This window comes from Grus americana, chromosome 5 (assembly GCF_028858705.1).
Source record: "Grus americana isolate bGruAme1 chromosome 5, bGruAme1.mat, whole genome shotgun sequence".
NCBI lineage: Eukaryota > Metazoa > Chordata > Aves > Gruiformes > Gruidae > Grus > Grus americana.
The window spans coordinates 26,150,265-26,221,566 of record NC_072856.1 but is presented as its reverse complement, the minus strand read 5'-3'; the positions used below and the strand labels follow the sequence as shown (position 1 = coordinate 26,221,566).

Here is a 71,302-nt window from a genome sequence, read left to right as displayed (position 1 = left end):
CTTGCAGCAAAGAAGGCCAACGGTGTCTTGGGTCACATTAGGAAGACCACTTCCAGCAGGTCAAGGGAGGTGATCCTTCCTCTGTACTCAACACTGGTGAGGACACATCTGGAATGCTGTGTCTAGTTCTGGGCTCCCCAGTGCACGAAAGGTATGGACTTACTGGAGAGAGTGCAGAAAGTGGCCACAGGGGTGATTAAGGGACTGGAGCATCTTCTGTAGGAGGAGAGGCTGAGAGAGCTGGACTGTTCAGCCTGGTCAAGAGAAGGGTCAGGTGGGGAACTTACCAATATATATAAACACCTGATCTGGGAGAGGAGAAAAGATGATGGAGCCAGACTCTTCTCAGTGGTGTCCAGTGACAGGACAAGAGGCAAGGGCACAAATTGCAATACAAGAAATTCCATTTGAACACATGAAAAAACAAAGAATTTTTTTTTTTTTTTTTACTGTGAGGATGGTCAAACACTGGAACAAGTTGCCAAGAGATGTTGAGAGTCTCCATCCTTGGAGCCACTCATATCTGATGGGATACAGCACTGAACAACCTGCTCTAGTTTACCCTGCTTTGAGCAGGGGTGGTTTTGGACAAGATGATCTGCAGAGGTCCTTTCTGTCCTCAGCGATGCTGTGATTCTGTGAAGAGACCGACAAGGTTGATGCACACTGAAAACTCTGTTATCTTTACACTGCTATTTCCTTTATAGGTGGTGTGGCCAGGAGTTACAGGATCATTTTGAAGACAGTGATAAAAACAGCTTTGGCCAAATAAACAAACAAGCTAAGTACATCAATGAATCTTATACCCAATGTTTTAATCTCTGATATTGCTCCACTGGCTAGAGGGGAGAAATTTTCAAAAGAAATTTGACTTCTTGTTTTGCTCTATGGGTTTTTGTTTATTAACAAAAAGCTGTAGGATACTGTGAATAAAGTAGACACGAGGTTTTAGTTGATAGTGATTTCTTAATAGTAGTTGTGTTCATGATTTGCCTGTAGATATTCCTATAGCTTTGGAATCATTATTTCCATTTAAGTGCAAAATTCATTGTGATGTTGGCCTACCCTACGTATAGGTTCCTGGCAGCGCTGTGATTCTTATTTCTTTTTAGGATAATGATAAGGAGGTAACTTCATGGTATGATGCTATTTGGCTGGCACCGGAAAGCCTGAAGGGCCAAATATTTGCCTTGCTGCCAAGAGATTTCTCTAGTTCTGCCTCCTGCTTATTTTAATGAGCTTTTTGTAACATCTTGGTGACTGACTGTAAACAGCATTATCTGCCTCTGCCCCTGGTGATTTTGGCACACCCTGTAATTAGATAGCAATCCTATAGCATCGAAAAGAATAGCCCCTCACAATCTGATTTTGCTGTGATAAAAAACATCCTCTTTTACAGCAGAAAAATACGTGTGTACACACTACTTAACCACAAATCTGTCTGAGGAGCAAAGTGGTTAAGTAATGTAAAGCAGGGTGTTGTTCCCTCCTTTGCTGCAATGGGATTTAAATGGGGAAGAGATGAAGAGTGAAAATGCACGCATCTTTCCCGGCCGGATCACTTTGGTAGCCTGGAAAGAATGTCTCTCGCATTCAGCGCAGCCTGAACAAAGACTGCCAGGTGCTTGTTTAACGAGGCAGCCATTCGCTGTGCCGGGGCTGAAAGCAAACGCAGTTAAGGGTGCTGGCTGTGGGGAAGAGGAGGAATGCTGCGTACGTGTGGTACCGGAGGGGCAGGGAGGCTCAGCCCGGGCCCTTTTGAACTCTGTTAATTATTGGAGCTGTTTGTCATCGCATTCCAGCGCCTGCCCAGGCCCTTATCCCTCCGAACCTCCTGTATCGCCTGTTTAGCAATGCTTGTATGCCCCTGAGCCCCAGCACCCCAAGGGCCGGAGGTGCAGGCAAACTGCGGGGAGTCGTTGTGGTGATGACAACGTCGTGAATATAAACGCGAAGTATTTGGAAATGCTCAGTGCCATCATAACAAGCGGCTTCAGCAACGTGAGCTGTGGAAGTATCCCTTCAGCGCAACGTGGCCAGAGAACAAAGTCAGCCAGACCCGTGGTTTTCAGCTCCTGAAGCTGTAAATACAGGAGCATCAGCAAGCACAACAAACATGTCTTAAATTAAAGGGTGCTGCTTACAAATTGCATCATAAGAGAAGAAGCAAAAAACCATTTACAGCAATTTATGTTCTTAAGCTACACGTGTGATTAAAAATAGCTATTAGGTTCCCCAATGGCTATTATTGATTGCACTGATTATTTTTCCTACTATAACCTATTAACCTATGAAGAAGCTGGAAGCAAAGAGACTGTAGGGAAGAAGGAAAAAAAAGCGTGTGTGAGGAGCAGTCTACCTGGTCAGAATGCACAATCCTTTTCACAAAGGGCCAGAGAGCTGCGGGTTTAAGGATAAGATTCAGTCCCTCGTCCAGCGACAGAAACAAAACAACATGAACTACTGTAAAACAGAATGAGAAATGCAGCCCCATACTGCATCCAGCATCACCTGGGAGAGGCGTTCTCCTGCTGTGGCCTCTGTTTAAAGGAGGGGACTGAGAGGCCAGAGGAAATAACTTGTGATACATTAAGGAGTTACTTGGTTAAAATATAGACTGTAGCCATACGTTGTTTTGCCTCGACCTGCCCTCAGAGCTAGATCTACACAGAGAAATGAACTAGTTTGATTTTAGGCAATTTACGCTACAGTAGAAGAGATTAAAAAGCACAGATCATCGATAGTCACTAAAACATCTCCGGGATGTTTTAGATTCATTTCTACCCTCAGCCCCCTTCCCCACTTGTAAGGGGGAGTGTTTGCAGCTGCTCTCCTGCAAGGGCAACGCTTTCTCAGCACACAGTTTTCCCCTCACTTCTTGTCCCAAGTATCCTTGCATGGTGATAGGAACCATGTTTGCTTTGCAAAGAGGTAATACATTAGAAATTAATGGAAAATTCCCTTCAACAGGGCTGGGAAAAATTTCAGACTCAACTATTCTCCCAGGCATTGCTGTGCTTTCGACACCTTGAACAAAAGTACTCTGCATTTTGCTAGCGCCTGTCATCAGTATTATCTGGCAGTAGTGTCCAAAGACACCCAATTTTTCATTCCAGAATGGAGGAGGTTGTAATTTGAACTCTATAAATACAGACCAAGGTTCGCCCAAATTTTCATGATATCTAAGATGAGTTGAGCATGGTGATGTCTAGAAAGAGCTGGGAGCTAAGGTGGCTTGGACCACGCTTCTTGCACTCTTTTGAAGGTCAGTTTGAAGTTTGATTGAATTGAAGGGCAGAGCTTTGGCAGCATTTTTTATGTGTTTCAGAATTTAACTAAGTCTCAAAATGTATTTGGTTCATTTGATGAAAGATAAGCATGATGAGTAAATACTAATACTTGACACTTTATATTGTATCTTCTGTTGTTGATAATCAAATTGCACAAGAATAGTAGCAAAGTGAAATAGTGCTCCGTGGCCTTCCAGCATGAGAAGGCTTTTCTGCTTACTCAGTCGTTAGTGTCCCAGTGTGTTTATTGTACAGAGCCAGATATTGTTTTTCAAGTCTCTGTATTGTTCGCACAGCCCAAAGCACAAAAACAGAGCATGACGCTCGGCCATTGTGTCTAATGTTACAGCACAACATGTAAATCACCACAAGTAAATAATTCCAAATTGTATCAACAGTGTGTCTGCGTTGTTTACTCTAGGGTAAATCCCCTCTGCTTGCAGCTCATGTCAGGGGTACAAAGTACTGGGGTGAGTCAACAGAAGGTCCTCTGAAGGGTGTCATCAAAGGGTGGGTGTCCCATGAGAAGGGGAGCAGTCAGCCATGGAGTGCTATCCTGGCCAAGCATAGGAAATCTATTGGCTTTTTCAGCAAGGTGGCAACTAAACTAATTCCTGCAGCTGCTAGGATGTTAGGGAATAGGATCTGGTAAACAGCTTCCTCTCAGATACTGGCTCCATCTCCGAAACAAAGCTAAGAAGTGACTTTGGATTCAGTCTTTTTGCCGATCTCAGTACTTTCAAGGTGGTGCTGATACTCTGTAAATCACGCATCTGTAAGGAGAAATACCTACTTAGCTGACCTAATACCATCACTAGAATTAGCTGGTTCCTAACAAGACATAGAGATCAAAAACTGCACATAAAAGTAAGAGAAAACAGATTTTTGGGGCGGGAGTGGGAAGTATTTACTTCATTGACAGTTTGGGGGCACTCCCTCACCCATCACAGTCAGTGCTAAAGCACAAGGAGAAACAACAAAGTGAATCTGCCGGAGCCCCAGGCTGCTGCTGCCTTAGCAAAGAGGGTTGCCACCAGCCTGTCAGCCGCACAGCGAGGCTGATGCTACTGAAGCATTTGCCATAGAGGTGGAGGGAAAGGAGCTGTATTTTTGCCACACAGGGAGTTGAACATGGGTGGTGCATTTGCCAGGGACAATCTTGCCTAGGGGATTAGCACGGGGTTACTCAGTAATTCCCAGCCCAGCATATTGAAAAGCAGCAATAGCCACCACAGAACCATTCTTCTCTTAACCCTGCTGTTCATTGTCACTTTGGATTTATTAGAAGCTTTTTTCCCCCCACGGTATTTAAAAATTAAAATGGGACTGGCCCATCATCCTCTGTCTGCCCGGAGAGAGTGGCACCTAATCCAGCGGCTGTGTCGCAGCCATTACCAGCGCTAGCCCTGGAGGTTTGCAGCCGGTTGCTCCGCTTCCCTGAACTCTTAGTGACCGCTGAACGTGGAATAAACCCAGCGAGAAAGGGGCTCCAAGATGCCCCTGAGAAGACAGCTCAGACCTGAAACCTACCCGCTACCCAGTTTTCCAGGACAGCTCTCCCGAGCGTCACGAGGTGCGGCAGCAGCCCGGAGCGAGGGTCTGCAAACCCCGTCCCTGTGCCGCACACAGCTCCCTGTCCCGGCCCCAGCACCTCCACATTGCTCTCCCACTCCTGCGTGCCTCTGGAGGGACCACCAGTCGCCCCAGAAATGGGGAGACTGACAGCAGCATGGACAGCACACTTATTTTTCCCCTCAGATCAAAACAACTTCAAATGGGGGACTTCAGAGAGCTGAAAAGTCTTGTTAGCACACATGCTGTTCTGCGGGAGCCTTTGATTATCCTTCAGATATTTTTAGAGCCCCTTGCAAATGAGCTGTGGCTCTGTTCATCTGGCAACAGCTCTGTGACAAGCAGCCCCTGGTCCCCTGTGCCCACTGCTCCGTGCCACCGCGGAGCTGGACCCGGCACAACCCCGATGCCTGCCCCGGCCCTCCGATTTAAACACCTCGGGGGGGCACCCACTTAAACCCACTGATGTGCTTGGCTGCCCACGTTTTCCCTCCTGCCTCAGGAGAGGCAGATAGGGAAGACAGCCCTCAGGAAGCACTGCAAATCCCCTCTGGTTATGCCTGCGAGCCCTCAGCATTGCAGGCACCATAGTCCTCCTGTTTCCAGGAAGAAAAAACACATTGGGTTTTTTTCGCTAAATCAAGTTTTAAGTGCCAGCTGCTAACAACAGCCATCTCCGTGGAGCATGTCCAGGACACCAGCAGAGCTGGGGAAGAGCGCGCCGGGCTTTAATGCTATGACAACCATCACGGAGGAATTTTTCAATTTCCTTTTCACTCATATTGACATGAGAATAACTGGTCCTAAAAATGAAGGGCAGCTTTAGCCCTAGATCAGATAAATTTGCGCAAGCTTTCCTTCCTGACACTGGTTCTGATCGTGTATTTTGCTTTAAGGGATCTTGCTTTTAAGTCCTCGGTTTGAAGTTATCAGCAAGGAGGCTGATCACTGCCAACGGCGGTGACCGGTGACGGTCAAGTGTCCACAGCACAAAACCACTTATAGGAAATTAATTACAAATCACCAATGCATTTCACACGCTGAAGGCGAAGCATTGTCGTGCTTTGTGTGCTGCTAATTGACTAGCAAAGGCAAAACTCTGGAGATGAGGTTTCCACCACTGGCTGTCGCGTGCCCAGCAAACCCGGAGCCCATTAAGTTGGAGCTAAGCTCTGACAACTGCCAGGATTTTGCTAGGCTTGCTTACTGCTCAAAAACCAAGCAATTTTAAATCACTACAGTGAAAGCTGCCAGAAAATGGCAAATTGTTTGTAATACTTGGACTGCTTGATGACTTCTAAGAAGTCACTAAAAGCAACCTTTTCTATCGGATCACTAATTTTGGACTATTTTCACTTCTGAGTCTGGAAATTGCCTCAGTCCTTGGTTAAAATTGTGGGGCATTCACTCTGAAAGCAAAGCTTCTGCACAGCCCATCACCCTCAGGGACTGACTCATCCATCCGTATGCACGCTTTCCCCGGGGCCTGGAGACCTCTAAGGCCAAACTGCCCTCCAGGCCAGAATTTCCACCCAAATTTCCTTTCCTTCGGGAGGGCCAGCAAGCTGCATAGCACTGGCACCTTGCAATCAGAACAGTCACCAGTGGGACACTGCTGGGCATCAAGCTGAAGTCCAAGACCATGAGCATCCGTATAACAGTGGAGCCTCAAAGGGGGAACATATGGATGCATATTTTATACAATATGCATCCATTGGATTAAACGTTTGGTAGAGGGCTAAACTGCTTGCCCACTTCATTTAACACCAGCTCATCCGCTGGTAACCATTCCCATGTATCCATACCCAGGATCAATTGGAAAACTGAGACCCCTCCAGACCCAGTTAAATTGAAGAGCCAGTCCTGCTTACGAGAGCTTTCACCTCTGCACACTGAAGCTCAGCAATACTATCAGTATCAACACTCGCAGTACGCAGTGCCACATACAGGATCCATACAGGCTGTACAGCTACAGCTTCCTCCTGTGTTTTCTGGTTCCCCCCACTGACACACAGACTTGCAGCGAGCAACTGTTCGAGATAGAAGGGTTTTTTTCCTGCCTGTTTCTCTCTAGCTGTGGTTGGCACCCAGTAGCAGGGTTGGCCCAATCCTTTGCAATGTCCTCCCTGGTCGCACTGCCGTGCAAACCCGAAGTGCAGGGAAGGAAGGACGGCCCATAGTCCCTGCTGCGCCTTGGCCGTGGGGTGTATCTCCAGCAGCAGCCAGGCTGAGCCCAAGGACACAACGTTTTCAGCTTTGACAGCTGTTTGGTCAGAAAACACAACTCACAGCCCAGTGCTAATCCATGGACACTCGTACTTGTTTCAGAGGTTGGCTTTCTTGCCCATGCTGATTTAGCGGATGTAAGAACCTCCACGTAGAAAATTACTCTTATTTCATTGAACTGTTTTAAAAGTCACAACTGTAGTTAATCCACTGTGGACCCAGCCTCAACCGAAACTTTCATGTCAAAGAAGACAACTCCAAAGTTAAACCAACCCTTTCTTTTAAGGGTAGAAAAAGTCCAGCCTCCCCCAGCTGTGGAGCACATATTGCTCAGGAAAAGACCCTCCATCCTTCAAACCAAACCAGGCACACACGCAATGTTTTGTCAATGTGCATTACAAGCACAGCCCACAGCACCAAAGCCAACGATATCGCCACTGTACCCAAGTAGAAAGGGAGTGCAGAGGCTGCAAGGGCACCCACTCCGCATCCCTACCCGACCGCAGCACATGCCGACATACCGGTGCTGACCCAGGGAGCTCCTGCTCTGCACTGCTGCAGCCTCGGCACAGTACCGGTACAATCCAGCCTGTGGTGCAATGATGCAGCTCCGTCACAGGACACGCTGGACCTGCTCACTGAGGTGAGGAGGTTGGAAGGGCTGCAGATACACCCAGCACGTGAGGGAGCAAGTCACCCAGGAGGGAAAGCTACCAGCACCTCAGGGGGCTGCAAGGGACCCTTCCGGATAAATCAGCACTGGGCCCACTCCTTACAGTCACTGGCTGGGGAAGAGGGAGCACACCAGCTTAATGTCCTTGCTCTGGGAAAATGACATTAACCTCCAAGAACAGCGTAAATAATTAGCAACTCAACTTGATAAATTTATTTTTTTTTTTATTAACAATCATTTTACATTACAAGGATAATATGACAAAAGGAAGGTTCTTGTGTACATACTATGATATATCAACATAGCTCTATTCGTATCCAGTGTCCTAGGTCCTTTCACACAGGTACTATAAAGCATAGTCTGTAAAGTAATAACATTTTAATGTTCTCCAAAAAGAGTGATATTAACATATTAATACATATGTAGTAATAGACGTCTAGATATTTTTCTCTCATTTCATGTGTGTGTGTGTGTGTGGTGGGTGCGTGGGTGGGTGGGTGAGAGATCGCTTGAAACAGTTCAGCAGGGCTGTGTTTGGATGTGGATATGGAGAGGTCTGAGACAAAACCTCCTGTTTTCTGGAAGTAGAAATGCATTTTTGCCAACAGTCGGGTGAGTCTATGAGGATGCCGTGACTGGCAGAAAACTCCGTAGCCCTCCTATAGCATTCGGGACATTACAGCATATGAGACATGGTTTCCCCACGTAGCCCAGCGAGCTTATTCGACATGAGGTGCAGTGCATGGGAGCCCCTCGCCGGGCGGCAGCACCGCCGGCACGGGCAGGCGGGCGGTGAGGCCGCGGGCTGAGCCTACACAAGTGTCAGTGGCATCTGAAGGAGGGGGCTGGGAGCGAGGAAACCGTCTCTGAGGTTTGTGAGGAACATGTGCCGGGGAGCTCCCCGCCGGTGCTGCACGGCCAGGGGGCTGCGGCGGAGCGGGGAGCCGCCTGCAGGCGGGTTGCGGCTGAGGTGGATTACCAGTTGTGTGGAGGAGAGAGGCCTGGAAGAGGGTGCTGAGGTGTGTGACAGGGCTTGGGGGGAGCTTGCACAGCATCTGCTCATGCAATACCAGTGTAACGAGTCATTTGGCTGTCGGAATTACAACTCACCCTCCTCCCAACCGAAGCCAACAATTAAAACAAACGGTGAGGAGTGCAGTGGTTGCCAGGTCTGGTGCGGAGCTGCAGATCCAAACCTCCATGCCTCCCCTTCGACTCTTGTGGGGAAGCAGCATGGTGACCCACCACCCGCTGCGAGCCCAGCCAGAGGCACCTCTCATGCCCCCCCCGGTGCCAGCCAAGGGCTTCACCCTGCAGCGGGGTCAGTGTCCTACAAGCGGCTGTGTGAAGGGAGGGATGGAGGGGTGACGCGGCTGTCCAACCTGCAGGCATCGGCAGACACTCAGGGAAGGCTGATCCATTGCACAGAAGTGCCTGTCATGCAAAACCAGGTGTCTCTCTGCACGGGCGGGGCAAGAGGGTTGCACCCTTCGGTGCTTCAGTCTGGCAAGGTCAGCACGCCATGTGTTGGGGCCCAAAGGCACGCGTGTGCCACTGACTATGTCTTCCACGCAATCATGTCATTCCCTTTCCTCCAGAAAAACCACCTGGGCCCCCGGCCAGACAGGCTGCTCACTGGCCGAGGAGCGGCTGCGAGACCTGAGGGAGCGGAGCGGAGCAGCTGCTGCAGCAGAACAGCGGCCAGCCTGACCCAACAGAGCTGCACCTGCCTTCCCAGTGGGGCTTGCACGCTCCCGTCCTTCTTGCTCAGAACTCTCAGTCCCTCCTCATTCATGCTGCTCCAGCTCCGTACGCCATCCCTGCCATATCCAACTGCGTGGCAGCGACCCTCCCTCTACTCAGTAACGCCTTTGCTCTCCTGCTGCCGTTACCCGGCCCACAGCTGTGCCGCTGACCGATGCCCGCGAGCGAAGCCACGCTCTCGCTGGGTCCTGCGCGAGCTCCCCAGCAGCATGCTGGCGATTGCAGAGGAAGGCCGGGCGGAACAGGAGAAAGCCACGTTTTCATGGCACCGATACCCGCAGTTGCCAACCGCATCCGTGCAGAGAGAGAAAAGTGCATATGACGGTGGGATATGTATCTGTCCAAGTGTGAACACACAGGACCTCAGCCAGAGGCTTACTCGGGAGAAGACAAGGACACTCGAGCGTTTTCCCCCAAGACATTCCCCTATTACACAAACCTTATTTAGCACTTGGTTAACATGCCAGCAAGGAAACCCCTTGCCCTAACCACAGCAAAGCCCCTCTCCATAGAGTGCTATACACGTAAATGTAGGCCTCAGTGTATGGCTAAAACTATCCCAAAGTCCAAAGTCTTCAGTGTTACATGCCTTGTGCCAGAACACAGGGCCAGCCTTACACAAGGGTGGTTGAGTCTATCTCTATATTATATCTTTATATCTATCGAAAACATAGAAATATATAAATATATAGGATTTTATTTATAGATATATAAGCATGTGATTTTAATCTTTTGTACTGTGTGTATATGTACTGGGATGTGCGTATATACAATATATAGACCATATGCATATGTACTGTATACATACACTAGCTTACATGCACACACATCATACGTGTCTCCAAGGGAGACAGGAATTGCATAGGCATTACTGCATTGAATACAATGGCTGGGGGAGCAACGTACCATTTCTCTGCTTTTGAGACCTCTTTCAACAGAGCTGAGAGGGGAATCTGCAAAAGCAGAGGCTGTTGCTGCTTATTTGCAAGCCGGCTGTCTAGGTTGTCTTACCCACTGGTCAAACAAACAGCAATCCTCATGAGATAAGAAAGAAAGGGGTCCCCAAAGACCCCGTGGGCCACCTGGTTGAGTTTGTGCTGTGAGAAAGAGATGGACCGAGCCTGAATCATGTCTGAGGAGTCGTATCAGCAAAAGCACAACCAGCACGGGGGACATCGCCGCGGTCAGCCCCAGACCCAAGGCAGACCACACACCGGGACCCTGCCCACCGCATCCCCTCGCAACCCCCTGTGGCTCCCGTGTGCTTTTGCTGGTATGGGAAGAGCTTTGGTCTCTTGTGAGGATTATCCCTGCTGAGTTCGGTCTTGTGGCCAGAGGGCCCAGACCCCTGCGGCCACTGGCAAGCCTTGCAGAAGGACATGTCTGCATGTGCTTCATGGATTTCTGCTTCACAGCAGGGTAAAAGAGGCAAGGAGCCTGAGCAAAAAGTGAGGAGGGGAAACTGGCAACCAAAAAGCCCACGGGCTAGAAATACAAACCCGAGGGCCTGGAGAAGTGTGCATTATTCACAGTCAGATGCCATAGCTAAGACGCGAGGGGAAGGAGAGAATAAAGAGCTCATTTGAGAAGAACTAAACCCTTCTCTCTTTGCAGCCAAAGCTGTTCAAGATGCTGTGAGCAACACGTTCAAAACCACCTCCTTTCACTCGCTCAGCGCAGCAGGAAACGATTAAACCCCACGCATGGCAACCTCCAAGCCAAGGAAGCCTCCCTCTGCACCACGCGGAGCCCTCCCCATGCCTGCCGCTGCCCCCCGGCCCTGCTGCCAGCCGGCCGGGCCCGGGGGTTTGCAAACAGGGCACAGAAATGCATCCGCTCCCGGGAAAGGCCGGGCAGGCGGGGCACTGGGGAGCCAGGGGCACTTTGCATTGGTATTCCCCCCTCCTCCCTATCTTGCTCATGCCGGCAGTCACGTTTCCATCCACAGACTATCCATGGGAGTAAGGGCTACAGATCTGAGATAGGCAGGTAAACCTAGAGGGAAAGCTTGCAAAGCACCTGCATTTGTCTAGGACAAAGGCCGGGTTTATTTTCTGATGTGAGGGTGATGGGGAATTGTTTGTGTTGGGAGAGCTGGGCTGGGCCAGGCCGGCTGCTCCGCCAAGTGCTCGTCTCCCCCCATCACCAATGCAAAGGGTGTCTGACCTTTCCCATCACCGGTATCCGCAGCATCCCGCGGCAGGGAATCACGCTTCCTACCGACACCGCTCACAGGTGCACGCAAAGTTATTTTGCAAAAGAAACAAGAGCTTTCCCTTTGCCAGCTGACAGCCCGGACAAAAAACCGCCGCTCGCTGCACGTTTCGCTCTGCCATTAGGAATAAAGGCAGCCGGTGAAAGACGTCACTGATGAGAGCAGTTTTGCAAACAAACCAAAGGAGTGACAAATTAGAGGAATCATTTCTGAACATGCCTCTGGCAGCTCTTACCTCACCAACAAGGCAAGGCACCATTTTCTCCCCAGTGGCAAAAGTAAAGAGGGTCAGAGCAGGAGCTGTAAACAGGCCTCTGAGGCGGCTCAGCACACGCCCTGGGGGAGCACTCCCGTCCGCAAAGGTGTCTGGAGACTGTCCCAAGTGTCCCTTCCCTCCACGCAGGCCAGGCACTTGGACGGGCCTCTGTGACACAGCCACGTGCTGAGGAGCTTTCGCTGCTGCAAACAGAAAGGCGGGTGATTTTTTTCCTCCCCCTACGAAGAGCTACGAAGTTGAGCAAAGGAAAGAGGAAATTTAAAAAAAAGGGGAGGAGGGAAACTGTCTTTACAGCCTCTCTGACAGCCACAGCAGCTTGCATCAAACATCTTTGTTACTTTTACTCCTGCTGCCACGTGCATGCTTGACATGAAAGCCTCTCCCCGACCTGCCCATTCCCCTCCGGTGTGTTCATTCACTTCTTGTCTCCAACATCTACGTTCACCTTGCCCATCTCCAGATCAGAGACTAAGAGAGCAGCAATTCTTCTATCTTTTTTTTTTTCCTCCCTTTTACATCTCCTCAAATTTTAACTAAGAGGGGGGCCTGCCATCTGCCCGGCAGGGAGCAGCTCTGCGAGCCCTGTGGCAGCACACCGAGCGGAGCCGACTCACCCGGCCGAGAGGGCTACAAGCACCTCGTGTGGACAGATCCCTATTTTACGGTCAGGCAAACAACCGCCCAAGTCTGCACAGCTGGTGGAGGGCTTCCAGTTTAATTTTTACTCCTCTAGATGAATGGGTCAATTTGATCACATCATTTATTGGGAAAGACAGGAAAAAATGCAAACAAAGCCATTTTTTTGCTTGCTAGGTGTCGCATACAGATGCCCCTGCGCTACGACGGCGTGATGCCCCGACCTAGCTCATGACGTTTCCTCGAGGACCACAGGGAGAAGCGCCCAGTGCCTGCACCCCCACCGGCGGTTCGGCGGCGGTTAGGTGGTCCCGGTGCAGGTGCCCCCTCCTGCCCGAGCCAGCCTGCAGGCTGCAGACACCATCTGAGGTAAGGCAGAGGGGACAGGGAGTAAGTGCTACGGAGGGTACACTGCCTGCCCAGCCCTCGCCGCGACATTCGCGGGGTCCGCTCTACTCCCCTCGGACCTTTTGGCCAAGGAGCCCCATTTTACAGCAAAGTGGGCAGAGTCAGGACACAAGGATTGGACACCGCTAGTGCTTCGGGCAGGCTCAGTCCCTCCTCAGTCCCATAGGGACAGAGGGGAAACACTTCTAAAACTCCGACCAGCACCGGTCTAGCTATTCCCGTGGGGTCTGAAAGCCGAGGCAGTACACAGCGGCTTAGCTGCACGCCTCTGCCCGGCGCTGGCTGCGCAGCTCAGCTGTGGGCAAAGAGGTTAGTGGGAGGTGAGCGAGACCTAGGTAGAAGTACGTGTTTTCCCGGGGAAGACAGTGCGTGAACCCTGGCAGTGAAAGTGACTCCGAGAGAGATCGGTTCCAAACATGCTACATCTCCATTGAAAACAAACAAAAAAGTTTAAAAAATAAAATAATATTTTATATATATATATATATTTATATAAATGAAAAGCTATCAACTAGCAGCAACGGTTCTAGAGATATCTTAGCACCAAGACCAAGGGCAGGGGTATAACAGGAGAAAGGAAAGGTTCAGTGTTGCTGATACCACCATCATGTTTCCAAACAACACAGCTTGGCACAAAGCTCGTCCCTCTGGGAAGTGAGAACATGTCGGCTCGGACACCTTCTGGACAACAGGTTCTCACTCCCACGATGGTCTGGTCAGGTTGGTGCTGTCCATGCCACATCAGCGGGACAAGGCACTAGCATCTCTGGAGTTTTTGCACCTTTTTTCTTTGTAGTTTTTTTTGTTTGGGTTTTTTTTTGTGGTTTTTTTTTTTTTGGTTTTTTTTGCTTTTCTAACCTGAAGTGATATTGTGTGAATGCCTGGAGCTCATTTACTTTAAAGAATAAAACAAAGAAGAACCCCAAACCCACAGAACAATCTCTTTGTGATGGAAGGTGCAAGTCCCCCATTCACATTTCAGGTGGACTCCGCATCCCTTCAAAAAAGGAAGAAATGTTTCGCAGGAAGAAGCAGAGCATCCCTTCTTCCTGCTGTCATCAGTCTGCTGTGCTGTGGAACACGTTACCTTGGTCACAAGAGAATACATGAACCTTTGTAGGACATCATCACATGAATATAATCCAAGATAATCTTGCATTGATAGCTCCTGCCACCAAACCGCAGCAGGTTTTTCTTTCAGTCATTCCAAACAAAACAAAACAAAACAAAACAAAAAACCCACAACAATCTAGGATTATAAAGACATAGTATAAATAATGTAAATTAGAATATAATTTTTTAAGCCTTTGAATCTCCACCCAGAGATGGCTCTTGACTCATTGGCTGTCTAGCTTCCACAGCAGCCCTGGTTTTGAATGAATAGTTGTATATATATATATTTTTATCTCCTACAATATAAAAATATAAATGCAAAAATTTCCCCCTGCCTTCTCTATTTTGCTATTTAATAGTCTGCACATGAAATCATGTTATAATATATGCATGATAGACTGGTACTACGGTTATCATAAAAGGAACTGAAAGCCAAGTATTACTCTACAGCCCAAAAGCAGAGAGAGCTGAGAAAGGGGCATCACAGTTTAGTGGAGGCATTTGTTTCTAAATCAGAAGAAAACCCCAAAATCACGCCCCCAGCCTTTCCCTCCTGCCAGTAATCTCTGTGAGTGAAGAAAGGTCCCACTTGAGTGGAGAGAACTGGGTGGAGCTGGAGAGACGGGGGGGGCAACAGAAACGCACGGGATGCTCTGTCGGAAATCAGAAATCTGACGGTCGTCAACAAAAGGCTCAAATGGCTCAATAACTGGACTGAACAACGGAAAGAGAGGCAGAGATTAAAACTGAGGGGAAAAAACCCAAACAACCAACCCCAAAACAAAACAACACAAAAAAAAACCCCAACCCAACAAACCAACAACACACATACAAAGGAAACCGCCGGGAGGATGAGGCTGACAAAGACCCGTTGTCTAGCTTATAGATCATTAGGTTTGAACATGTAGAGTATGGCCCCAGCACATGCTTCTAAAGAATGAAATGTTGCCACCTACACTGCAGCTGCCATGGTTGGAGACACCAGTAAATGTCTAAACATTGTCTCAATCTTTAAAATTCTGCTTAGCTTCTATCAGACGCACATCGTCTTAACTTTTAAATTTTCAGTGTGGGTTTTTCCTTAATATATATAATATATATATTTTATATAATATATCAAAGTTTAGAGTATAGATTAAAAAAATTATTCAACAGCTTTCTGATCTGAGGCATTCCTTCCTAAATATCGGGGTAAAACTCAGAGCCATGGTCCATGCTCTGCAACATCGGCTTCTGATCAAGAGACGACATCCTGCTCAGCATTTCGGCTGACAGCGCGTAACTATTGCCCGACTTCTCCTCGAACCAACTATCTAGCGCCCTTTTGCAATCGAAGTTGGCAATGGGCGGCCCATTAACAGCAATCGTCAAAAGATCACTGAGCTGCTCCAGCGTGAGCCGAGAGCGGTTGTTTTTGCGCACTCTCTGCAGGGCAGTGCGCCCCTTCTCACAGCAGGCCGATGAGGTGGGAAGGACTTTGAGGATCTGAACTATTTTATTCAGGAGGGGGAATCTCTGTTTGTATTTACAAATGTGACTGAGCAAGTCTTTAAAACCGTTTTTGGTATAATAATCCACCTTGAGTTCTCGCCACTCCATCAGCAGACTCCCTCGGGTGTCCATCCCCTCTCTGCAAACCTCCCTGGAAAATGATGGGACCGTCTCCAGGTGTTCAAATATTTGTACCATATCCTCCTTCCCATAGCTCATGAGCTCATCAGTGCTTCTGGGCCAAGCTGCAAGGTCAAATACCTGACAGGCCTTCACAAATGTCCGGCTACGGGAATCAAACCTTTGGGCTAGGATCACCTGGGTCTTCTGGCAGATCTTTTCTCTGATCGACTGGAATTTGGCTTCAGCCACCCGTAGGTTTTTCACAGCAATGCCATTAAAGCTTTCACGGAAGTTTTCCTCAAATTCCTGCAAGTACTCTCCAGGCGAGTCTGCTAGTCGGCTGATCTCCTGGATGGCCTCCTCTATTTTATCGTCCACCTGTGACACAAGAAGGTACTCCCCTTGGAAGACGTAGGCGAGGCGTGAAAGCACAGCGATCACATCCAGCAGGAAGTAGATGAGTTTAATCGACTGGTAGTCCATCAGGAACTGCAGGAGGGCCAAGGCAATCGCAGAAGCATCTGCCCTTTGGGTCTGGCCACTGACGTCTTTGAGATGGGCCACAACCTCAAGGTAATCCTTGATTAGAGCATTGAGCACATTCTGCTCCCCAATGATCCACTTCACTGCTCGAATGTCCCCCAGGAACTCGGTCTCCTCGCACAGAGTGGCAGCAGTGACCCTCAACTCGCACATGAGTCGGGGAGAGTAACGATAGAAACTGAGCAGTTGCTTCAAATTGTTTTCTAGCTCCTCCAGGCAAGGCAGTTCCTTTCCGCTGATTGCATCCAAAATTTCCAGATGGGGCCTGTGCACCATAAAGGGCAGGCAGAGTAGCCAGGGTAAGGTCTTTCTGATTGTCATGAACAAGTTGGCTCTCAGGCTAGCGGTAATGTTAGCACCATCAACTCCCAAGCCAATAGTTGGCTTCTCATCCTGCAGTCGTATTCCCAGGCTGGAAAAAGCCCTGTCTAATGCTTGGAGGTAACTGTCTGTTGTAGAAAAGCCCAGTTCCTGAAGAGACAGGAATTCGGTTGCCGGAGGCCCATCGCTGCTCGTGTACTGTACATAAACCGCAACCGTGTCTGCAAGCAAGTCATCGCTCTGCCCGTCCAGAATGATGCTGAGGAAAGGAGACTGTCGGATGCGTTCAACCAGGTCCTCTCGAAGAGCCCGGGCAATATGGTGGATTAAGATTTGGCAGTCTCCCTCATTCATGTATTGATCCACCACCTTAAGTTCACACTTTCTCAGTAGTTCTGCCAGAGGCCGAAAGTCATAGTAGGGCCTGCCCTCCAGGGCCAAGTGGTAGGCTGTATTGAAGAGCAGGGTCATATTTCGGCACATCTCTTCTGTCTTCTCTGGGTGCATCCTGAGCTTGTAAAGCTGCAGGCACTTCTTGTGGAGGTTGCTCTGGCTGTGAAGCTTTATTGTGTGTATCTTGAACTGCTTTGAGCCAATGATGAAGGCTGAAGTCCGAGAGGATTGCACTGTGTACTGCCTACAGACGTGGCACCACATTTCATTCAATGTCGGGGAGTACCGCAGAAACCAAAACTTTTTAAGCCACTCTTGCTTGAACCGTCGTATCCTCCGGCCTGTCGCCGAAGACATCTTGGAAGGCTCGTCTGTAGCAGCAATCATGTCATTGGAAACCGATTCATCAGCAGAATCCACCTCTTGGTCATCGTCCTCCATGATGGTGGGAACAGAGATGATGCTTTCTGAAGCTGTAAGGAAAAAAAAAAGGAAAAAAAGTAAGGTATTTACAAAGTTGCTGAGCTAGAGAAGCATCCTACTGGTGACAGCAGAGCATTGCCTGACAAGCTGGCCACAACCTGCTCTCTCCTGCCCACAATGCACTATGGGTAGAATTTGAATCATGGCTTTGAAGGGAAAATAAATCAATGTTTCTGCATATGAACTTTGTCTCTAACATGCCACAATGGACAGCAAGAAATGACACTACATCCTGGCCACTTGCACAATATATGGTGTGACCCAAATACTCCTTTGGTGAAGGCTCCTGGCTGCTGCTTGACAGCACATTCCTGGAGGAAACAAAACGTATCTTCAGCAAGGGATACATGGTTGTGTTAAGGCAGTGGAGGAAACAGAGAGGACTTTCCAACAAGGGACACAGTGGGACATCATTTCATACACAAAGAGCGCGCATTTCAGTGTTACCACAGAGTCATTCAGACTTTCTTGGTAGCATGCGAGGCACTGCAGAGGGGCTTCCGCTGGAAGAAAATGCATCAAAAATACAGCAAACAAACTGTCTGCAATGGAATGTCTTTTTTATTGGCAGTGCATTATCGATTACAACGGCAACAAATAGAGCAAGTTGTCATACAGAGTCTTTCCCAGACAGTGTCTTCCACTGTGCCCACAGCTGTGTCAGCTCCTGGCCCACCCAGTCACAAAACCTGACAACGAACCTTCCACGGAACCACGTGTTCACCTGAATACTCAGAGCAAAACGCTTTAGATGGGTACACAGCACACAGGCATCTCACTATTCTCCTTAGGCAGGGTTTGGAGAATGCTGTTACTTGGCAAGGCTTACCTGTGGGGTCCGAGAACTCTTGGAGCTCGGGTACCTGGGGCGGTAGCACGGGTGGCTCAGGTAACTTCCCAGATCGCAGCATGTCCAACTCGGCCTGCAGCTCCCGGATCTTCTTCTTCAGCCGGATGCAGTTGGGGCAGAAGGAGGTGGTGGGGATTTCATGGGAGTTGCCTTGTGCAGAGGCCAGTGACAGCTCGGTTGGACTGTCTGCTTTGAGTGACAGGGGCTCTTCCTCCTCATCTTCAAGGATGCCCATCTCTTTGGCTGAGCTGAAAGACGAACCATGGGGGACCATCCATTCCCCCTCGCTCCGGTTTCTGCTGAGGTTCAGTGAGCCATGTTGCATGGCACTGCCACACCTCTCAAAGATGTCTTCAGCCTGGTATTTAGATGCTTTTCTGATGGAAAGCGGCGTACCTGTTGCTAACTGGTTCTCTTCAAATTTGGCGGACTCCAAGGAAGCCTCCAGGACGTCTTTGAAGATGAGGTCAATCTTTTTTTTCTTTGTTTGGGGGTGGGATTCCCCCTCGTCACAGCTGCGCTTGTAGGGGCTCTTCCCTTGCTTTAAGGTGGTGAGCTGGAGTGGGCCCCTCGAGTCCTCCTGATTTTCCACATTCTTTTCTGACTTTTCCCTCTGCAACTTTTTGTCTCCTGGAAAGGAAAATGAGGGGTGGGGATTATCACCGGGAACTGAGCAACATCCCTCAATCTAAAACTCAAATGAAAAAAAGAACAAAAAGGCAGGCTGTATCCCTGCAGGTCTGCACATTGCATTACAAACCAGGGAACTGACACAACTCAGTGGAAACCGAGGCTCGCGAGAGGAGGAGCCCTGCTAATGGGCACGTCTGCAAAAACAGAGACAGTCCTGGGTAGCCACAGCAGAGTAGGACCCACACACTTTAAAGAGAAGAGAAACTACAGGCAGCTTGTTTAATCTGAAGGTATAACCAACCTGTGCTAGAAGGAGACTATGAGGTGAATGACTGAATCGCGGTGGAACCTAACACCCAGAGCCCAAGCGCCATTTTGGCTGGCTGGAAGACCTGTGCCTGTTTTGACTTGGTAAAAGGTATCAAGCGTACAGCAGTGCAGCAAGAGATTTGGACCGTTTCATGACAACCCCGGCGTCTGTGCACGCCATGGCACAAAGTTTGCAAGCCCCTTCACACTCGTTCAGTTTGGAGGCTGCTCCAGAAATGCAAAGGTAAAGGCGTAAAAATAACTCGCACTCTTAAACCCCAAGGTACTCATTGTCAACTGAGCTACAACGGGTGAATGCCCTCCAAGGATGGGACATCTAGCTTGTCCCGGTGGAGTCTAGAGCATGGCCATTCAGTGATTAAAAAAAAAAACAATAATAAAAGCAACCTCATACAAATTATTAATTGCTTAAAATAAAGGGAATAGCCAGATTTCCTTACCTGGAAATTCAAAAGACGATAGGTTTGGCTCAATTTCCATCATTCTTCTATCTTGTAAATAACTTCAAGCATTGATGGCTTCCCAAACAAGACGCTGCTTTATGCTGATTTTTGGGTTTGTTTGCTTTTAAAGTGTATTCATGCTTTCATAAGAGTTATGGAGCAAAAGCTACCATTCCCTCTCTAAGGAGAGCAATGCTAAGAATGCAGAAAAGATGCAAGACTCGAAACAGTTAGAGTAAGGCACCGTAAAAAGGGCTGGCCCGAATGGCAGGGATTTTGCACTGGGTTTGGGTGCTGGCTGGCAAACCCAGCCACTTCTTGAGTGAATCCATAACAACAGATCTCATTTTCAACACATTCATGAGAATTTCTATGGGCAAAGCTTTGAGTCTCTGCTCTAGTATTTACCCTGTTACAGACTATAATGACTACTGGCAGAGATAGGGATTTAGAGAATGGATTCTTCTTCTTTCTCGGTGATTTTTCCCCCCAACCAACCAAGTGGTTCAGCCCTATGGAAAAGCTAGAAATCACAAAACAGTCCCTCGTATTATTGGTCTCAACTCCCATTGATGAGGCGGGTTGGAAACTGCCGACAGAAACAAAACCCGGGAACCATGTTATTTTTCTGTGAGTTAATAAAGCGTGTCACTTCACTCGACAGGCTCATCTGCAGGGGATTTGAAATCTTTTAAATAGAAAGTGACTGAACAGATTTTGGAGCTGCTCCCTGACCACTTCCCAGTGCCCTCCCAGCTGAGGCTGCGATGTCTCTCGCAAGTCTAGCAATGGCCCAAGTGATGCTCCGTTTTAACATCTCTGCACCTCTTTTGCTAACGCAGGCTGAGCCTGGCTTGCTATACGATGAGCTCACCGAGATGTCAGGGGGTTTCTAGGATGTTCTCCACAGCTACATGGGTTTCTACCTGAGTGTGTGGAAGGCTATGGCATGTCCTGAGGAGCCCAGAGGCAGATCTTCACTGCACTGGTAGCCAGAGCAGGCTGTGAGTTACCATTTCAGCTCACGCAAACCATGACGCCATGATAAACCATGTCTATATGGCAGGGCACTCGTAGCCTTGGTGCCCCTCCAGAGCAGCTGCTCCAAGGGTGCAGTCTTTCTCTTGCCATACTTTCAGAAAGTACTAAGCCATCTGGACAACTAATGTGTGCACGGGATGCAGCAAAATCACTGCAGCCTGTACCTAATCACTCAGTGATGTTCATTAACACAAAAAAGCACATTCATACCGATGTTAATTCAGAAATGGGAATTGCCCAAATACAGCCATCAAGATGCAACACTGCAAGTGCATAATAACTCCAAGGTGACGGAGGATAACCAGCTTTTTCAGGACATCTTGTCCACCCCATGATTAGAGAGGAGACACCTTTTACCAAGTCAAGGCAGCAGCTGCAGCTGTGTAATAATATACACGGGAATCTTAATTAGAAAGCTATATTTAGTGTGGCTGCCCCTCTGAGGCCCTGCCATTCTGTGGCTAGGCCTGGAAAGAAATGCCCTTAATTAACTTCAGGTCTCAGCACTGTATAGACGAACAGATGCATTAAGAATTTTTGCCCTCCTCTAAAGCTTCCTATATTGCTGACATTACAGTGACCTAAAGGACCACTGGGTTTGTTCCAGCATGGCTACTCTTAAGATAACAATTTTTATCCAGGGAAGAATCAGTCTGACAAGTACAGAGCCTCCTGTACGTTGTACATGCACTCTAAGGTTGTGAGACTAAGGAGTCTCTAGCTGATGTCGCGCTGATCCCAAATTATCTTTCTGAAGAAAGAGGAGATAAATTAAGCGAGGAAAATGGACATACAAACACACCAAGGAAATCTCTCTTTCATATGCACACAAAACCTCCCTCAAACAGGCTGCTCACAGGAGCCAGAGAAAGCAGCAGGTTCAGAAGAAAATACTAATGCCTGTCTGTAGGACCGCCAGCTTGGCAATCTTCAGGCCAGGAAGTCTTGCGACAGAGGAGCTCTGTGGTCCCTGGGCTTTGCATCAGGCCCTTGCAGCACACACACACACGACACATGACACGACACGACATGACACAGCACAAATCTTTCTTTCAAGATCTCCATAACAGTGGTTATATTATTCTTCTTGTACACCCATCCATCCATGCCATGCAGATCTCTCACCCAGAGGTGCTCTGCTTCTAGAAACACAGCTCTCCTTGCACAGCCTGTGCATCACCTACTTCACCCACCACACTCGGTCCAACAAATGTGGCAGCCCAAGGGGATCAGGGGAGAGGGCAGAAAGGGAGGAGACTCACCGCTTGTGAGATTTCTGTTGATGGTCTCTTGGGACATACTATGCAACCGCTTCATGTAATCCTCACTGTACCAGACCCGCAGCTTCTCCCCAGGGTGGATGTCACGGCAGGCACGGAAGTAAATCCTCTCGCTGTGCTGGAAGGCCATCAGGTTCTGCTCCCTCTCCTCCCGGGAGATGATCACATACCTGAGGGTGAGGTGACAAGGCAGGCATGAAGCACAAACTTCTCTCCTGTGCCCCCCCTTGCACCAGAACAACAACCATGATGAAGCCAGAATGACCTTCAGAGAGAGCCATCAACACAGCCAGACTGGAAAGCATGGACTTATAAGTAATGGTGTGCAAACTGCCAGAGATACAGGACAACGAGCACGGACACCCAGGGAACACCAAGCCAGTGGGTCCATTTCTGCTGAGAAAGGGATGACACCAATGTAGATCCAATCTGAAGGAGTATCTTTGCCAGTAATGGTGACACAGACTCTCATGGGCAGAAATTTCTTTGCCTAGTGACGGAAACAAGGGACTTCTGGATTCCCCATCACTTCACATCCCAGGGCCTCCTCCTTTGCTCTCAGGAGCGTCCGGAATATGGCAGGATCCCTCTGCCTGTCTCCTTCCTAAAACCACCATCTTCCTTTTTAGCAGAAACCAGATTTCATTGCTTCTCTCCTCTTGGGCAAGCAGAATTGAGATACTCAGGGCAGAAACACGAACATCTAATGTGCATGGGGGTATTCCCTGGTTGTCCAAAAGGAAACCAAGGACATGCCAGTACTGGAAGGGTTTGCACTTGGATGTTCAGCGGGCTGTGACATAAAATTACAAACAGCCCTGCAACTCTCAGGAAAGCCCAGTACCAGGTTGTGGGGATCTCCTGGCAGTGCTGGCAGAAAGATCACTTTCTGGGCATGGGGTTTGTTCTCCTGATTTAAAACAGCTAAATTTCAGCTCAACAGAAACATATTAATTCACACTCCAAACAACTGGTCCTCTGTGCAACTTGGTAAGACAGAGATCTATAGGTAGGATCGTATTATTTGCTCTCACATTCCCCATGTTCTTGCTAGAGGACATGGAAAAGGCTTGGTAATACTGGTTCCAGCTGCCACTGACATGAGCTCGTAACACCCACCCAGGACCAGGAGGAGGCCCTGTCATGGCACGTACAGACCCGAGAGCAGATCTGAACAGTTTGCACCTAAAAGCTTTTTCTTCTCTTACACCATTTGCCTCTATTATTCAGCACTCCCTGCCACAGTAACATTAATGAAGGCAAGTGGCATACAGCTCGTCTGACATCTCCTGCTACTAGCCCTTGCCCAAATACTCCCTTATAGCTCACAGGTATTTCTTTGGCTTCAGATATCCGTCAATTTTTCCTTGAACGCTCTCCCGTTCTCCAGCCATGTGCATGCACAGATAGAGACACAAGCCCACCTGCATGTGATCACACCAACCCACACACATAAGGTCATAAACTTGGTGAAACTTCCTGCAAAACACAGAAAACAAGTCTGCAGTGTCTCAGACTGCCCGAGGCTCCAGCAATTCTGGTTTTAATGTTAAGCAACTGTGCATGTGCCTGCAATCAGCTGTATTTTTCCTAATGTGTGCTACCCAGGATGCTCCACAATCTTCAGTAATTATTTAAACAGCAGGCTCTGGCACTGCCAAAATCAACTGAAAATTAGCTTTCGTTAACCCTTATTTTACTTTTGATCACAAAACAAAGGAACTTTTAAACCACCAGTTTGCGTATTTGAGAAGGAACGGAGGCCTGGACCAGCGTGGTGGGCAGGAGGTCCTGCAATGGAACACAGCTAGCACTCTCATGCCGTCACATCTGGGTGTGAGTGACCACTCCACAAAAGGTGTATCAGGCATTCAGACAGCCATGAGATACACAACCCTTGAGATAAGGCAATGTGCTGCTGTCAGTCTGATGCCCTGCAGCACAGGAGATCCTAGAAGATGCTCTCCCCAGTCCAAGCAAAATGCCAGGATGCTTCCTAGTGCCAGCTGAGGAGAGCCTCTGCAGCAACTCTGCATCTTGCCGCCCAAACATCAGCCGGAGCAATGACAAGATCGGGCTGCTGCTGCAAAGGAGCCCAGTTAACTGCAGAAATTTATCACCCCCAAGTCACTCACAGCTCCTTAATACAACATACAGGACATGCATCCCCACAGCCAGTGGCACTGAGGACTTCATGGGGCAGTGGAAGGATGGTCTGGTGCATTCCCAGCAAACTGCATTTGGCAGCGAAATTTAGAAAAACCTCTAAAGCACAACTTCACATGGGAAGGGGAGAGCCTGGTTAACTATTCCCACCAGGGCTCACTTTTATTACAAAGTATTTTATTAAGGATGAGCATGCTTTTCCTGTTTGCTCTCCTCCTGTCTGTAAACCCCTCCAAGTTTCTGCCCGAGACTGTCCTTCAGCTCTGCTGCCCGTGTCCTGTGGCTTCAGCTGCTCCTGGTGTGGCGGGGAGCTGGGAGGAGAGAGCAGGCTGGAGGGCGCGAGCTGCAGTACTGCTGCATCCCTGCAGCACGCTGCCCAGCCACCCGCTCCCATCCAGCGTCCTGCAGCGACCGGCACTGCCAATTTCACCAGGAGGTACGAAGAAAGCCCTTAACAGTTGTGGAATAATCCAGTCACAAACATGTTTATTCACAGCTGCTGGTAGCTAGTAGCTGATTTATGCTCTGAGAGGAAGCTTTACATTTGTGGCACTTCCCTGAGGTAACGTAAATGGGGGTGAGATCATCCACAAAAATGAACCGCTTTCAAACCAGAGCTGCCCAGCCCAGCTCCAGCAAAAGTGACCCCAGGGGCACAAATAACACAGGTTACGAAGGATTGCATAAAACCCAAATCCACCTGTCGGTCTAAGATACCTCATGCTGCTGCACGTCACGGGTTAGAGACAGGTGATTTCCTGATGACAGAGCAAGTCACTCCACAAAATGGCAGCCTGCTTGGCAAGGTAGTGGCACAAACTGCCTGCTAAGGAGAGGAGAGAGACTGCACCAGTCTGCCTTCAGTGACATATCTTCCCGAGGCTGAAGCGCTCGTGTCCTGAGCAACCCTTCCTGCGAAGGCTGGAAAGCGGCCAGCCCCCTTGCTGATGCCAAGCACTCAAGCTGAATTGAGGCAAGAAGGCTACCCTGGTTTAGATGCCCAGGACAGGCTGACACAAGTCCTGCACACAGATGGGCATGGCCCTGCTTGCACAGCGGGTGTCCCAAGGGACTGTGACCCCAAAGGAAGAGCAGGGTTGGGACTGCTATTGGGGCAGACCCAGCCACCCAGAGCTGCTCCTGTTCCTGCAGATGGGCATTGCCACCAGCTGCAAATAGGTCATTTCATGTCCTGCTCAGTCCCTAGGACGAGCCAGGCTCAAGAACACCGCAGACTCTGCCCAGGCTTAGGACCAGCCACTGCACCAATGGAGACCGTTTACGACCCATGTGCTTAGACTGGGGCTTAGACCAACCCCATGGCTGTTAGAGGCACAGCTTCTTGTTTCACAGGGCCTCCTTTCCCATAGCCTTTCTAGCTAGCAGCAAGAAAAAATCCTCGTCTCCCATTTTTCTAAGCCTCATCCCACTCAGGACACCAAATTGCCAAGTTTTTGGGATGGCCCAGTGAGCATGTCCAGAAAAATGTGAAGGTGGCTTTTGGCAGCTGGGCCCATTCCTCACCAGGAGGGGAACTGAGCAGCCAGGAGAGACAGTGAGGAGGAAGGAGAGCCCCGCAGCTGGAGGGAGGCTCAGGCGTCTGTCCCCCCCACCCCAGATTTGCCCCAAGCCTGCCCCATGCCTACCCCCTGCCCGCTGGCCCCTCCGCTGCTCACCCTCTGGCTGGCCTCAGGGGTCCTCTACTGACACCCCAGGGAAAAGGCCACTGGCCTTTCCCAAATCAACATCAGGTGCAGAGCCAGGGCAGGAGATCCCGCGCAAGAGAGCTGTGACCAGCCCCGGCAGACACCATGGGATGTCGTACCCGCAAACCCTGCCTCAGCTCTCCGATGCCAAGTGCCCCCCAGGAGACCCAGCATCTGTGATGAGCTTGTTATTAGTTCAGGCAAAAATTATATGAGAGAAACACAAGACTCAACAGCGGTTGTGTTAAAAGTGTTATATATTTATTGCATTCTTAACAAAAATACTTTTAAAGAGAGAACTTTTTTCAGCACGTACAAGACATGGAGATACTGGGGTTGAGCACAGCAGTTTGCTTTCACATGGGCACTTACTTCGACAGCCAGTTAACATGATGGGTGCAGGAGGAAGTATCCTTTGCGAGCCAGTACAGAAAAGCCACTCCACCGAGGGGTCTACACAGGGCAGGAGATACGTCCCCAGATCTGGGCCAATCTGTAATAGTCCACAGAGGTAACTGGGGGAGACATCAGGTAGTTTATAGTACAAGGTTTCTCCTGAGCAGAGCCCAGCCTTTTGGGGGTTTGCATGGAAGGCTGTGCATCCTGTGCCAGGACAACGGGGTTCTCTCTCTAAACACGTCTGTGTGGGCAAACTGATGGCAGTGATGCCAACTCCCTCCAGCGCCCAGCACGTGCGGGAGTCTCCTCCTCTGCAGACCTGAGAGTTCCCAAAAGGGATCCGCCTGGACAATATCAGAGGAGCTAATCCTATCAGTTTATCCATGGGAGAACGTCAGCAGGGACCAAATAGTATAAAAATATAAAATACTACTTCTAATATATAGCAGCAGCACTGTATTGACTCAAAAAGCCTTTAAAACATATAATCATTTTTTCAGCTGTGATTCATAAATTAGATCCACTTCTACAAGACTTCCCAGTCTTCCCTTCAACTGAAGAGAGACCATGACTTTTGCAGAATACAAAGGTTACAACAGAAGTAAAACGACATGCTCAGAGGAAGGTGAGTGAGTACTGCCCTGGTCTGGCACCAGCACTACGAGGAACATCTTCTGCATGAAACCAGCATGGCTCATTCCTCAGAAAGGCGGTTTCTCTCCTTGCCAGACCTCTACTTCCTTGAGCAAGGGCCTTTTGCCATACCACTAAAAATAAATTACTTGAATTAGAATTACAGAACAATTAAAAAGAAAAAAGGAAAAGCACATCAGGAATGCCTGACGCAGCAGACATACACTGAGCTTTCCAGAAGAGAAGCTAGTGCACTATACTTTCAAAGGACAGGCCAGACATATTGAAGAAGATCCTTCAAGATCACATAAACCAAGCCATCCTTCTGCTATACTGTGCTGCCTGTGTTCAACTCCCGCTGAAGTTTATATAACTTTTTGGCCAAGCCTGTAGCCCAGACAGAGCATGATGATGGGCATTCATATTAACTTGAATAGTTTCCTGCAACCCACCTCCACATACAATAGGACAGCCTGGAGAGCAGCGGCGTGCTAACTGTGCGTGGGTAACACCTCGACCCTTTTCCCTGCTGAAGCATGACACGATAATGGTCCAGATTTTTCCAGACATGGGGGCAGCACGGTAGGTGCAGATGTGCAAATCAAGCAGAAGACAGACATGTTGTAAAAAAGCTGCCACATATATGTTATCACCACCTGAGGTGACATTATTAAAGCCTAGTTTCAGAATCAGGGTTGTACATGGAAACCTTACGCAGCGCTAAAGCAATTCCAATGTTATAACACAGTTCTTTCTTGCATCTGTATAGGGAAAGAAAGCAGTACAAAACCAACATGTCTAAGATTTTCACCTATATAGCTGTGAATTTAGATTGTAAACTCTTCACAAGAGGAGAACACAGTACAGATCTCACCCTGAATAACACTAAGTGCAAAGTAACTGTACTGAAATGGACAGAATTACAGTGATACAAAACCAAACTGTTCCCGAGGTCAGAAGCAGGCCCTATATGCTTCCTTGTTTCTATGCAGACTCTCACATTTTGAAGAGGGTGAGGTGGTTCAAAACTGAAGATTATAACATGCAAGAAAATAAGGTGATACAGTTCTCTTTAAATGTTGTCATATTGTGAAATAATTGTATTTTAACTGCAATTGTGAAAGGTAGGTAGGGGTTTCAGACGGGAGCAGACAAAGATTAAACTCTTTGATATAAGTGCATGTGGTACTGCAGGATCCAGGCATGTGCCACAGCAGCCCTTCTCAGCAGTCTAAAACCACACAGTGCTTAGACCTGTCCTCCTGTCCCCAGCATCATGCCTTCTCATCCCTGCACGAGCTCTGCTTTACACCCCTCTCCCCGAACCTGTGCCTCAGTCACAGTAAGCCCTGGGTTGCCCATTATTGCTGAACACAAAAATAATGAGCAGTAAGAGTCTTTAGAGCCATAAGGATGTATCTCTGCACAGTGCATATACTAATTCACAGGAAGATGATGGGAAGGCAGTAGTAGGGTAAATTTGTGGGTTAATTGCAAAGGGAGCTCTGTAGTACAATGTCTCAGTAAATAACGTTTCACAGGCACGAGAAGAGATCAAGATAATGATTCCTATTGCATCTCTTAGCTTATCGAGCGTGCAAAGCACGGGGAAGCCGGTGAAAACTCCTAACCTCTATGAACAGAAAGATGTCCTACATCCCAAGCTCTGTAAGATGTGAGATTACTCTTTGTCATTGCAGAGGACCAGCCCTACTACTCAGCTGCCATAATTCATACTGCTCTGTTAGCTAGCAGGGGGATTGATGGGTTGGGGCAGCTGTTGACCTTCCCCATAGAGTACTGATACACATGGAGAGGCCATGTGAGCATGCAGCAGCTCAGGAAGGGGCACCCTTCTTTGTTTTAGATGAAGCAGACTAAAAATGGTGTTTTCTCTTTCGTGACCTGGTAGTCCGTGCAGGAGGAGTCTGTTTTGGGGGGTTTTGGTTAGACTCTGCACTGGGCTCAGGGGGCTGTTTTGAGCAAGCTGCTTGCAGAAGAGACCCCTGCATGACACCAGGATCCTGTATCCTATGGAAAGCCTGGACCCCATCGCGGATTTCTGACAGGGTCTGGCACATCTGGCCAACCTGGCTGGTGAGGTCAGCCATCCTCTGACCGATGACATGCATGCTGTCTGCCATGTCTCTATGAATAGCCACCAGCTCCTGGCAGAACTGCCTGAACAGATCTGTTTGCTGCGTGTGGGAATGGAGAAGCTGGCGATCGAAGCTGGAGAGGGGTGGGCTCCTTGTGCGGGGGTGCGGGGGTCTGCAGGACGAGGTGGTACGTGGGGATGGACGGTGCAGTTCCTGCCTTTGGCTGGTAGCTTCCGAGTGCTCTGATGAGGAAGAAGTATGGAGGAAGGAGGGCCCGGAGAGATGGTTGATTCCTGCACTGGCCCTCTGCAGCGATGAGAAGCGGTGTTCTCGAGAAGTGCCTGGCATCTCTTCATCTTCGTCAGCTTAAACAGAAGAGGAGGTATGAATTATTAATGTGAAATCCCTCACAACTTTGACTTCTGTTTCATGGTCTCTAGAAGTGCATGGAAAATGGGTTTTCCCCTCCCCCCAGCCTCCCAGTTGAGACAAGCCTGTAGCTCCTGATGCATAACTCAACATGCACGTGCTGCACTGTTAGCATCTGGGTGACAAGCTTAGTCGTAAGAGGCCTGAAAAGCAGGCGAACCCAGTCAACCGAGGAGGAATCCAAGGTGCCATGGTATCCTGTACACAGCATTGTTCATTACTAGAAGATACACGCATTTCAGAAAGTAGCAATGACTCCCCTTCCCCAAAACCATAACTAGCTAGAACACTCCAACGTTTTGGAGGGACGAAGGCTCCTGGCCTTTGGTCGAGTCTCAGCACACCCTGACACATTTAGTTTCTCATGCCAAAGCCCTGCTCCCCTATCATTTCTTACATCCTCCGCACTGAAAAAAGCATAGATGTAGTATTTGCTGCTCACAAAGTTTGTACTGCAAGGCCACTATGTGGCTTGGCACAACTAAGAGAACCGGGCAGTCAGGTGTAGCAGCAACAGGACCCTATATTAATTGGGCAAGTATACTTGATGCAAAACCAAAACCAAAGCAAAACACCATGCAAAAGTTCTCATTAGTCTGATAAATATCTTGTGATGTGCCAGTTCATGGGTACAGGCACATCAAGTGTAAGAAGAGACGATACTTCACTTGTTGCAACTGCCCACTATCTCCTTGCACAAGCCGTATTCATTTTACCTCTGAAATAGTGCAACTGGCTTCCAAGATAGATGCAAAGAATGACCAAGTCCCATTTTGTCAGTTCTTAAAGATTTTTGTCCTTGCTTTCCCACTAACAACATTACTTCAGATACGAGATAAGACCTAATGCGGTAGGACAGTGCTATCCATGAAGTGTTAGTTGGCCCACTTCCCAAGAAGTTACCCCCTCTTCCTCTGCTTTATGTCCCTAAAAGCTCACAGACCAAGAAGTTGCACCTCCACACAAGAAAACTGTATGTACGCAACTCAGGAAAGAACCTGCAAAAAGCAGCTTGTGGTTCAGCACTGGAAGGAGTCTGAGAGTTGTGGTGCAAGAAGATTAACTTAGAAAGCAGGACCAGTAGTTTCTTAAAAAACAGTGAAGAAGGGAGCCATTATCATCTACCTTTTTCACAGCACTTGTGCTGAGCCTTCAGACCACTAGTGAGAAACCATCAGTGGCCTGGACTCAGAGCATAAACATCACTGATCCCTGAGCCCCCTCAACAGCCCTCTTGGAAGATGGTTACCATGCAGTGATCCATTAGAGACTGGCACATGGTTCTCAGCTCGACAGCACTGCTGTTTTATTGGGGTGCATGCAAGATGAAGAATTCCCAATCCTTTACAAACACTTTTTCACAGACTGGAGGTAGTTGCACTTCAACTACAGACGTTCCCTCACTTGCAGGATTAGTTCAGACTTAGGACCCATTAAGAAAGTGGAATCTGAATGTCCACCCTTAGAAGACAGTATGGAAAAGGACTAGATAAACAGATGAAGAAGATGATCTTAACTTGGAAAAAGCTTTCCCTCAATCCATCTCAACATTCCATGATCACCAGAGCAGGCTGTCTTGAAACCAAACATGACAGTAGGACCTGGCTTGATAGGCAACCCAGCATCTCAAAACACGCAACGCTCTTCTGGTGTCAAACTGAGATATGCAAACATAAGACAAAGAGGTGTTAAGGCAATGATACTTACAGCTTGTTGACAGGCTGTCAACCACGTCCAGATCCGCTCTCCGGAAGCCGTGCATCTGGCGTGACGAATGCAGCGTCGACTCGATGGCTCTCTCGTGGGCGGTCAGGACGATGGCCGAGGGCCGCCCCGTGCTGCCGGGGCTGGAGAGGGACCTCTGCATGAATGCCAGTTTGTCCTTGGTCCTTCTCTTCATGTCGTCCCATCTGTGTTTAACGTCCTTTACAGATCTGGGGACCTGGCTGACTGATGTGATCTGCCTGGCTATGCTTTCCCAGATCTTGTCCCTGTCAGCATGGGATAGACGCATTGTCTCCCTCCCAAACAGCATGGCTTCATTTCGGGTCACCTCAGTGACCAGAATGTCCAGTTCTTCCTTGGAAAACTTGGGCTTCCTCTTTCGTTCAGCCATGTTCCTTGGGTTGAACATCCCACAAAGCACAATTGGGTAAAAGGAAATCAGCGCAAAGCATCCCCCCGCGTCCAACCACTTGGCCAGTGCGGCACTGGGGTAGAGGAGTTCGGTGGGATCCAGCTCCCCCCACCCGCAACAACCTCTCAGTTTTCCTCAATTGCACCGGAAAAAGGCAGACGTTTTGTTTTTAAGAGGCAATTTTCAAGCTTAAGGAAAAAAACATCAAGCAACACTAGTGTGAAGGAACCTTCTCAGCTTTACAGTTAGAATGAAATTTTATACTTCGTCTGACGCCCTGACTTACATATGAGAATTTCAGTACAGCCTTGCATCACTTGCCACAGTCTGTGCACAGAAAAAAGTGTGAGAACTCACAATCACATTGGTGAATTAGCTTCTAAGGTGACATTGCTTGAAAATGGGTTCTTGAGGAAATTTAGAGGCCTGAAACATATCTTATTGTTCTGCCTGGCACAACACGCAATGGAAACTTTTACACCACCCTTTCTGTTAAAACTCGCAGGATGTCATGCCGAGGCTACATCAAATTGAATTTTTTTCTGGGGAAGGAGATTTCAACTAGACTCAAGGGCAATTTCTACAACTCACTTTTCTTAAGGAAAAGTCTGTTCTTCAGCACCAGGGGTACTGCACGTCCAGTGTTTGTCTGCTTCACAGCAAGCTCTTGTTTCACCCAGAAATGGTTCCCGTTTCCTATTGTTCTCAAAAGGAATGAGGCCACCCACTTGCTTTTCCTGGCTAGCCTTTGCTGTCACTGCTGCTGACAGGAGCCTGCTCCCAGTTTCTGGAGCTTCAAACAAAAACCTCATAGCCTCAGCCCATTAAGAAGAGGCAATCATCTTGAGAATGAGCAGTTTTGTCCAAAGAGGTGTGTGTGTATGTGTTAATTTTTCCAGCCACAGTCGAAGGAAACTTTAAAGATAAACAAAATATTAGTCCTAAATGGGGCTTTTTATGTGTGCATGTGGGAAAAAGGCAGCAGATCTATTCAATAGGGAAGGAGAAAACAAACTGCGTGAATATGCAGTTTTGCACATAAACAAGGTAGGATTGCAGACGGGGAATAATCTGCAGCCTGGGCAATGACCCTTGTTTATAAGCACACAGAACAGCACAGAAGAGATCAGAGGTCACAGAGGAGCAGAACTGCTGGGAAAACCTAATGTATGCCTTGATTTGAATTATACCAGAGTGAAGTAAAATGCCAAAATGGTTATTCTAGTGCTACACGTTACAAAAGACTGCTTTTACACATCTTCAAACATTTAAAAGCAGGGATGTTGGTAAAGTTTTTGAAAAAGGTCAACGTTTTTGGTGCTCCCATCATACAGTTCTTAATATTTTAAAAGGTTAAGTTCTCATATCGAAATCTACATCAGCATGGAGTTATGGTAGAGAACACAACACTCATCTGAGGTAGAAGACTTCAGTGTTAATATAAACCACTCCAAAAATCTGTCACTACAAGCCTAGAAAATTAATGCTGAAAAAGATATTAAGATGCAACATACAAGAAATAAGACATCTTAATGGTTAGCACACCTAGCAACTCTAACTCTGATGTGACACCATGGGAGGGAAAACCTATTGGTTTCCCCATGTGTTAGTTTTCTTTCTGCTTATGGTCTCAAATTAAATGTGAAACCAAAAATGCCATCTACTAGTAATAGATAGCAGATAGTATTACTAGGAGATTGCATCTTCGGTTTCATTTAATTTGGGACCTACTGTTAGCATCTTTGCAATGTTAGGGTAAGAAACTCTGGCTGGGACAGCTCAGACTCTCCTCTTTCAAAAAACTACATTTAATGCTAAAATCTTGGCTGAATGCTCTCTCTCTCACAGGCAGACTTTAGCCACCCCAAAATACTTTCTGAAAAGTTGGTATAAGCAAAGGTCTCAGCATTTTTCCCACTTGTCCCATGTTTGTGCTGGCCCTGCTGGCACCTCATCAGAGGTGGGTGCCTTTCAGCACCGCCATGGCCCAGCAGAAGAGAGGTGGTTTGGGGTGCTCTCATGTGAAAGGTGCTTGTGGGCTGCAGACTAAGAAAAACCTACAGAAAGGCAGAGTGACTCTTGTCAGATGTTCTAGTTTCTCCTTAGTGCTGCTACACTACTGTTTAATGAATCTCACTGACACTGCTGCCTTCTATCAGAGTGTCAGAAGCTGTTAACCTTGGTTAAAGCTGGAAAATCAGTAGGAAATCCTGCTCAAATCCAGGCCACATACAGGGGGAGCAGGGAGCTAAGCACACAGATGCATTTCACTTGGACAAACGTAAATGCATCCCTGAGATACTGTTTTGGTGGAGCTTCCTTTACTGAGGGACAGAAGGAGTGTTTAGGGAAGATGGTAATGAAATTATGGAGAGCCAGCAGAGCACTTGCTGCACTGACCTCAAGGGAAAAAAAAACCCAACCCAAACTTAAAAGGAAAAAGGAGTTCTCCCAGCTGAACACTGGAAGGAAGGAAAAGGCTACACGGAACATTGAGCAAGGGAACATTTACAGTTTGATTTTTATCACATTCAGCAAAACTGGATTTCATGTATACTCTCTGCAGGTGCCCATGACTGCACAGTATCATCAGTGCCTCCATGTGGTAGAAACCTCCTCCACTGACAAGCTGCTCTGGTGAAAAGGAGTAACGCTATTTTGCAAAGTGCCCCTGGGCACAGGTGAGCCTGCAGAACAGAAGTCTCTCCGGAGCTGCTCAGAGCCACTGGTGGGGTCAGGAAACCTCCATTCCCTCTTTGCTGAACCCATGGCTGCTGTCACTAGCCAAGCTGCACCAATGGGGAATTACAGTCCTTTTTGCTCTTTCCAGACAGGGTATCCCATCAAGTGCACTGAGGACAACCTGTGGTAGGCCTGGATATTCAGATTTCAGGGTTTCTCCTCATTTGCTCCAGCATGACTTGGGTCAAAACTATTTAAGATAACTTAAGTATTCCAACAGCAAACTCACCACGTGAAGAGTAATGAGTTCTGGCCAGTTTTAATCACAAATTCAATTAATGTTAGGTTCCCAGCAGGCACATTAACCTCCTCCTTATAAAAATGCAGACAGTATTACTGTCAGGAGATCTTTATACCCTTGTGCATTTCCTCTAGGATGCAGGATGCCTCTAGGAGCAGTCACTGATATTTGGAAGTACCTCTCTGGGGATGCCATGTGGGTTTTAGCAAGCTCCAGAGGAGTCCCAGCTGCAGGTCCGCAAATTCACACCTCAGCCCCCGTCAATCTGAAAGTGCAAGACTGTACAGCTATTTCTTTAAAAACACATGTGATTTTGTAAACTATGTGAACAATACGTTACATAGTTTTGTAAACTATGTGAACAATGATCACCCCACAAAGATATCAGCTGACTCCACTCTTCTTGGCCTCTAAGAAGCAAGCATATAACCACTTCAGAGCTCTGGGGAATTTTTTGTTTTACAGGGATCACAGTCCTGCAATACTTCAGGATCCCTTTGCTCTGCATAAATTTCAGTCTGCATAAGATCATTTGCTTCACTTGGTGTGAGGTAGTGGAGATCAGTTCATGAAGTTCAACAAAATGACTTATGGATAGGCTGGTGGCTTCTACTCCCCCTGAACACACAGGCAGCCATGGTAACCCTGAATTTTTTAAAATATTTATTTTTGAAAGGTCCTGTAAAGTCGAAACAGCAGCTCAGTACTTGAAAGATCTACTGATCTAAGTTGGTCCTGCTTTGAGCAGGTCATTGCAGTGCCACAGCAGAGCTCCCTTCCAAGCTCTGTTATTGTATGGAGATCAAATCACAGACATCTCTATTCCAAGGAGACGCAGGAAGACATACAAAACAGTCTTGCTCCCCGTGGCCCCTCTGTTACTATGTTTGGAGGGGAAAGGAGGCGGAAAGCAAAGGAGAAAGAAGTGAGGAAGTCTTGTAACAGCCTTTTCACGTGGGCTGAGGGAAAGGATGAATTTGAACTGTGCCAAAATCCCAAGAACTCTGATACTCATGTAAGAAGGGATACGGACTATAGATGCCAAAACTAGCCTGGAAAACCCACACGTGAGGCACTTCAACAATTTGGTTAGGTGCCACCAGTTTGCTAGTGCTTCCTATCCTGCATCTCAGTCTGGGCAAAGTGATATACACACATAGAGGGATGTTTCCTAGAATTTCTGAATTACTTTCATTTTTTGGTCAAATCCTTTTTTTTTTTTTTTTTCAAAGGTCCGCAACAACTGAATAAGAGATTTTCCTCAGAAGTAACCAGGAACAACAGCTGGTTCTGTGCAATCCTTCAGAAGCCCCAAGAACTCTCAGCAGCAGCAGTTTATGGTTTGTGTCTGAGAAAGCACCTATTTCTCTTGAAGTTTGCTGCGATCCACGGTAATCGGTCACTCTAAGCCCCCAGAAAAATAAAAACAGAGGAGGAGGTTTGCACACATCCCTGCAGGTCAAAGCCATGGAGTTTCATAAAGTACTGGAAACAACAGTGCTTTACTCTGGGCAGAGATGAAGGGTGCATTACCCTTGTGCCAACAGGAGAACACGCTCCCACCATCAGGAGTTTGTCTCGACTGAAGTGACTGAAGAGGGAAAGGGCAAGAGGATGTTACCATTGCCATGCCATCTGCTACGCTTCGTACTCCTTCCTCCCTGTCATCCACTGCCCTGGGTAAACAGCCACTTGAAATTAAACCAGCAAGTGCTGCAGTGTACACATTGTCCTCAGTGGGAACATGAAAATGGACTCAGATGTGGTAGTCAAACAACAAAAACAATAGCCAGATCTACAAGAAGAGAGAGGAGTCAGCCCAAGCTGCCCTCCCCATGCCATACCCACCTACCCAGAGGGTGAGTAGATCTGCTTTGCAAAGCACTCCATCTGTGAGTGATGGCAAAGAGCACCATCTGAAAAACAAAAAGAGCGCTGTCTACAGCGTCCTGGAAGTGTGGTTTCTGTGGGTAATCTCCGTGACAGGTAATGTCTTAGCACAGGGTATCAAGTGCACCTCTCTTTGAAAGCTGCTAACAAACAAAACCAAAGCTTTTTGAGGACTACTATATCCACTTGAACCATCAGTCAGACTCAAGATAATACCGCTATTAGAAGCAATTTTCAAGAGTAAAAACAAAAAGGTCAGTAAGCCTGCACAGGTCCTTTGATACATCTTTCCCCAGAAGAGTTGCAAACGTCCCCTTTCCACAAAACCGTAACCTCCTGTACAGCCTTTCATGGCTGTACCGAATGGCCCAGACCACACTTGTCTTGGGACTTAACCACGGCAAATACAAGTTTAGGCAAGTACATTCTTTGGTGCTGGGGCCATGAATAGTGCTCAGTTAAACCAAGACATCAAGCTTATGTTCATGGCACTCAGAAGAAGAGTTCATCACAGGATTTTTGCCTTACAAAACTGTGTTTTCTCCCAGTTTCACTGTCATCCAGACCATGTAAAGATCCAGATCTAAGCAGAAAAATCTCGCTCTGATTTTTGAACTTTGCAGTCTTTACTTCAAGATGTATGTCCCCTTACCTATCTGTCCACTGTACCACTGCTTCTTTTTGGAGTGACAACTCCAGCCTCAGCCCAGGTCTAGCATTTTCTCTCATCCAGTAGTGAGCAGGTGTAACAGCTGGAATTCTTACAGAGAAATGAGATCCTTTGCTGAACTTTATGAACGTAAGTGTCAGAACAGCTGCTATCCACATGAAGACTCAAATGCAGCAAAAGTAGTGCAATCAGCTTTGACCAGCTAGGTCAGTCTTGCATCTACCTGTATTTCACGCTCTCTCTTCCCTCAGTGAGTGACAACTGAAAATCCTAGGCATCCAGGCCAATGAACCAGTTAATTCCCATGCTGCTTTACTCTTACATGAAATGCTTTCTTGACAACAACCGCTTCCAAAATTCACCCCTGAAAGCAGGATTGGTCCTAATGTGAGACAGGCCACAGTATGCAGCGATGTCCCATTCTGGTGGCTCACCCTACGCACGAGGCACTTCAGTGCTTTGCCTCCGCCTCAGGAGGCTGCAAGAGCGACCTACATTTTGCAGATACATATCATTAAACATGTTCCCTTACTGCTGCAGTCAACAAACCAGAGCCAGCCCCGCTCCTGGTTCAGTACTGACTGGTGTTTGGGTTCTGCTCCCTTAGTCCTGGGGCCGGCAGAGGGAGCGCAAGCACACGCATGATTTCTGCCTTCTGAGCTGCAGCAACTCACTCCGTATTTCTCCTAACACAGTAAAGCTGACACTACCAGTGACAGCCACCACAGACAACTGTTTCAAGTGAAGCCCAGAAAAAAAAAGGAAAAAAAAAACCCCAAACAAAAAAGCACCTCTTTCAATATCTGTCAAATGGGAAAAGACAAAAAACCCCAAACAAAATAAAATGTTACCTTCGGGATAATGCAAAGCATTTTGCAAATATTTGATCATAAAGTAAAAAAAAAAATTTAAAAAAGTGGAGTGAGACCTGTCAGCGTTTGTAAGAGTGGGTACATAGGATCGTCTTTATCACTTGTCCTCATTCCAGAAAATAGCCATCCTACATACACACATCCTTGTTTTAGTCCCTTTCATTGAATCTGAGTCCAAAGGATTCTCATCACAATAAATACTGAAAAAGCACAAGCACACCCTTTATAGAAGGGGTTGTGGCATTTTGGTTTGTTTTTCTGTCACACAAAATAACAAGGACTGTTTGATGGCCTCTCTCTGGAAGACAGAGCCCCAAAAGGGAAGGCAGAAGAGAACTGGACTCACCTCATCCAGTTTGCTTTGGTTTCATCTGTCCCATCGATAGATTTGTAACGGTTGTTCTTATCAACAATCTGTGGAACAAGAGAATAGATGCTGCATGTCAACTAGCTGGTCCAGACATGAGGTCTACGACTCTCAAATCACTGATTTGGTTCTAGCCTTAAGTCATGAAACTACGCCATGAATCTCAGCTCCCCTAGTACTACAGGCTGCTGCCCCAGATATGCGTGTGGAGGCTACTCTGAACTAAGAGACACTTTCCCATGTACAAATATCCGTAACACAGAACTATGTATGCAGCTGACAAAATTTTTTAACAGTCCTGAGATATAAAAGATTAACTACCCGTTCAGGATAGGGCTGAGACACACATTTATTTTAAAGACTGAAAGGCATGAGCAGCATTTCATATCAGCAGCTCTCAATTTTTTCCCCACCTATAACTCAAGTCCTACATCTCATTTCTCATAATAATTAATATCCATCAATCTAGTGACATCTCTATCTCATAGGCTAACTGAAGCCTGTAGTACCAAGGTAAAAAAATATGGGTTTTGGTACTGGAGTCTGCATGTAGATCAGCTCCTGATGGACTGGATCTCCTCTTTCCTGGCCTCTTGGGCCACCTGCTCTGCTCAAGTGGGCTGGGAGGGAGTATTGCAGGCCCACGAGAGAGCTCTACAATCCATCCTCTGTCCTCAAAATGATGACCAGAGCAGAGAAAGGTACTGGAGGAGCCCTTGACGTTGAGCGGGGATGGATGGAAGAACACGGCAAGGGGGAAAGAAGAAGCAAGCTCTGATTCCTACGTCTGTGAAATGAACTCAGGTGCCATGGCACCTGGCCTTCTTTCACTTATCTATACCCTTAAGCAGCTAATAATTATGGCAGGTCAATGTTTGCCTACTGCCCATGTGGGTCAGCAGAAGATATTCAGAGAAGGAGGAAGATGGCTAAGGTCTGGCTCCACAGGCCCGTCAGTCCCCCAGGTCTGAGCTGCATGGCTGGGGCATCACTTTGTAGGGGAGACACATCACTCACCAGCCACGAGAAGAATCCTGCGGACTTGTCCTGGCTAGAGATCTGCCCCTCGTATGGCCCGAAGATGTGACCTTTGGGGATCACCTCGTTCATACAGCGCACGTCGTTCTCCCCGTTGGGCTCTTTCACCACCTCCATTCCCGGCGGGATGGTCAGTGCTGCCCGGTCAGGGATGCCAACAGGCACTGGGGTGTCAGACACGAACACCGGGGGGCCGTGGTTCGGACACTCATCCACGAAGTACTCCTGGCAGGACTCGCAGACTGCGGGTGCAAGGAGAGCAGCGGTTAGGTCGGGCAGACGTGACGCCCGCACAGGCTCGCACACCTCCTGGGACGCACAGCACTCAGGACAGCACGCCCCAGCTCCCTGTCCTCCTGCCGGCCTTCCCCAAAGCCTCCACACACCAGACACTTTACCAGCTGCTCACTTGTTTCGCCACACGTCTCTCAAGAAGGGCTCTGCCCCAGCCCACACCTGTCCGACCAACGCCTGTGCGTGTGTCAGCCCTGGTGCCCTACACGGATTCGCCACCAATGGCTACATGGACAGGGAAAGGCCCTGTTACTGTCTGCAGAGACAGAGGTTGGGAGCTCCTTGCACATCACCGGTTAGCAGAGATGTCCTCTAGCCCAAAGGTTTGATTGCCCACACACCAGAGGGGAACTAAAACAAATATCTCTGAAAACAAACACCCTTGTCGTGCAGCCTTCATTCTGTGCTTGGGAGAGAAACAGCATCCCCAGGCACCTGCTCTGTGGCCAGACAGGGACTTAGGACTACAATTTGATATTTTGTAGGTATGCCAATGTACCTGGCACCAGTTTTCTTTCCCAGAATATGGGGGAAGGGAAAGAGCTGTCATCTGCGTAATGCTCCCTTCGCAGTTTCTGAATTCAAGCCTTTGACTCTTAGGCTTTTCCCATGTGCATTTTCATGTTTCCAGCACACTTTCGACCTACCTCTCCGCCGCTGCACAGCCCCACAACGGATAAGCTGCTTTTGTGCAGCAGCTTCCCTATCAAATGTGTTAGTCTTTTCAGGACAGCATGCAAATTTGCCTCTGGCTTTTTTATTCCCCGCTTCCCGCCCCAAACCAGCAGGGCACCAACTAGGAAAGACCAAAGTCTATACAAGCGGCGACATTGCTTTTCCCTCACTCACAAGACACTTACACCAGAAATCCACTTGCTGAAAGCTCTTGGTCATGATCAAATCTCGTTTCCCTTTCAGTTTCTTGGGCTCCACCTCCATGGACTGCGGGTCAGGCCTTCCAGAGCTGGGGAGGGAACAACAGAAAGATGACGTTAACCTACCAAGACATTGGGACTGCACACAGAGAGGAGCAGAGGCAGCAGGGTCTGAACAATGCTCTTACTCCCCCAGCCTGCAGCAGAGAAATGATTCAACCTGCCATCCAACCTGCCAAAAGCTAGTACCTTAAGGTTTAAGGCTAAAGCCTACAGCAGGTAGCGGCTTCAGCTAGAGCACCTCCACACGTAGCACATGCCTAGCATGTCCCACACCGGGCAGGAGAGTGGCAGAGGGGACTCCCATGAGCAGAGAGGCAGCGCTGCTGCTCAGAGGCAAGGCACAGCCCTCAAAGCATGCCAGCACCACAAGGCATGAGGCGAACTAGCAGATACGTAGCAGACATGTGCCTGGCACGAGCAGGTGACCACCCTGTCACACACCTCAAGGCAGACCTCGCAAGGGAGGGTTTTAGTAACTTTGAAAGGTTCAAGTGTATCCCTCAAAAATAACTTTAAGCTGTGGGGGCAAGTGGAGAGAAGGAGGTGAGAGTACATTGGACTGAAGCTCAGCGGCGTACCAAGGCTGTCCATATTCCTGGTCCCGGTGCGGAGAGCAGGCCTCCTTTTTTATTGTCACCATCTCCCCTAAGGAAGCCTGGGTCTGGATCAAACAGTCCTTCAAGTTTTCACTCATGTTCTGAAAAAGAATGAAAGAAGGGAGGAGAAAAATGAGCAGCCAGGAAATCACAACCCTCCTCCCCCTGGAACCACAGCCTTCCTCCCCCAGGCCAGGATGCAGCCAGCAGAGCAGGCTCCCTCCTGGCACCAAGAGCTGCCATCGCGCTGGGGCACCTAGGTGGAAACACCTTCCCGTGCCGGGGAGGAAAAAGCAGTTCAGTCACAGGTCAGGTGAAGAGCGTGAGACACCGTGGAGCAACCTGAAGCACGGGGAATCTCAAATATGTTCCGCAGTGCCCATTAAAAATGTTGCGCATGGAATTTAAGACTGATGGGTGGGATGTGCTATGTAAACACAGAGCACCACTACCTCAGAGCAAGTCTTTGGGGACAGAATGACAAGAAAGTGGAACGCAGGTCATGGCATAGGATCCGTCTACAAATATAACATATGCCAGTCTCCATCTAGGAACAGAGCATGGTTTACTACACCCTTGCAGATGGAGCTTTCCATGTGCTCTGGACACCTCTGACAAACAGATAAGTACCTACAGTGCCCTGCAGGACCCCACCAAAATTGCACAAGTCATGCTCTCAATCTTCCTGTCCCTTCGATGACCAGAGCTGAGCTACCACCACCCTTCCAGCACACAAGCCACTGTAGTGAAAATGCTTCTCCCTCAGCAAAATGCAAGAGCCAGGAACCACTTAGTAATGTCCAAGGACAGCAAGCTCCAAAACAATAACACTTCCCTACTCCCCCCCATCATGGGATGGTGCTGAAGAGAAAATATTGATAAGGCAAGTGACGATAATTCAGAATTGGTTTAATTAATACTAAGATTTTTGGAAGGGCCACTAAGCTTCAGAGCATCCCAGCTTGAGACAAGGAATAAAGCAGAGCGCCGCTCATCTCTTCATTGCGTTCGTCTTAAGACTTCCTCCAAGGCACACAAACGGGCTGCTCTCAGACACCATACCAGATTGGACAGACTTCAAAGCTGCTCCCCCCAAAGTCCCCTGTGATCCTCCTTTCCATGTCCACTGCCCGATGGCACGCTCTGCATAGTCACAGCGCCTGATGGAGGGGCCTCACCAGCTGATCAGACCCCTTGTGTCAGGGGAGCTGGTGGAAGAGCCCATCCCCATCGCAACTTGACTGTGGGCACCCCAAAATTCGTGTTCTGAGGTCACAAACCCCTTTAGACAGGGATTTTCTTATTCTACACGTGCTTGTACGGGACTGAGCACCATGGAAGTCTGGTCTGCATTTGTGCCCTGTTTACAGCAAGAAGGAATGCTATTCCCAGCCTCTGTGGCTCCTCTTTGTGCTAGGGGACAAATAATTAATTTTTCCAGCCCAACTTCTCACATGCCAATGTGCAGCCTGAAAGACCTTTATCGAGCCTGTATCAAGGAAGCAATAGTTAATATTCATACAGTGCTCTGAAAGCAAAGCCTCAGCATAAGTACAACTACATACATGCAAACACACGTACTTTTAAGCCTTTACAAGATGCCCAAGACAAGATATATTTTCTTTCAGAATTACCACAGCCAGTCAGAAGGAAAGCGATATTAAGGGCAAGGAAAGGCTGATTATTTTGGCAGGCTGAGCCTCTGCTCTGCACTCTCTGGAGCGAGACAGAAGCTCTCCAGTCCTGTCCCCGTGCATCAGCCAGTGCTGCAGGCAGGGGCTACCTGCCCTTCCCTGAGGAGAAGGAAAAGTCTTTCCTGAAAAGTGTGTAGTAAAGCAGCTCAGGAGGGAAAAAGCAGCAGCTGGGGGAGGGGGAAAATGTTAAAAAACGAGAGGGGTGCTGCCCCAGAGCTGGTTAGCTGTGGGGCCTGCGCTGGTGCAGGAGAGGCGGATGCTGGCTGCAGGGCTGATGCTCTCGGTCAGAAAACCCACCCGTTTTGGAAGTCTGGTGGACAAGGCACCTGGAGTTAAAACACCCACAACCCCCAAGGCTTCAGTAGGAAGAGATGCAGACATCTGTCTCTGCAGAAACAATGGCTTTTCCTTTCCCACTCTTCCCTCGTGGAGACTCCTCCGTTACGGAGCAAGAGAGACCCTGTGACAGCGCAGTCTGACCTGTGCAAGGCAGGCCGCTGCGCTTCTTTCAGTGAACTCCTGGTTAAAATGCAGCATTCCTCCAACAAAAAAAATAAAAAAAAAAAAGAAAGAAGAAATCCAGTGTTTATTTTACACACAGAGCTCCTCATTTTACTGTGCGGCACATTTTGCAGCCCTCCCCTCTTGTAGTCCTCCCTGAACTCCCTCCAACATTCATTGTTATCAGCAACATTCCTGCGCAGCACCAGCCGCAGCACTCCTGCACTGACGGGAGCAGCACCTTGCACCGAGATAACACCCTCCCTGCCTCTGCTCAGGATTTCCATGTTTGTGTCCAAGTACCGCATTTACTTTTTGGCCACCGTGTGCAGCTGGGGTTTTGTGTTTGGTGAACCTCCGTGCTGCTGTAAGAGCCCTAGCTCCTGCAACAGCTCCCAGGCCACCACGCACCCCTTGCCAGCCCTCCTACCTGCTCTGCAACTACGTGCCCGCTTTTAAGACATTCACACAACTTGTTGTTTCGCCCAGCATACATGCTATCACAACTCCACCACTAACTTGCCTCTTTTCATTACTTGTGGCTTGCCCAGACTTTGTGTTGCCCACAAACATAATGCAAATTAGCATTGTGTTTTCTTCCAGGACACTGACAACTTAGAATCATAGAATCATTTAGGCTGGAAAAGGCCTTTAAGATCATCAAGTCCAACCGTAATTCTAACACTGCCAAGTCCACCACTAAACCACGTTCCTAAGCGCCACATCAACATATCTTTTGAATACCTCCAGGGATGGTGACTCAACCTGTTCCAATGCTTGACAACCCTTTCCGGGAAGACACTTTTCCTCACATCCAATCTAAACCACCCCTGGTGCAATCTGAGGCCATTTCCTCTCGACCTATCACTGGTTACTTGGGAGAAGAGAACAACACCCACCTCTTGATTAGCATCAAGCCAAAAAAAACAATTCCCAGTTGACACTACTAGAAATACACTATCAGCAATGGCTCTCCTTTCACTGTCTGAGGCCTTTAATTTAGTCAGTGTGTTGGGTTTGTGTGGCAAGGTTTTGGTAGCGGGGGGGCTACAGGGGTGGCTTCTGTGAGAAGCAGCTAGAAGCTTCCCCTGTGTCTGATAGAGCCAATGCCAGCCGGCTCCAAGACAGACCCGCCGCTGGCCAAGGCCAAGCCAATCAGCGCCTCTGTGATAACATATTTAAGAAGAAAAAAAAACAGTTAGAGAGAGAGCTTTTGCAGCCGGAGAGAGGAGTGAGAAGATGTAAGAAACTCTGCAGACACCAAGGTCAGTGCAGAAGGAGGGGAAGGAGGTGCTCCAGGCGCCGGAGCAGAGATCCCCCTGCAGCCCGTGGTGAAGACCATGGTGAAGCAGGCTGTCCCCCTGCAGCCCATGGAGGAAGGATGAGGGGGTGTAGAGATTCCACCTGCAGCCCGTGGAGGACCCCACGCTGGAGCAGGTGGAGGCACCTGAAGGAGGCTGTGGCCCGTGGGAAGCCCACACTGGAGCAGGCTCCTGGCAGGACCTGTGGCCCCTGTGGAGAGAGGAGCCCACGCTGGAGCAGGTTTGCTGGCAGGACTTGTGACCCCATGGGGGACCCCACGCCAGAGCAGTCTGCTCCTGAAGGTCTGCACCCTGTGGGAGAGACCCACGCTGGAGCAGTTCGTGAAGGACTGTCTCCCATGAGAGGGACTCCATGCTGGAGCAGGGGATCAATGAGAGGAGTTCTCCCCCTGAGGACGAAAAAGCGGCAGAAACAATGTGTGATGACCGTAACCCCCATTCCCCGTCCCCCCGCTGAGGGGGGCGGACGTTGAAGCCGGGAGTGAAGTTGAGCCCGGGAAGATGGGAGGGGTGGGGGGAGGTGTTTTGATTTTATTTCTCGTTCCTCTACTCTGTTTTGCTTAGTAACAAATTAGATTAAATTCTTAAGTTCAGTCTGGTTTGCCCATGACAATAATTAGTGAATGATCTCTCCCTGTCCTTATCTCGACCCATAAGCTTTTCGTTATACTTTTTCTCCCCCATCTAGTGAATGAGGGAAGTGACAGAGCGGCTCTGGTGGGCACCTGGCCCCCAACCAGGGTCAACCCACCACAGTCAGGTTTTTGTTTGTTCATAGAATCATAGAATAGTTTGGGTTGGAAGGGACCTTTAAAGGTCACGTAGTTCCAATCCCTCTGCAATAAGCAGGAACATCTTCAACCTGATCAGGTTGCTCAGAGCCCTGTCCAACCTGGCCTTAAACACTGGCAGGGATGGAGCATCTACCAGCTCTCTAGGCAATCTGTTCCAGTGTTTCACCACCCTCATCCTAAAACATTTCTTCCTTAGATCTAGTCTAAATCTACCCTCTTTTAGCTTAAAACCATTACCCCTTGACCTACCACTACAGGCCCTGCTAATGTTTGTTCCCATTTTTCTTACAAGCCCCCTTTAAGTACTGAAAGGCTGCAATAAGGTCTCCCCGGAGCCTTCTCTTCTCCAGGCTGAACAACCCCAACATTCTCAGCCTGTCCTCACAGGAGAGGTGCTCCAGCCCTCTGATCATTTCTGTAGCCCTCCTCTGGACCTGCTCCAAAAGTGTGTGACACATCGAATCATTCTAGCTGCTTGTTCCGATGACCTGTGGCACAACTTCAGTGCATTAAACATGCAAGACGTTCCAACACTTTTACCTTTACCAAGCAAAATTACAGCAACATCAGAAAAAAAAAATCACACCATGTTAGAAAAGACCTATTTTTAAAAAATCTGTACAGACTGATTATTACAATTAACACCCCTTAAATCATGAGCAATCCAATCCCTGTCACCTATTACATTATTTTACTGGAAGCCAACATCAGACTGCAGGTAGCCTAGTATTCTAGTTTGCCCACATTAGACTTGGTACTAGCTTACTTGTTTATGACTCACACACAACATTTTTTTCAGTCTAACTCATCACATATACTTTTTTTTTTTTTTAAATTAGCATTTATGGCTCAGAGCGCACTGGTCAGCCAGCCTTTTTAAAATCCCTGGACGCAAGTTAGCCAGAACAGCAAACTTAAGAATGTACTGCTGTAGTAGCTGCTGTTTGGTAATTTCCCAAGCTACTGCTAAAACAGAGAGCATTACACTGCTGCTGTAACTGGTACCATCATCTAGCTTTTCCGCCAGCTACAAGAAAGAAACATTCAACATTTCTCCAGTTCCAGGCATCAGTAGACAAATATGCTTTTAGGACTTTTAGCTTCTGCTGTTTTTAAAGCTGCTTTTAATTTTTCCTAATTTCACTGCCCATTAGTTTTTCTTGCCCCTTCTCCTCCCCCTTTAGCTTTCCACAACTATAAGAGTATAGTTCACATTCTGCACTTTTCACTCCATTATTTTTTTTTTTGTCATTTTTATAGTTGTGTTTGTTCTAACACCTAAATATGAAGATCCTCTGAAGATTTCAGGTGATGTGGAGAAACACCATGCAAGCATAGGAGCAAAGCAAGGAGAGGGACTGTTTATCAGAAAGTGTTGTGATAGGACAAGGGATAATGGGTTTAAACTATAAGAGGGTAAATTTAGATTAGATATTAGGAAGAAATTCTTTACTGTGAGGGTGGTGAGACTCTGGAACAGGTTGCCCGGAGAGGTTGTGGAGGCCCCATGCCTGGAAGTGTTTAAGGCCAGGTTGGATGAGGCTTTGGGCAACGTGGTCTAGTGGAGGGTGTCCCTGCCCATGGCAGGGTGGTTGGTTAGAACTAGATGATCTTTGAGGTCCCTTCCAACTCAAACCATTCTATGACTCTATAAGCAGGGCAGACTCCTTGGTTACTGCTGAAGGTACTCCCAGGGGGTACTCATCCTCCCACGTGCGTGTCCCTGTGCCCATCAGTCAGTCCTTGCAATGTCAGTGTGCACACAGCCTACTGCAAAGTCATAGCAGCATGTCAGAGAGGACAATCCCTAGGTGAGAGGGATGCTGTGAAGATCCAGGTGCTGTTGGCACACAACATCAAGTCCTTTGGACAGCAAAGGCACTCGTGGTATGAGGCATGATGCCCAGGATACCAGTGTGACTGCTACAAATCCCAAGAGGCATCCCTGGGGTTCACAGGCAATGCCACATAACCTCTACCATTTTCTTTACAAAGTAGGCAAGGACCTGTCACGTTTCTACACGATACATTTTAAGATCTCCAGCGGTTTTACCATGTTGCTCACAATCAGGGAAGCAGAAAACACAAGAACATCTGAGCTGTTAATCTCTAATGCAGGAAAAAAATGTCCAAATGGGGTTAAGCATGAACGAACCTGTGAATTCCTGTCCTCAAGTATGCCGCCTTTATCACTGCCCCTCTTGTAGTTATTAGTTAACAGCCACAGACTCTTATCTGCCTGGATCAGCCTCCAAAACAGAGCTTTAATTTTACATTTTGCTGGCACGTTTCCCAGATTGGGACATTCTTGCATGTGAAATAGCCGTATAGGAATCCATCCCCTCCTCAGCACACAGCTCCTTCACTCAGTTTCTCACTGCCAGCCTTCTGGAGGTCATCCCCTCTTCTTTTAAGAAAGATCTTGCGTAGCTTGTACCACATTTTAAAGTGCGGGCCCATGGTGAAAGATGGACTTGAATTCATATGCTTTTTCTACAGTTGCATATTATTACCAGAAATAGTAAGCCAGAACAGTCAGCTACTGACAAGCTGAGAAGGGGGAATAAAGCACAGCATTCAAGGCTCCAAGCTTCCCCCCAAACAGGCATGAAAGACCCAGGCTGACTGTTTTCCCCGAGGTGAATTCACTTACCGAGGTCCTCGGCCATGCCAACCATTTCAGGTCACTTTATGAAGTACCAGCTGGCTACGCAGCTCATGACTGCAGCCAATGCAAACACCGAGAGATCCCACAAAATAAGAGGGAGAACCAGTTTGCTCAGAGGAGTACCACTGTCCACAGACACTAACCCCATGCTCCACTGGGAAAATTGCTTTCGCCTTGACAGTTGCCACAGCGTTGGCTTAACTTTCCCCTCTGAAGTACAGCGTTACTGTGGGAGGAGCTGTCCTCCATGCAGCAGTGCAGCAGAGCAGCATCCCGGCATGGTGAAGGCTGGTGGCAGGGCAAGACCTGATGACCTGCCTCCCAGGTTGATGCAAGGCCAGGGCTCTTCTCTGACAGCTGCAGAGCAGGGCTGAATGCAGCCTGCCCAGCTGGAGACAAGCTGGGGCAGTCACAAATTCAAACTTAATTAGTGAAAATTATAGGGCATGGATGATGTAGGATTTGAGCAGCGTAGGCTGTGACTAGGACTTGTTCAAATCATTGCCAAGTACTCCACTACAGTCAGTAGCCATAAATTCACCAGAAGGCAAGAAACAGTTTGAGGTTGTAATTCTGAAAACACTGAAGAAGGTCAGGACTACAAGAAAGATACCTGGAAGCACCACCAGTTTTGCTGCAGCTTTCTGAAGAAGTCTGGAGAGCAAGCTTCAAAACCACAAGACTTAAATCCATTTCACAGCAGGGTGGGCTGAGAGTTCCCAGCGGTTTCAATGACTTGTTCAAGACCAGCAACCAACACGACAAACAGCATCAGGGTGCCACAACACCAAGTTCCCGGTGTCATCCCGACTGCAGACAGGCTGGGGACAGGGAAATTCCCATGTGCCAACATGGAATTCCTCCTGTCATTTTAAGTGGATGTGAGATGCGTTCCCACTGTCACTCTTGCATGGTTTGCTGGCAAAACATGCCATCAAAACCTGCCATGATCTACTTCATGACAGACATGTTTCAGAGGGGGAAGAAGGAAAAGAACCTCTGAAACAAACCCTGAACCATTCTTAAGTTTGTCTTATGGTGGCTTCCAGCGAAGGTGGAAAATGCTGCTGACTTTACAAGATTTGTCACAAAATTCTGTATTACGGTCAGTTGGGAGCACTTGCCCTTTGTTGATCTCAGAGTAGAAAGTTAGTGTCATGGATCAGCACAAGCCTCTGGAAATCAGCTATTATTTGGTGCAACTTCTCTACGTTAAGTGTTGAGTAAGGACTCAACACAGTGGGATTCTGACAATGTAAAGTTCCCATGCAGCCTAGAAGCCTCTGAAAGAGTGTGGCATGCCACGGAGCCAAGGCAGCTACTTACTGCAGCTGAAAGAATACGTGACTTGTGTTTTTAACATATATTAAAAATAATTCCTGTAAACTGGAAACTTCTCATTTTTGCTGTATTCAGCTCCCTGCATTGATCCCACAGATTCACAGTTTAAGGGCAGAAAGGAGAATTAGGTCAACCTGACTGATCCCCTGTACGTCACATGTCCTTACCTTTAGCCTACAAACAGGACAAAATTTGCATCCCAGTCTAGCACAGGGAAGAGAAGCCAACACTTCATCAGAAGTTCATTCCAACTGTTAATCCCCATCGTAGACAAGCTATATGTGAACTCTCTAGTTGTGGGCACCAGTCAGCAGTTCCTTCAAAGGGTCCTGCAACCCAGCAGGAAAGGCTGAAATACCCGGCACGTTGGGACGCTGCTTTGAGAAAATGGAAAGAATTGCTTCCCAGGTTAATGGCTGTAACAAACCTCACCATCTTTGGTCAGGACTGCCAGTTGCACTTCTTTGCCTTTGGCTTCTTCAACATAAATATATACCTACATTTATAAAGTTAAAACAAACAGACACAAAACCTCAGTAATAAAACAAGATGCTATTCCACCAACGTTCTTCTCCCCAAGGACAGAATAAAAGTACAACCCAGTGGCAGATGTAAGCCTTGTTCCTTAAGGCACCACTGAAAGGTGTTTGGAAAGCCATAGTGCTAAGCACTGAATAAAAACACATACATAGCAGAGCCTTGGATGTGTACCCTTGCAGTACCTTCTCAGTTTTCCAACAATTTTCGTCATTCTTCTGTGTAACTCTTCCAATTTTCTCTACATTACCTCAAGATGCTGGCACCAAAAAACCAACCAGAATGAGTCTGAAGTAAATCTGAGGGTTACAGACATAAAACTACGTCCTCACCCTGATTCATTACCCTCCTGTTTGTGTGTCCAAAATCACGGTCGTCTTTTCCAGCTAGGACCTGGCACAGAAAGCTCCCTGGAGCTGCCTGCCCATTCTGACCCCCACGTTCTCACACGGGACTGCTCGGGGGACAGCCCCACTTCGCAGATCACGTTCGGGACATGCCCTTCCAGGTTCATAACTCTCCTTTTGTCTGCGTGAAAATGATTTTGTTTCAACGGCTCCATTTACCAAACAAACTGCATTACTCCATCCTGCCCCTATCAATAGCTACAATTCACGAAACTTTTTTCATCTACACATTTTGCCAGTGGTGAGTCACGTTTTCTTCTGCATCACTGAGTAAGTGTCAGGCAGAATTGGCTTTTCCCTTCCCCTCATTTGAAGGGAAGGGTCATCGAGCCTACTACTTTGAAAATGTAGTCTCCCCATATCGTGTTGCAGAGACTCTTCCCTAAAATGATCAAGGTCTAGCTTAAAAGAGCTGGATTATTTGCTCTGCTAGTCTAAAGCAGCAGTGCCAGAGCCTTGATCTTTTGATGCTGAAAAAACATTTTCTACATTAATCTTAAAGTTAATCCATGAACAGTTGATTTATTAGTGTGCTAATACTGTCCTTTAGCTTAGGGTATCCTTCATCCTCCTTACTGTTTATACTGCCACTTCAGTTTATTTATCGGATGCTGACTCTCTATCAATCACTACCCTCACTTCCTAAGCCACTTGTATTTTATTGATATTCTTTGGCATCAGATATTAATTGGATTCTCATGCACTGAGTTAACTGCCTTATATATACCTAAGTATATCACATCTACAGATCTTTCTTTAAACCAACAGTAAGCTTGGCAAAGAACAAAATCAGACCTGTTTGAGAAGTACAAGACATTTTCTGTAACATCAAGTTTCAAGCATGAATTACTTTATATTTACCCAGGACACTACCCAACTTATCATTTCCTGGGCCATCCACTCGGTGATTTTCAGAACCATCCCAAGACAATCACTCTTCCAGTCTCCTGGACTTGCTGTGATCCACCAAGACCAATTAAAAATGAGTAAGCTAGAGACTCTCTTCTTTATCTAGTGCTCACTTTGTTTCAAGGGAACGTGCTTTTTCCAAAGTGCAGATGCCAGCAAAACTTTGCTTGCCCACAGGACCCATGCAATTCCTACGCGTGTCCCTGAATTCCTACTTATAGGGCTCAACTTCTGGATACCCAACTTATCCTTTCCTTGCTGCTGGCCCAGATGGCAGCCTTGACGGCAATCAAGCACACACAGCTCAACAAAGAGAAGTTGTGTCTGAGTCTGAAAAAGTTAAGTTTTTCATCACGCAGATGATTTTATAGAAAGCAGAGAGGTGAATTTACTGCCCAGATGACCTTCTCCTCTCATCCATGGACAAAAAGGCTGGAGTGAGGAAGTGCTTGGTAGGCAGGCAGCAGGCTGGGCCACCGCAGCACTCCTGCTTTTTTGCTGTGCTGGGAGAGGGAAAAGACACTGGAGCACCTTTGATGTTTCGTAAGGCACGCACAGGAAATTCAGGACACCCCGGTCAGGTCCTGCCAGCCTCGCCGCACGCCTGGGACCTGCCACATCGCACTCGGCACTCGCCCAGCCGCCCACCGCGAGCTCACACGCATCCAGAGGACCCCTGCACTTGTGCAGCCTGGCCAGCCTAAAAATTTCCGTGGGTGAGCGACACCAGGGATTCACGTACTTGAACACTGACGGACGTAAAAAGGGAAAGGGAAGGCGTGGGGGTGGGCAGGAAGCAAACCCCAGACACTACTTTCTAAATAGCAGATGTGGCTATTCTGGCTAGCAAACTTCCACTTTAATTTCTAACCCACAGAGATGGGAAATGATTCATGAAAAATCAACAGGATAAAATTAGCTGGAAGGCAGAGAGATAATTCATGCAACCCAACCGTCACAGGCTGAAGTGCCAGCACTACCAGTGCTGCCTGGCATTTCAGCCTCCGGTGCCCTTCAGTGACTGGCACCCGGCCAGCAATCAGCTCCACATATATTTCCTCAGTGTCTAAATTAGACCCTCTGGAGAGCACATCCATCTTTTAACAAGACGGCCTTTCACTCAACACTCTTCTAGAAGTTCCAGCTTTTTCTTTTTTCTTTTTTAAAAGAAGAGATTACCTGTAGTACTCTGCCTTTTTCTTCCACTAGTGGTGTTAGAGGATGGGACAGACTGACGGGACAGACAGGCTTGCACACACATCTGTACGCCACGGCCAAGCTATGCACAAAATTCAAACTGCCCCACTGAGTCAGAAAGCTCCGTGCATTTCACCAGAGCACCCCTTTCCTGCACAAAGCCAACAAAGCGCTCAACAGTGACAACTGAGCACTGGTCTTCCTTTATACACGCTGGTGGTTTTTTGTAAGACTGCCCTTAAATTCTGTCACATAAAAGGCACGAACCACAAAACACAATTTCACCCTTGATACAGCCACATGACAGAAAGTTTCTCAAGCAGACAGTATTACTTACAAATCACAATCTAAAGCTCTTCATCCCAAAGGCAGATGAGAAACCCCCACCCCTCCAAGAGGCCTCTGGACTTCCAGCAGGCACCTGGCTATTGAGCAATGTCCCTTCCCACCACCCAACTCAAAAGCTTCAGGAATCAAAGGTCCAACTGTAAAGCCTCTGCAGCACCGATACCTCCAGGCAGGCAGTCTCAACTGCAGGGGGATCCCCATTCAATTGGGACCTGGGGGTACAGATGCAAAATAAAGATAAAATCCTCTGCTTTGGTACCATTTGTCCAGTCGGTGCCTGTTCATTTCTGTTGAAGGATGTTACATGATGGCTCCTCTATGGTTGTTAGAGTGGTTTCACTCTACCTGGGCTTCAGGACACACAAGCAGCTCCTTTCTTTTTACTTGTTCAGCAAAAAGGGAAAGAATATTTGGGGGGGGAAAACAAGAAGGTAGGAGAAAATAATATTTTCATTTGTTCCTAAAATTCTAACAAACTAGCTCAGTCTTTTAAAAGCACTAACAACACACCAGGCAGAATGAGAACAAATCAACTGTTCCACAAAATGCAGAGGAAGCAAAAGCAAGAGCCATATTTATTTCTCCTCACTTGTACCCTCTTGCAGGCCATTAGGGAGATAAGATCTCACAGTACAACAGACATTATTCAGGGCTGGTAAATCTGTCTACAGGTTAGGGACTCATGTTACACCGCTTGGATGAGTACTGGCTGAGCATGGGTCACACCGACCCCCTTTTCCTTGGGGCAGGCAGCGGTCCAGATACTGTCAGATCTGCCAAGAAATCAGATATCCATGTGCTGAATTCACCACCACCACCATTTGATCTGCACATTCCCTTCCATACAGAGAGAGAGGTGTTCAGACCCTGTATGTCCTAAGGCAGCTAACTTCAAAAAAATTTCCAGCAGGGGCCAAGCACTTCTGGTCCATTCCTTTAAACTCTGCTCCTCAAGTGCGTCTTCTACATAAAGGTACCGGGTTGCACAGAAGTACCTGGTCCTCTACGCTATGGTCATTTTTAAAACACCGATTAGCAGAAGCATGGAAAGAGCCCAAGAATTCATTCAATTCCAGTCCAAAAAGAAGAGGGAGCACGTCACAGTGACTTCATGTATGCAAGTCACTGAGGGACTACAAAAGTTCACCCACTACCCCAAGAGAATTCAAAAGCAACATTTCAACGTCTGACTACAGAATGACACCTAGTTAAAAAAAACCCAACCAACCACCAGTTAAGTCCATCAGACCTAAAGAGGGTATGTTAGCATCTGATTTAGTTGGTGCTAGCTCTCAACACGTCCAGGAGACGCAGTAAGTGGATACACCTCTCTGTAGGTACTGCCTTGGCAACAGCAACACAGCGTTAGCTGGTGGGATTCTGCACTGAGGGTCAGGTACTGCTGCCACCAGCCAGCGGTCCTTCACTATATGATTTAGGAAAAATTTCTCAAGGAACAAAGCATCTTACACACATACCATACATAAGAAAGTTCTCTTCCCAATCACAAAGTGAAGAGAGAGTCAGTAATTAAAAAGCTTCTATTCTTCAAAAGCTGATTGATCTCATTTGAGCTCAAAAAAGACAATCTGCATATCTAGGTGTGTACACATGCAACTCTAGAACCTATTTTATTGTTCACAAAAGTATGTTCATATGTCATCAGTATTGATTTTTCCTGCAGTCAGTTTCCAAGTGTTTTCATTAATTTCCTCTGAAGGGATACAAGGTCTGAATTCTGCACACTGTGGCGTATTTAACATTCGCATTAGCCTTTCCGAGCAAAAAGTCTCCAATTTAAAGAAAGCAGCAGACCACATGAATTACTCCAGCAGCTTCAGAACAAAAGAAATTTAAAAAACCCCACAACAGCAACCCCCCCTCCCCGATATATGCAGACACGAGAAAGTCAAGATTTATCCACATGAAAGGTGTGAAGAGGAACACGCTAGGAGTGGAAAGGTAATCCCAATCAAACTCAACCATGTCTTTCAAGGAAGATGCTATGTACACTTAGTCTGCTCAGCTGTTTGAGTCCGCAGCTGAAGGTCCACATTTAATTCCGCTCAGCGTATTATGATACATTTTCAAAATAAAGCTTTGTTGTACTGAAAAGGAATGTATTGGACAATATTTCACATTGGTTATCAGCCTGAAAACAGTTGATGTAGCTGACCAACATCAGCTCCAAATACCAGCCTTCAATACTCTAAAAGGGTGTTTGTGGGGGGCGCGGGAGCTGCGTGCCCACGGCCGGTGCCCTGAGCCATGCTCAGGAGCCTGGAGCCAGCACTCCCCTGGGACAACCTGGTTCGGGGACCGGCAAAGGATGCTCAGCGCATTGGCTCCCCACTGTGCAAGGCAGGAGCACCGCTGGCTCTCAGAGGTAGCTAATTAAAGCAATTCTAGAGCCACCGCACAAGATAATCCCCCACATCACCTCCCATGCACTTTCACCGCTCTGTCCTCATACATCACCCCCAGTACCCACGGTCAAGCCTCCACCGGCAAAAGCCAGCCCCCCGCCGACAGCGGCACAGGCAGTCCAGATGAGCCGCCGGGAGCGCTGGCCCCGGCAGGGCTCGGCGCCAACTCTGATTTCAGAACGGCAGTCCCTCCTCCAGGACGAGTCACTACAGCCGAAGTAAAACTAGCCTTGCTGAAAAGCCAAAGCCTAAGGAGGAGAGAAGAAAGGGGCCAGAGAAACGAAGCCATTTATCAGAGCGCGCTCAAATTGGACGACTTTGCTTATGGTACCCTTCTGATGGGCCCCTTATTGATGGCTGCCTGTGACCGAGGGACTGCACTGAAACGGTCTTCTGCAGTACGCATTACTGATCTCTCTCTGGAGGCTGCCAGTTTCTGCAGCTTAAACCTTAAATTATATGTATAATGTTTTTACCTTCTGACTGCAGAGAAATTGTTCCGAGTCTGAAATGCCAGAGTGCTGCCTCTCTGCCTTGCAGAGAGAGGAGGCCTTTGGACAACAGCTCTCAAGGATACAAGCTATCCTGCTCGCACAAACATACCAATGAGCGGGAAGCACAACAGCAAAGCTTTAAGTGTCAATATTTTTAATTGCTTGACTGTCTCTCAGCAGAAACATAGGTTCTTGCAATTATGTGCAGAGTTTGGGATGGAAGGAGGAAAAATGCCAGTGCTAGTACCACCTTTGCTGATTCTAGCTGAGGTCTGAAGCCTAAGTGGTGAGGACAGTGACTAGACCTCTAAAAACCCACATGGTAACTGTGATTCTAGACGTCAGGTCAAAATTTACCCCCTTCACCTCTGCTTTTTTCCCTCCTTGCTCTCAATCCTCCTGGTCTTTTCTATTAGTGACATAGTGCCTATCACACAGTGGGCATTTTAAAGAAAAACTTCTCTAACATGGGATGCTTGTGTTGCCCTCCCCACCGGGTGTCTTCTCTATCCACCTTGGCTGCTCTAACCCTCCAAAGAAGCCACACGACTGCTCTGTAGTTTCCATCACTCATCAGTCTTACCTGAAAACTTCCTTTCTGAAGCGCTTTTCCCTCGCCTTCTTTCTGAAGATGCCAGGCAGGGTGACATGAACCTGTCTCTCACCCTGTCCTCTCTGCTTTTTCTTTGGGAGATTGGACTGCTACTGGAATCCACTCGCATGGGCAAGTTTAACTAGCAGGGATTCCTGAAAAGCAACATTTCACTATGCAGCTTTAGAAGGGCCATTGCTCTAGAGGCTTTATTTAAAAACACCTTCAGTAGCAGAAAAGAGGTCGTGGGGAGAACAGAAGAGCCTGAGAAATTAAAGCTTTCTTTGCTCCACTACTGCAGAGAGGTCAGTGCAAGAGGAGGCACTAAAGCCGTCTGCAGCTGCACAGGAGCTCTGGTCCAAGAAAGTTCACCCTCTACAAGAGAGCTCCAGGCAGGAGCACTGTGTAGGAGCACTTGCAATGAAACACGCCACAAGCATGACAACCAGGGGCGAGACGCGGAGCAGCCAAGCTAGCATCCCGCAGCAGGCCGGGAGGAATTCTGCCACTTGCTCAACGCCAGCGGACATTGCACGTGCCGACCCCCCTTCACCAGGTACACCTGTGCCTCAAGCAGCTCCCAGCCCTGGGTCCGAAGGACCTGTGCTCAGGTGGGAGCCCAGATCAGAGAACTCAACGCTGATGCAAGAAGGTATGTCAAGCATACCCAGATGCACGTCCAACCGACTCCAGATTTCTTAAAATGCCAGAAAGCTGCAATCCAAATGGAAGGATAAAAGTGATGTTTCCTTGTTTTGGCTTTCTTAGGAAAGCCGGTTGTTCATAGGTCTCGGATACACGTTCCCAACACAAAACAGGCATCAAAAGTTCCCACCTGCACTCACAGCACCGGGAACAAGAGCCATTACTTCTCACAGCTACCCGGCCTTGCATCTTCAGATCAAGTTTTAGCATCTTATTTCTTCCTTCTGGAGGTCCCCCAGTTAACCTACATTATTATTATTTGTCAAATAAACAAACAAAACCAACAACAAAAGCATTTTGTATTTGGGACTATGTTTAGTTTCTCCACAGAAATTTTCACACACATGCCAACAACACCAGATTGGCAATAACCATTTTAAATATGCTACTCCAAAATGTCATGAATATTAGGCAGTATTTTAAAGCTCTGGAAATGGTTAGTAGCACTTACAGCCAAACCAGCAAGAGAGAGGCCCTGCTAACAGCAACTTTAAGAATAAAGAGATAGGTAAAAGCACGTGCTTTTCTTGCATAAATGGACATGGGGTGGGGGGGGAAATAATAAAAAACCACAGCTTTGCTTGGGAATCAACCAGCATGAGACAGAAGTTATGAAAAGAAAAAAGAATAGTACAAAAAAAAAAGAAAAACAACCAACAGAAGGATAAAGTGTACGTGGTACTTTTATAAAAAGACCAAAGACCTCTCTTGCCTGGACTTGTCGTTTTTCTCCTCAATATACATACTTCACTGCAATTCCTGACTCAGGGCGGCAACTTCCACTCACCGCAACGCTCATGGCCCCCCGATCGCAAAGCCAGCCTGCTGCAGCGGAGGAGCCCTCCTGCGTCAGGCTCCTCTTGCAGCAGTCATGGTCACAACCTTACCCATTTTGAGCATCCAGCAAGGAATACGAGCAAACAACCTGCCCCAGCCCTATCCCACTAAGACCGACCTTGTCTCAGCACATCAAAAATAAGGTTTCAGACAAGTCCTTGCTTTTGTCCTTATTGTTTAAAATCAGGTATTACCCTCACAATAATCTTCCTCCTTAAATTGTCAAAAAAGCACAAGTAATTGCTACCAGCGACCAGTAAGGCTCACGATGAGAGAGTCCCCCAAAAACTGGCCCAGACAGTCTGGTCTTCACACACGGTCCACAAAGATGCTAGAGGGGCAACAGGCCACTCTCCCGAAACCAGCAAGGTGCGCATCAAAACCAGCACTGAGCAGGGGGCTGCAGGACCTCCCTCGCATCCCGCACAGACAGACAGGAGGAGCAGCAGCTTTTGACACGACTCCCAGGCAGGAGGGGACAGTGGCTTCTCCTGATCCTGCTACTCCACACCGCAGTGGGAACAGTCAACTCAGCATCTTGCCAAGAGCCAGCGCAACCTTCAGTATGTCCCATGGCTACCTCAAATCCTCCCCAGTGAGTGGTTCCAGCTAACCAGCCTTTCCTTTGCTAACACAGTCCTTCCGCTGGCCACACCAACAGCCCCGACACTTCAACTCTTTGCAGACTGCACGTGATTCGAGAGCCCTACGTCGCTCAGCCCTGCGCTAAACTATTATTTTTAGAGCAGGAGCACCTTTGGTCGAAGCACCCCTTGCAAGAAGCAAATACGCATCATCTGAATACTTTCGTTTCCGATTGCAGCCTGCACTTGAAAAAAAAAAAAATGCACCGTCCTCATCAGGGATGCGCGTCTATTGTGGGGTTTATACACAATACGTTAGAAAGTTGATAGAGTCATTTCCCTTTCCACTTTCATTGCTTATAATCTTGGTGATTGCACAAAGGGAAATTTAGGGGACACGCAGCCCAACCCAGGCAGCGTGCTCACGCTCCACTGGTCCCACCAGCAGTTAAACCTTGCCAGCAGGACCGGATCGGGGGAGGGGGGGGCTGCTGGATATTTGAGGTTGGGGCTCCTTGACTGCTCAACAAAACACTGTGCACACCTGCAGTGCTGGAAAACAATCCTTTCTTATGGTCAGGTTGGTTTTCGTTTGTTTTTTTGTTTTTTTTTTCTTTTTAAGCTGGTTCTGCCAGTTCTCCTCCCACTAATGAGAAGCATTAATCATTGGAAAAAGAGGAAGAAACATCGAGCCAACAGTTTTGCCCACAGGCCAGCTTTTTTTTTTTCTTTTTTTTTAAGGGATGAGAAGTGGGACACTGGAGGCATCTTCCTTTTCCACTTGGAATACACCAGGGACTATAGAAATTGGGTTTAAATAACATAATAAATATATATATATTTCATGCTTTTCTGAAGCATTTGCAAAGGCGGCAGATTCAATAACTTAAAAAAAAAATAATAGAGGGAAAAAGGCCAAAAAAATACGCATTTGGTGAAGTTTTTCCACATAAGTCAATGAAGTATCCTGGCTAAGCGGTGCAAGGGCAACTCTGCCGTTGCACTCCGCAATGGACCCGAGAGATGTTGCAGGCATGATGCCCGCAAAGCAGGGTTGCAGCAACCGCGGGGTTCCCGACGCTCCGGGCTTCGCCGCGCCCCGCTCCGCCGCTGCAGCGGCGGAGCGGGGCGCGGCGAAGCCCGGAGCGTCGGGAACCCCGCGATAATATCGTCCGGCCCCGCCGAACAAGCACCCAGCTGCGACACCGCGACCCGTCGGTGCCGCGTCCCGCCGGCTCCCGCCACCGCCACCCCCGGGGAGCGCCCCGTTCCGCCCCGCCCCCGCGTTCCAATGTGGCGCGCGCCCACCCGCCCCCACCGCCGATTGGCCGCCGGCCGTGTCACTCGCCGGCCCCGCTAACGGCCGCGCAGACGAGAGGGAGGGATGGAGCGAGAAGCGGGGAGGAGAGGCGGGGGGGGAGAACGACACGACACGACGAGGGGAAGGGCGGGCGCAGCCGCGGCGCGGCGGGGAGCGGCGGGGACGGGCCGGGCCCAGCGCCGCCCGCCCCGTAGGGGAAAGGAGGGGTGTGTGTGGGGGGGTGCCGCTACCTGTGCCCGCGGGTCGCCGCCGTCGCCCCGCCCGCTGCGGGCACCCTTCAGCTGGGCACCGCTAAGCCGGACCCCCCCTAACCCCCCTCACCCCCGGGCTGGGCCGGGTTCTCCCCCCGCCCCCGCGCTCACGCAGCCATTTTCGTGGCCACCTTGGCTACCAGCGGGGCTGACTCACCTCGGCGCTGCGGGCGCGGGGGGCCCGCCTCGGCGTCGGGGGGCCCGCTCCGCCCGGGGAGGGGAGGGGGGGGGGGGGGAGAGCCCGGCTGGCTGCGCCCTCCCTCCCCGCCGGCCCCGCTGGCTAGTCCCAGGCGAGGACGGGTCCCGGGGCCGGGCCGGGCTCGGCGGAGGCGGCGACGGCGGCTCCCTCCCTCCCGGCCGTGACCACCATCTTATTAGCACAGGAAATGACATGGAGAACGGAAGAGAGGGGCGTTCGGGGGCCGAGCCCGGGGACCCCCCGAACCGGGGGGAGGCGCCGCCGGCCCGCCCGGCCCGGCTCGGCCCGGCCAGCCAGGGCTCTCCCGGGGCCACGGCGCTCCCGCCTTCCCTCCAAATAACCCGGGGTGGAAAGAGAGGAGGGGGAAAAAATAATAAAAAACAAACCCAAAAAGCCGCACAAAGCAGGGAAAAGACAGAAAACGCCGAGCAAACCCAAACCGCCCCCGGTTCCCACCTCCTGCTCCGGAGCCTGCGAGTTCAGCGCGGAGCCGGCGGCGATCTGCGCCCGCCGCCGGGCAGGGGCTCGGGGGGGCTCTTAAGGACAAAAACCGCCCGGGCGGCCCTCGGGCACAGGGCGGGGGGAGCCGCCGGCCGAGGGGGCCCGGCCCGACGGAGCCGCTGGGCTCCCCCCCGGGCGCTGGCGCGGCCACCACCTGCCGCCACCCGGCAGCGACCGCGGCGCCCCGCGGAGCGGGACCGAGCCGCCCGCCCGCGCCCTCGGGGCCGCCCGCCTCTGGGGGACGGCGGTGAGACCTGCCCCGGGGCTCCTCCACCGGCCAGGGGAAGAGTCTGAGTCGCCCCGGGGCGAGCCCCTCTCCCAGCGGCAGGACCCCGCCGGTGCGAGCCTCTTGTCGCCCGTTTGGAGCGTCATGCCCTTCTGCGAGCAAAAAGTGGATGCGAAGACGCCGTGTTTCCCTGGCGCTCATGGCTTGGTCGTGTTTTAAATTACCCCCCCAAAAAACCAACCCACCCAACAGCAACAACAACAAACCCTACCCCTGAGCTCTGTGCAGAAATTACAGGCAACATGACGGATGACAAAAAGTAGGCATAATTTAATAAACAGAGGAAGCATGTCTCACCAATAAAACAAATTCTAAATAAAACCATCTGCAAGCATTAAATTTGAAACAATGCAAACTGTTTAGCTGCTTTGCCAAAAGAGGCACAGCAGGGGGTAAAGAGAAGGATGGATAAATAGCCATAATTTTCCAGTTCCTTTGGTTGACAATGGGCTTGTATGCAAACAGGGCTGTGGTGACAATGTGCATGCTTGGATACTTGGAACTACTTCCTTTTTTCTGCAGCCCTGAGAAATACCTCTTTCTGCAGTCCCAAGAAAGAAAATTATTTCCTAATATCCTCCACCCTGAGGTGCCTGCTATAAAAGGACAGGATGAGAAAAATCAGTGAGGGCACAAGTAAAAGAGGACGGTAGCCCAAACAAGTTAGAGGCCCACTTCTGCCGTCCTTGAGCTCCTTCTGCTGCCGTCACTGAGAGTTTGGGAGGTGGCGGGACTTCAGGGTCAGGTCTTGATACATTACTTACTTAAATCGGCAAAAGATAATTACGTCTGGCAAAACAGCGAGGAAGGTAATCAACTTGGGTTCCAAACAAGCTCGTTTTGCAAAGGCAGCTGGTGTGGCACAGATGATTATTTGGAAGTTCAAATGAGTATCATTTGTCAGATCTCCAGCTGTGGTACGCTTTTTGTTCCCCGCTTCTAAGCTCTTGGGACAGGATTCCTACTCGGAGGGTAAGCGTGCTGTGTAATTTTACCCCTTCCAGTAATCACAGATAGATGGACTTTGAGGCACTTGCGCTTGCCTGGGAAAGACATACCATAAGCTGTCAGCACCTTCAGACTCCTCAGAAATATTAGAGATCCTAATAGAGCTGCCCTAGTTTGCCGTTTCTGTGTGCTGAAATGCGTGAGAACACTGAACTGGCAGCAAGTACGACAATGGGCTTGTAAATATGATTGATGAACAAACCGAGAGAAAAAATAATAATTAAAAAACCAATAAAAATCATGGAAGTAATACAAATGCACGCTGAATGCCATGTTAATTTGGAGTAATAGTTTTGTTGTAGCTGTTGTAGTCTAAGGCTGTAAGAGCAGGCTCAAAGGGAGGCATAAAGCTTTTATTTATAAAGAAAATTAAATACGTAAGTACAATATAAATAACAGCTATTATGTCTCCTTGCAAACACGGGCATGCTAATTTATTGGGAGAGAGTTGCCTTGTCTTAATGTGTGCCTGTTGTCTCTATACATTTAATAGGCGATAAAATCCCTGTGAAGAAGATTTTGTGTCTTTTCTGTCTAGAAACTAGTTACAGAAGGAACACAGTGCAAACTTGTATTCTCTCTGCAAAAATCTTACCTTCGGGGCTTTGAAAGACTCCCCCTTCCTCAGCAAACTGCCCCCTCACTTATTAAGAAGACATAGGATTAAGAAGGCATAGGATTATTTTTTTCTTTTAGAGTGCTTCAGCGCTTTTTCCTTGCAGGGCTTGCCTAGTGTTCAGCCCCCCACTCCATCACCCACAGCAGTTCCCCTCTGTCTGCCGGGCTGTCAGAAAAAACTTTACAAACGGCAACATCAGTTAGGAATGAGGTAATTAGGTGTCGACTTTCCAGTATTAGACTGTCAAATCTGTTTCTCCACAAAATGCTGGATAGTCTCCCAGAGAGGCAAAAGCGTTTTTCTACTGACGCTGAGCTTTTAGCCAATGGTACAGAAAATAATGTGTGCAAAAGTGGATAAAACAGAATCCAGCTTGTCAACAACTACACTTAAATGGTCTTCAGAGCTCGAGATGCTGGGAGTCGGCAGGTACCTCTGTCAGGGGCAAAGTCCAACCCCTGCAGCAGAAGCGACTGGATGTATTTTGCTCAATGAGCATGTCATTCCCAAAAAACGTTCGGTGGCTGAAGCACAACGCTGCAAAGAGGGGGGAAGTCAGGACCCATGCTGGAGGTGGGCTGGTGGGGGGCTGCCTCCCCTGGGGGTGCCTGGCTGTCTCCAAGAGGGTCCCCAAGGAAAGGCAGAAAAGCGTCCGGGTTCTTCTGCAAGCTGACGTGCACAACGTCCATCATGTTACTGAATTCTCTCTCGTTTAAGATTGTCAACATCCTACATAACCACATCAATATCCAGAGGCTGGTGTCTGCTTCCCAGGCTTCAAGGAATGAACTGCTTGTGGCCAGACTGCCTTTTCCTCCAGGAAAGGTTGCTCGGCTGCAAGCTGAAAGGAAAATCCTCCTGCCATTACCAGACAACACCTTTCCTGCACACAGAAAGGATTCAAATCTGCAGGACCATTGCACTGATGCTCTCAATCAGCGTGAAGTTAGTTGGCTGTTAAGTCTTAACCGGCTTTTAGCATTAAAAACACTGCTAAGAAGCCACACCAAAATTAGGGACATTTCTCTTCCATACTGATGGGTTGTTGGATGGTGAATTGGAATATAGATTTTTTCCCTTTGAAAATCTGAAAACATCCCACAAAAGAAAAGAAAAAGGAAATTACATGACTGAGAAGGAAACTCGGCCAGAAACCCATAGTTACAAATGACTGTAGCAGGGTGGGACAGGCCCCGAAAGAGGCGCGGGGGAAGAGCTCTTTGAAGAACGCCTAACTGTGCAGAGCTGCAGCTTGTGTTTATTTCTGCTGTACAATAGAAGTGGCGATGACCTTTACCCAGCAGTGCTGTGTCTTTTTCCTCATCGTCTTATATGAGTCTTTCTCCGTTATCAGTGGAAGAATATGAAAGCTTAGCAATGCAGTGCTCTCCCTGAATTTTATGGATGTCACTGGATTAAGCCTGATGAACCATCCCCCAAGGAGGCAGATAAACATTGCTGAGTTCAATTGGAAAGCAAGAAACTTCTGGGTGCAACCTTCTCTCCTTTTTTGTCTTCTCTGGGCCTTGGCAGTCATGCCACCAGCTGCCGAGCCCGTCTTGAGAGCTAACCCGAGCCTGCACACCCCCTGGCCACAGCAGCTCTGATGCTAATGAGAGAGGAGGGACAGTGGGGAGGGTGGAATGATCCTACCTGAGGTTTAGATCAGTGTACAGAGCCAGCGAGTCCTCCCTGGGAATGCTGTAGAGCTTTATGGGAATTTGAGGGTATGGCTGGATGAGAAAGATGCCGTGATGCAGCAGGTGGGTAGAGCCACTCCAGCAGGCACGGTCCCTTAGGCTGGTGCTGCTGCCCTCTCCGAGCTGGCTGGCTAACCCGGCAGAGAGCTAGCCACCGTGCAAGTGCCAACACCAGCAAAGAGGAGGTGGTGGGACCGCACTGTTGGGGAAGGGGAGGATAGCAGGACCTTTCCCATGGCCACAGCAAGCCACTGGATCAGCCTCGGCATCCGCGCCTCCAAGGCAGTGCTGGCTTTAAGATTTCCTGCTCTGTGGCGGGTCGGTGCTGCCGTGGCTGCCCAGCCCCGGCTGTGCTGACAAAGCTGTTTGCAGGCCATGAACTGGAGCAGAGAGCTGAACTGGGTTAAAAATAATCCACCAAAAAAAGAAGAAAGCTGCTTAGTTATCGTAGTATTGGTGCATGCATGTGGATTGCCTTTTACCCAGATCGGCGCCTGTGTCTCCAGCTGCGGGGACGACAGCAGGAGCGAGCGCTCAAACCGTGGTCAGAAACCCAGAGATTAGATAACCTGCCCAAGACCAGTCCTGAAATCTTTTGGACTAGACGAAGCACATACAAATAGTGCCTTTTTCAAACACTGGGGTTTGAGAATTTGCACTGGTGTGTTTTTAATGAATAATCAGAACTGCTTTTCCATATGAAATGGTCTCTCTGTAGCTGGCCCAAGGACTGGAAAGTGAGGAATGTCTCTGCTCACAAGCACTTCAAAACTCAGTGGTTTGTTTCTAGGCATCCATCACATGTTTTGGCAGTCCATAGGAATGCGCACTTCTGTATATCACAAGCAGCTACCCTGACTTGAGCCAAATAACTTGTGTTTAACTATAAAGCTGTCTTTAAGAACAACACTGAGTTCTGATCTGAAGAAATCAAGAGATAAAGAATTTCTCTTTCCCTTTGTCCTCACCCTGCTCATTATGAATGTGGGCTTGAATTCTCTGTATGAATTTGGCTGCATCTACCTTCTAGCCACTGGTTCTTTTTATGCTTTTCTTTATACTTTGATACATTCTTGGTATTTTCTTCTTGGGAAGATATATCTACGCTGTAGTCTAGTCAACTCAAAATATTTCTTTCTGGATAAGTTAACAAATTGATCACTTTAAACCTCTGAACAAAAGACATTTTTGCCAGTCCTTATATTGTTTTCCTCATTTTCCTGTGAACCCTGCTCAGTTTTTCGACAACCCTTTTAAAATATAGTAGCCTGAGCTGCTCCTGGCAATCTATGATCCGCCTAACCAAAAATACACATATATACACAAATTTCTTCTTTACAGCTATGCTTTCATGATTGCCCTAGTATTTTGTCATATCATGACGCTGCAAGTTCCCCGTGAACTGTTTGTCCTTTTACCCTTTCCAGAGCTGCTGATACCCAGGGGATGTTCCATCACTCCGTGGGAATGGCCTGTGCCTGCACCACCGTGCATGGCACTGCCTGCAAAACATCTTTCTGGGAACGGGGCCTGTGCTTCTCACATCAAGCACGCTCAGATCAGATAGTGCAACACCTCTGCTTCCCTAGTTTGCTAATCTTGATGTCACCTGTGAAATTTATCAGCAGTAATTTTATATTTAAATTTCTGGTCAAGGATTAAAATACTGAATGGGTTAGATACAAATACGCCTTCTTAGAAAGTCCTGCCACACACTGGGGATTGTCCACCAACAATTTAGATTTCAGATCTGAAAGGAACCAGTTCTTAATCTAGTTAATGGGTACATTATTAATATAAACCATGCTATTCTGGATTGATTAAGATGTCATCAGTCCTGAGTTACCAGGTTTCTTTAATGCTGATAATACGCACTACCCCAGGGGTACAAACTCCTTGCATTGGCTTCTAAGCTGGAGAGCAAGTAATTCTTCTCTTATACACAGCTACGTGGGTTTCATCTGTTCAGGATACGCTGAATTTGAGTGCATATCCCAGCTGCTCCGGTGGCGGCTCCTTCCATGCAGCTGGTGTAGCGGCACCCTGCCTGACCCGCTCGGCCACCGACTGCCCGGACTCAGTCCCCATGCCTGACCACAGGTCCGGCTCGGTGCTGGGTGCCGTTTGACAGCCCACTGAGCTGACATTTGCTTCCCTCCCACTGCACCCCAAGTGGTAGGACCCTCTGCTCCTCTGTCCCATGGGACCAGCATGTCACTGGGAAGAGAGCTGGGAGCGCTTTCAGCTCCCTCCCGAGACCCACGGCATCAGCTGTGGCACGGGGAGAGTTCCAGATGCTGCTGCATCGTTTGCTCAGCTGCATATCCTCTCCCGAGGATATTTATCAGTTCATTACTAGTTGTTTATCTACCGCAGTACCTTTGAGGCTGAGCTCCTGAGCAGGGGACACAATTTGCGAGAGGTTGTCGTCGCTCCGGCCCAAGTCTTGCAGTACATGTAGTAGGTTTTGTTCCTCATCGTCCTTTGCTGAACCCTCTACCCACTCTTCTTACCAGGGAGTTGCTGCTACTCCCTGCTGCTTTTGGGAAGGCTGGGGGACCCCCTTTGCTGCTTGCTGTATTGTGAGAGGATGGCCCTTGTCAGGCAGCTCTTACAGTTTAAGACAGCCAGACTGAACGCCTCCTGCACACATCATTTAATAATATCTCATTTTATTGGGGGAGGCAGGAGTGTTGCACTTCCAGAAATGCTAACATGGTATGTTACCGTCTGTGCTACGGTTATCTATTGGCTGCATGTTATCCCTAACAGGCTATTTTATTAAAATAAGTTAATTCAACTGCACGACCAGAGCAGAGAGCTCCAAAGCAAATAGTTCCAGCACATTTTCACAGGCGGAGCCTCCGCCATTCACTGCTGCACCGGCGTATTATGTTACGGGCACTACATCATGAGAACATGATCTATAAATCTCAGGATTCTCTTGTCCAAACTAGGGACATGTAGATCAAGTGTAGCTCTGATTTTTTTATTTAAAGTAACCAAATTCATCTACATCAAATAAATACTTCCACAAGGTTTTAAGGTCCTAGAGAAAACAAAAAATAAAATTTTTGTAGCAAGAAGTTTGTCACCTGTTTTTTTGCAGTCCAAACCATTTCATGTTGTTCTAATGCATCAGAGTCTGAAAATGATCGTGACTGGAAGCTAATAATAAGCAAAAAGCAAAATATCTGTCCAGACGTTATTGTCTGTAATGAGAAGAAAATTTGATATAATTACAAACCTTTGATATTTTACTAATCTCAGCTGTTGATAATAGCATGATTGAAGATAATCAAATTGCTTTGTAAAAAGAGCATTCATTTAAAGGGCAACACATTGCACTTAACTATAGTATTGAAGAATGCAAAGAGAAAACAGCCTTTAATTTTCCATTAAAGACAGAATCTGAAGAAAAACAGTGGTAGGGAACTACAGTGTTGCCAGCTCTCATGACGCTTGGTATTTTCCTTAAAGCTTCTGATTACATGGGTTTCTCAGCTTTCATTTTAAAAATAGTGCTTTCTTGTTCTCTGGCTAAGAGGTTGCAGAAAGGCGGAACTTATGTACAAAATAGTTAAAGATTCCTAAGCTAGTAATAAATAAAAGGCAGCCACCTTTTTATTATTGCTTTAAATGTCATGATTTTAAAGCTAATTCTGGCTGCTCAGTGATTAGCGTTTTTTTTTTCCTCCCCCGAACTCTGCAGGCTGCCAGTGCTCCTGCCTAATGGCAGTGTGTTTAGGGCAAGAACCAACTTTTTGTGTTCTGCGTTTGAGTAGCACCTGGGTCATCTTACAGTCTCTACATCTTCCATTAAGATAAGTAATAACGACTAATAAAATAACAATGACTACGATGCAGGGTATTTTTAAAGCAAAATAAACTTCTTTTGATAAAGTACAAACACTAAAATACAGAACCTATTCAAGGTGAAGAACTTCATCAAAAAAGTCCTGCTGAGCTGAGAACAGTGTTTCCATGGATAAGACTTGCATGGATAAGATACTTCAAAAAATACATTTTTTGAAAAAAATGAGAAAAGATTCTTTTCTCATTATCTTTTTTAGCATGCGAGCTTCATTTTTAGGTGTGCTTCGCATTGCATCAGGAGGAGGAAAATTCCAACTTGATTTTTTTAAATGAATTTTGGGGGGGCTAAAATATCATGGTTTTGCCAAGTGAAAGCTTGAGTTTCCCCTAAAGGCTGAATGCTATTTTCTTGTAGCTAGTAACATTCTTAATGACTTGCTTATCAAAGAAAAGGCTGTTTGGCTAATAGAAAGTGTTGTAAGTGCTTTTAGTAACTATTTCAATAAAAATAGATACAAACTGAAGATGAAATCAGTAAAAGCGTTGGGTTTTTATTTTTTTTTTTCTGTTTTGAAATTAAAACAGCTTCAATGCTTTAAAAAATTTCACCCAAATGGATTTTCATGTTTTGATCAGTTGTAACAACATGTGGGCAAAGAAATGTCTTAAAAGTATGGGGCAGATTCAGTGGATTTTCCGACTACTATGATTTTCTTTTATTTTAAATTTCCACTATCAGTTTCATCCAGACTCATCTGAAAATTGTTTGCCTCATTTTTTTATAACTAGTCTTTCCACTAGGAGGAAAAAATAAATTGAAGGGTTTGGGGTTTTTTTTTTCCTAATTTACTTTGTGAATATGGCAGTACATTGTGTGTATTCCCTTTCATTGTTTCCCCAGCATTTAGGCAACTTCCCTTGTTTGTGTGCGCGTCTTTCATACTTAAAGCAGAATTGAGAAAACACCCAAGCTGACCCACAAACCCTTGCCAGGTATAAGCTTCTATTGGCTTCACATTGGTTTTTTCCAAACTGGCCAGCGCCAAAGGCTTTGAACACCTTTCTTGCGCACCCGCGTTGCTTGCCGCGTTGGCTCCCCAGCGTCGCCGAACCGAAGGCCGCCCGCCCGGGCCAGAAACCCAGCTCCATCCGCGCCGCGGAGCCAGGGCCCAGGGAAAGATCCTGAGATACCTGTTGGTTTCATTAACCACGACTTTTTCACGTGGAGGCATCGCCAGCGGGCCACCCGTGAGGACGCTCCATCTATCCCAGCTCCTTCCCGCCGGGCTGGCTCCTTCCCAGCAAAACCCACGCTGTCGCCGTTGCTCATTCTCTCTCCAGACAGGGCGGACGGGGGATTTTCTGTATTTTCCTAACTTTCCTTACCGCCGGCATTTTCCTGTCGCGTATTCCGCTGCTGCACCGTTGCCTCCGGATGGCTGCCGCGTCCATCCGTCCGTCCCCCTCCGCCCTCCAGCCGCGGCGGCCGCGGGCGAGGCTCGGTCTGCGCCCCCGCGCGTCCGCGGAGCCGGGCGCTGCCACGGGCGGCGAGACTCTTCCCTCTGCCGGGTGTCCCTGGGCTTGCACCCTGCCCCGCCGGGTGCAGGCTGCGAGGAGGGACGTGCAGAGGAGGCAAAGCCTCGACTGACCTTAGGGCTGTACAGGGTGCCCAAACCCCATCAGCACCCGGAGGTGCCCCTGGAGCCACGCGCGGTCGGGCACCCTTGTGCCGGGGGACGGCGTCGGGAGGCTCAGCTGGCTCAGCAGTGCTGAAATGTGAACAAGAAAACAGCCTGGTTTTGGATTTATTTTACAAAAAAGCAGGTGTAATCACCTTGTAACTTCCATTGCTCCATGCCCTTTGCTCCAGAGACCTTACTGCCGCCTTTCAGTACTTAAAGGGGGCTTGGAAAGACGGAGAGAGGCTTTTTACCAGGGCCTCTAGTGACAGGGCAAGGGGTAACTCGTTTAAACTAAGGGAGGGTAGATTTGGATTACATACAAGGAAAAAAACCTCTTCACTGTGAGGGAGGTGAGGCACTGGAACAGGTTGCCCAAAGAAGTTGTGGATGCCCCATCCCTGGAAGCGTCCCTCTCTCAAGATCGACATGTACTGATCTAAAACAGTTTATGCAGGAGACATCTCTGGCAGTTTCTAAGCATTTCCTTTCTGGTTATTTCCTTTGCATCTAGCTGGTTTTCTGTGCCATTTTAAAACATGTTTTCTCCTTTCCAATTTCTTACTTGACATACTTATTCCAGAGACAAGGTTTTATTATTTATTTCATTATTTAAGTTTTTTTATCATTGGATTAAACTAGAAAATGTGGTAATTTCTCATACAATGCAGAACTTTCTTTTGAGAGTAAAAACCTTTTTTTGCCTTGCAGCTGTCAGAAATACATGGCAGCTGCTTCTTTTAACTTCGAAAAATTAAGAATTAAAACAAAGGATGTCAGAAAATTAGCCATTTGTTTATGCAGGACCTAGATTAAAACCAATTTTGGTTTATGCTGCTACAGAAATTTCATTAACAAGTCCCTCTGGGCCACTCAGCTGCCGTCACTACCAATAGACAAAGCATAAAGCATAAAGGAGGAAATGAAATGTTAAAAGATGAGTCCACTCACTTTATGCTCCATTAGGAACACATTAAGTGACAAACAGCAATAATCGTGTCTGCCAAAAAAAAAAGAAAAAAAAGATTTTTAAACAAAACTGGACTTTCTTCGGGCTTTCTGAAGACTATGCAGGCAGAACAGCAGCTTCAGAGCAGGATCTTGCAAGGCTTTCCCTGGAGCTCCTCCTTCACCTGAAGCACATCAAGTGTAGTATTCCTCCCGCAAAGGACAGCATGGTTTCTCTTACCTTTGGCGAATCAGCAGGTGCAAACTGATTTGTGAACAAAGTTGTGTGTCTAAAC

At 48.1% G+C, this 71,302-nt stretch overlaps 2 protein-coding genes across 8 annotated transcripts in view; one reads left to right on the top strand and one right to left on the bottom strand.

Moving 5' to 3' along the window:
- The window catches only part of SYT13 (synaptotagmin 13), a 20,093-nt gene extending 16,408 nt beyond the window's left edge, over nt 1-3,685 (top strand). For both annotated transcript variants that reach the window (XM_054826202.1, XM_054826201.1), the window contains exon 6: nt 1-3,685. This exon is cut by the window's left edge and continues 2,266 nt beyond it. The gene's annotated coding sequence lies outside the window, so the exon portion shown is untranslated.
- An 8,842-nt stretch (nt 3,686-12,527) lies between these two features.
- On the bottom strand, nt 12,528-61,156 carry PRDM11 (PR/SET domain 11). Of its 6 annotated transcripts, none has more exons than XM_054826195.1 (8): nt 60,906-61,156; nt 41,305-41,423; nt 40,649-40,752; nt 39,474-39,736; nt 38,436-38,503; nt 22,088-22,275; nt 18,358-19,008; nt 12,528-17,518 (listed from the first exon to the last, which is right to left on the bottom strand). In XM_054826195.1, the coding sequence occupies exons 2-8, from the start codon at nt 41,418-41,420 to the stop codon at nt 15,354-15,356; spliced, it is 3,555 nt and encodes a 1,184-aa protein (XP_054682170.1). In that variant the 5' UTR covers nt 41,421-41,423; nt 60,906-61,156; the 3' UTR covers nt 12,528-15,353. The 6 variants fall into 6 exon arrangements, with proteins under 6 accessions (XP_054682170.1, XP_054682169.1, XP_054682173.1 ...); XM_054826194.1 differs by lacking the exon at nt 60,906-61,156 and adding an exon at nt 60,408-60,660; XM_054826198.1 differs by lacking the exons at nt 18,358-19,008; nt 60,906-61,156 and adding an exon at nt 60,408-60,654.
- Nucleotides 61,157-71,302: the final 10,146 nt, after the last annotated feature.

What these genes read in the sequence shown, in the direction of transcription:
- PRDM11 (XM_054826195.1), bottom strand. Translation starts at nt 41,420, where the DNA reads ATGAGTGAAAACTTGAAGGACTGTTTGATCCAGACCCAGGCTTCCTTA. An exon ending in CAGGAATATGGACAGCCTTG is followed by an intron (nt 40,753 to 41,304) that starts GTACGCCGCTGA and finishes TTCCCTCCCCAG; the next exon opens with CTCTGGAAGGCCTGACCCGC. An exon ending in CAGGATTCTTCTCGTGGCTG is followed by an intron (nt 38,504 to 39,473) that starts GTGAGTGATGTG and finishes CTTGTTCCACAG; the next exon opens with ATTGTTGATAAGAACAACCG.